This window comes from Phalangium opilio, unplaced genomic scaffold (assembly GCF_054372755.1).
Source record: "Phalangium opilio isolate 3A_F unplaced genomic scaffold, DU_Popi_V2 ptg000209l_1, whole genome shotgun sequence".
Classification (NCBI taxonomy): domain Eukaryota; kingdom Metazoa; phylum Arthropoda; class Arachnida; order Opiliones; family Phalangiidae; genus Phalangium; species Phalangium opilio.
In genome coordinates this window covers 9,557,837-9,629,925 of record NW_028324217.1, presented here as the reverse complement: position 1 = coordinate 9,629,925, position 72,089 = coordinate 9,557,837, and the positions used below count along the sequence as shown (strand labels likewise).

General features: G+C 38.6%; 3 long non-coding RNA genes across 3 annotated transcripts; all 3 read left to right on the top strand.

Moving 5' to 3' along the window:
• Positions 1-40,186: 40,186 nt before the first annotated feature.
• On the top strand, positions 40,187-70,168 carry LOC149619025 (uncharacterized). The gene is made up of 3 exons (XR_016375196.1): positions 40,187-40,900; positions 69,754-69,891; positions 70,080-70,168. It is a non-coding gene; the product is annotated as an uncharacterized LOC149619025 (long non-coding RNA).
• Positions 43,094-44,240, top strand: LOC149619027 (uncharacterized). Its single transcript, XR_016375268.1, has 2 exons — positions 43,094-43,437; positions 43,519-44,240. It is a non-coding gene; the product is annotated as an uncharacterized LOC149619027 (long non-coding RNA).
• LOC149619026 (uncharacterized) lies at positions 48,402-49,067 on the top strand. The gene is made up of 3 exons (XR_016375134.1): positions 48,402-48,458; positions 48,860-48,927; positions 48,999-49,067. It is a non-coding gene; the product is annotated as an uncharacterized LOC149619026 (long non-coding RNA).
• Positions 70,169-72,089: the final 1,921 nt, after the last annotated feature.

The window sequence follows — 72,089 nt, the reverse complement described above, 5'->3', positions numbered from 1 at the left end:
TGAAACAAATACACGACCACCCCCTTTCCGGTCACTTTGGAATTAGAAAAACGACTCTTCGCGCCGCCGCCAACCTTTTTTGGCACAAGATGAACCGCGATATAAAGTCCTACGTCCGTTCTTGCCACACGTGCCAGGTTTCTAAACCCAGGAACTCAAAACCTATGGGTCACATGGTCTCAACGCAGACCTCGTACCCTGGTGAAATGCTAGCCACAGATTTACAAGGGCCTTTCAACCCTAGCTCGAAGGGGAACAAATACCTCCTCGTAGTCATAGACTGCTATACTAGGTTCACGACTGCTATTCCAATACGACGCGCTACTACAAACGTCATAGCTTCCACTCTTCGTGACCGAGTATTCAACATTTGGGGTTATCCGAAATACCTCTTATCCGACCAAGGCTCGCAATTTACCTCGCTTGATTTAGACTCCTACTGCAAATCTTGGGGCGTGACCCAACGTTGGACTACAACTTATCACCCTCAGTCCAACCCGACGGAACGTAGCAACCGCGACTTAAAACAAATGATGCGCGCATTCATCGACGGTGACCAAAGAAAATGGGATTTACACATCTCGGACTTCACCTTCGCCATTAACAGTGCAACCCATGAGTCAACTGGTTTCACTCCGTTCGAACTCGCGACTAGTCGTAAAATATGTGGTCCCCTTGATCTGTTTTTACAAGGAAATCTCCCTCCGGCGCGCTCCCAAAAACAAGCCGATTATCTCGAGAACTCCAGAGCTCGACTCGAGAAAATTAATGAGGAGGTCAAAACTCATCTCACGCGAGAAAAATTCAAACAAAAGTCTCACTACGATAAACACCGAAGTGAAATTACATTGAAACCAGGTGATTTGATTTGCTTAAAAACGCATTACCAATCGGACGCCTCGAAAGGTTTCAACGCAAAACTCGCGGATATTTGGGAAGGTCCTCTACGACTTGGGGACCAATTCCCCAACAAGGTGAACTTCCACGTTCATGACATGTCCGGTAAACTTATTGGAACAGGTCATGTTCAGAACATGAAACGATGTGTCTCTCGGGCGCCCGACCTTTCAAACGCGCCAATCGCGCTTCCGCCACCTAAGCCAATAACGGATTCCGGTCACCGACCCATTCGACGTGTCCGCGCTAAGAAACCAATTTCCACTTCCGTTCCCACTCGGATCCAGACTAGGTGGTATAGAAACATGTCGCTGCGCCAGAGTGTACGCGCCCCGGCAAAATATTCGGCTTAGAATCTGAACCTCGGAAATATTCTGTACATATGTTTATGTGTTTCCCATTTATATTTTGATGTATTGTTCATAATATTCAATATTCCGGCCATATTGCCTTTAACGTATCTATGTAAATATGACTGTTTGTTAATTTCGTTACCTTGCTAATTTTTAACATTTTTGAATTCGGTTTACTACCTGTTAATTTCGTTACCTTGCTAATTTTTAACATTTTTGAATTCGGTTTACTACCTGTTATTACTTTTATTGTTAAACAAGTGTATTTTTCTGATCCTACGGTTACTAGATTCAACTATTTTCAAGCCTCCCCTCTCGCATTGTGCCACGGCTATTGATTTCTTAATTACCGTTTTAGCACCCTGTGTAAGCTTTAAAATGTAGCTACTTTTGAACTAGTCTCATCAGAATATAGGTTTTCGGTAATTGTCCCTTATTCCCATCATTTTAAAGATGAAGCCCTATATTAGGTTATTTTTTTCTACCCCAGGCCTAGGTAGCTTTAAACCTTGCTACTCTTTAAGAGTTTAGGGGACAAACTCTCGTGTAGGGAGGGGGTGATGTAACGGGCGTTTCAAGCTTGATACATGTATCTCTAGCCTTCCCTCTTAGATACATGTATTTCAAACCCTTTCAGTCACCAAGCCCATTCTTATTGACACACGTGCACCGGACCTGTTTTTAGATACCTTCCCTTCGTGGTACTTTTCCACGAAGAGGCCCCCCCAAAAGATTGTATTTTGGATGTTAACAATAAAGAGACACTTTTTTGCTTGCTACTGAAGTGAACGGGTTGTTTATTTCTTTCTCTTAAGAGTGGACCTCTTAAGCCTAAACTAACCCAGGAATAAAATTCTTCTAGAGATATTCAATTCTCTAAGTTTTAACTGTCTATTTCATCGCAGTTAATTCAATATAACGTAGTTTAATCAATGCTATCTGGGCCTACGTTATACAGCTCAGGCTCATGCCGAGACGACAAAGTTCCCTCTCGATTATTTAACGAGCGAGCTTTTTTTAAGATGAGCCAAGGTGACAGACATCGAGCCACTACGGCTCGCGAATTGGCGTGGGAAAATCAGCTTTCTACCGCTTCAAACCGTGAGAATACAACGATTTCTTCACATTTTACCGTCGGTCTTCTTCTAAACCATTGCATTCCTAAACAAGGGATGATATTTCGTGTCGTTCTCAGGTCGTACGTAGATAGCAATTTTTGCTTGTTAAAGGGGCTGTTTGGAACGTGGGACAAACAAAGATCTTCCTTAAAGAGCTTAGTATGGCGAGTGGATAAAAAGAAGGGGGGAGGGAGTTGGGCTGCCCCTTTAACCAGAACCCAGCTCGGTTCGAGTAGAGTTAAGCCGCCGTTTTTTCAATCCGAGGAGAGCCGAGCTTTTAAAAAGCTCGTTCAGCTCGACACGTGAACAGTGCCAGATCCTCAGGTAGCAAAATATTACTTTTTTGCTAGTTCTCAATAAAATTACAAAGACTACGAACGCGCAGCATACTTACTGTTCCGAATTGTATCTAACCAACTGCTTTGATGACGTAAGCGCAATTTACGAAGCAAGTCTTTCCCGCTCCACCCAATGAATATTTTCATTTTGTCAAAGCTGCTTTGAGGCAAGACTAGTATTATCGGTCTCACTGCTTTTTACCCTGGTGACGAACGTTGTTGAATACTAGTGTTTTAAGACTGGCTAATGCATACTAGTGGTAGAGTCCGAGTTGTGGGCGGTGATGCTTGTACAGTTTAGAGATATTGGGAGCGGCGCGCCGCTGAACATGAGGTCTAAAACATTTAGTTTCGGAGGTACGGGCCTCCAAACATTAACCCCTAAAACAAGGAAATTGGCACACATGTTGAGTAGATATTTCAGCTTGTCCATCTTGTTTAGACAATTTAAATAGCCTCTAATCTAAGAAGGTTCACGAGTCTTTATCTAGCAGAAGCGTGTTCCCCAAGATCACTGCATAAGCTCGATCCGCAATCTATTACTTTTTCTGGTCGTCTTTAATATTAAAAATACCATATTTTTCCAAATGAAATTGTATTTTATTGATTAAAAAACTATATGCTTCTGTTTAAGAAATCAAACAGATGTTATATTTCGCCTTCAATTGCCAAGAGGGGTTTTTACCTCTCCGAGTGACGTATGTCACGGAGAGGCTCTAATTTCAACGTGTCTGTGTGTCTGTCAAGTCTGTTGTTACACCCCAGGGGACCGCGTTCGCAGTTGCCAAATCGGGGCAAATGTGTTCTCAATTTCCGGACCGGAAATTTGGAAAATTGTATTCTACTTACAATGGCTATTACTCCATTGTCTGTCTAACACCACCATCCTCAGGTCTTTTGTCCATCCCACATGTACACCAGTCTGTACTTGCCAGCTTCTAAACACCACCATCATCCGTTCTTTCGACCATCCCACATGGACATCAGTCTGTACTTACTGGATTCTAAACACCACCATCATCCGGCCTTTTTCCATCCCACTTCTATCTCCATCGTTAAGGTTAAGACATACGCGGCGATCGGCTAGGGTTACGAGAAAGTCTAGCCTCAAAATGGTGTGGCTTCCACCAAAGTTTCACGCAATTGCGCTGTTCTTATCCATAGCTAAGATTTGAAACCTTTATATACTACCGATGTGAGTAAGGCGAAACAACAGGCGTATCCTTCATTTCAACGTCAATATTAGTCAAGTCTCTCAAGAATTTCTAATTACTCTTTTTTAAATGATGTAACGCTCAATGAGGTGAATAACTAAGTAAATATATAATATTAGCAAAAATAAATAGGGGAAAGTGTCGGACTCTCTCCTTCGTCTGTGACATGCATTTGGAGGGGTGAATGCATACTTTTTCATCCCACTCGCCTATTCACCATGTACCTAAGATAATTTGTGATATTGCGCGTGAAGAAATAGTGCGGTTTTATTTTACATTAGTTGCTTTTGACTGAGGCTAACCGTGGCCACAATTTAATTTGATGATGTACATGATTGTATTAATTTAGTTTGCTAATATTGATGTTATTTACTAATATTAAAACCATTTAGCTTATAATGACAACCCAGGGCCTAAGTTTGAACGAAATTCTGAAGGATTTTACCCATGAGTTTTTTGAAATAAATGATGATTTCCGGCATTTTTAATTTATTTTCGGCGTGCTAACGTTTTAAACAAATTTTAACCTCGTTCAAACGCGAAAATAACACTAAAGAAAATAGAACAGAGCGCTGAGGTCCGAGGTTGTGACTCTTCCTTGAGATACGCCTATGCCAAATTGTCCCGTTTGGTGGCGTACGAGCGTTATTTTCGGGAAGAATGACATCATCAACTTCAAATTTGATTGGCTAAACACCTCTCGCGCGCTTGAGCGTCTCGAAATGAATGTCAAGCTAAGGCAAAGGCAGGAAAATATGGCAGTCCGACACTTTCCCCTATTTATTTTTGATATTAGTTATATTTATCTTAGAATTTAAGATAATCTTTGTTTCTCAACTCAAAATTAATACAGAAAGAGTTTCATTTTGATTTTCCAAGGATATTTTTTTAATATTATTATTTGATAAGGCTGTTTATATATTACTTCTTAAAGCATAGCGCGGCTCCAATGGATCCCCTACAAGGTGACTTTCCTCCTGAACTCCAGGGTTGGCTTGGCAAAGGCTAGTGGGCGGGATTTATACATGCACATATAAATCCCGCCCACAAATGCCTCTAGCTTTGCCAAGCTAAAACTGGAGACTGGAGTTCGTCCACTAGAGCCGCGCTCTGCATTAAACTATACTACATGTGTATATAGAATTATCCTTGATTTAGTGATAGAAGAAAGCTAAGGCCTCGACTCCGTATTAGTAGTGTAAGAGATGTCAGATCAGTACTTACTTTTCCTGAAGTTAAAATGCTTACGTCGGCATAATCTGCATAATAATCTGCAGACCTATGAAGCTAAATGATTCATTGGTTCTTCTCATTTTTATTTGTAAACCCTGTCTTAGATATCTGTAATCTAGTATTCCACACAGTAAAAAATAATGGTCTTAGATTAAACCCTTGAGGGTTTTTGCACTTTTGTCAGAAAACCAGTAGCAAAGTGGTTTGTTTGGAAACCATAAAGGGATTTTTTCCTATCCAAATAACACTATTGTTCAAACCATTTTACATCTCAAATTGTTATTCATTTCTACCGTTTTTAAACCCTTACAGGTGGTATATTCGACCTAATGTGGTACATTTCTTTTCCATTAGTGGTTAGCTTCTCAACCTTTCTCAAACCACTTACGGCGTTATTCTAAGCCATTTTTTGATTTTAGACCCGCCATGTTTAAAACCGAAATGGTGGTATATTCTACCATTAAGTGTTGTTCAAAGAACCTTTTTTAAACCTAGAACACTGTTGAAAAAAAAGGGGTTCACTTGAAACCTTTCGGGGACACTTCAAAATTTCCCAATTTGAAAACTCCGCCAAACCCCACGACTCCTTATTCAAACCCCTAGGGTTTTCATTCAAACCCCCACGTGTTCTTATTCTACCCCCCACGTGTTCTTATTCTATCCCCCCACGTGTTTTTATTCTATCCCCCCCACGTGTTCTTATTCTAACCCCCCCACGTGTTCTTATTCTAACCCCCCCACGTGTTCTTATCGTAACCCCCCACGTGTTCTTATTGTAACCCCCCACGTGTTCTTATTGTAACCCCCCCCACGTGTTCCTATTCTAACCCCCCAAGTGTTCTTATTCTAACCTCCCAAGTGTTCTTATTCTAACCCCCCCGTGTTCTTATTCTAACCCCCCCCCCGTGTTCTTATTCTAACCCCCCCCCCCGTGTTCTTATTCTAACCCCCCCACGTGTTCTTATTCAGACCTCGCGGGCGTTTAATCAAACCACGCTCTAAATTGGACTCATATCCAGCCTTCAGTGTTAACATTCCGGCGTACTCCGAACAGATATATCGTAAATGGTAGACACGCCATTGAATAATACTTTCTTATTTACTTTGAACTGCAAAAATTAGCGTTTTGGATATATATAAATGTAGTATGGTTTAACTAAAATGTAAACACCCATTTCAAATATTAATATCAAAAGATGTTCTTGAAATAACGTAGTGAAACGGAGCTTTATAGCTACAAAACTAGTAAAGGCATCGCATTTCCGAAAAATATTTCCCAAATTTTCGTTTTATATTGTGAAAAAAAGGTAATTATAATTTTGTTGTATTTCTTCACACACCAACACAAGGGAAACTGCTAAAGTGGTGTACTAATGTACCAACGGACGCTTAGAGACACACAGATAGACGACTTTATTACTCTTTCTGTATTAAAATTGAGCTTAGAAATAAGAGTATCTTAAAATATCAAAATAAATGTAATTAATATTATATATTTTCTTCGTTAATATTTCATCTTACTGCGCATTACATCGTTTTAAGAAAGAACAATTAAACATTCTTGAGAGACTTGACTAATATTGACGTTTGAAATGAAGCATACGCCGGTTGTTTCGCCATACGGAAATCGGTAGTATAAAGGTTTCGAATTCCAACGATGTAAATGACAGCGCAATTGCATAAAGCTTTGGAGGAAGCACCAAGTTACAAACTATTCGGTATTTTAAGTCAATCACACAATAAAACTTGTATTTAAAAAATTTGCGTCATCTTTTGGAAAAAATTGAGCTGGCATAAACCAGAAGCTGCATATGGGCATCTTTCGCATATAACCTAATTTTGAATACTAAGACCTTGAATTTTAATATTAAATTTTTAATTGGTTTCTGGATTTTTTACCTCTCCGAGTGAAGATGACGGTACGGAGAGGTATTACCAAGAATTTATTTACTATAAGAATGCCTAAGTCACTAGATTTTACGCTTCTACTCTTGCGCCGGTGTTAGTGGACAAGTAAGCCCCACCCCTTTCATGTCCGTCATTTCTCTGCGCTTTCGTATTGGATCCCTTTACGCGATTGACGTATTCCGAATAGAGAAAAAAACCTCGAGGAAAGTAAACAGAAAATGGAGGCTGCCAGCGGTGCTGAAACGGTTAGGGAATGGTTTTTAATTGCCATTAACAAGTTAGTTAAACGGATTTTGAACGTAACTTAATGGATTTTGAATACGTGTCTCTACGTGAAAATCGTTCGTTCTATAATTGTTTCCAAATCGAATCAATAAGTGTACTATACTTATGATTTCGTGAGTTCCATAAACCAAACCAAGGCTTAACGAAAAGATAAAAGAGATAGATGGTGGAAAACAGAGTAAGTTAAAAAATAAAGTTCCGCCGCCATTTCCACAATCCCCCCACCCATGAGGAGGGATTGTCGACTATCACGCGCGCACCGAACGCCTTTTTAGGCCTTCTTATAGTAAATTCCTTCGTGGTATTACATCGGACTTGCCTGTCAGCGCGTTCGCACATGAAAAATTGGAGCAAACGCGTTCACAGGAAGCAATTTTTGGTTTCTACTCCCATCGTTTCACCAAAGATGCACGCAGTAACGACTTTTCTTATAATACATGATTTATTGTGAATCAAGCGCCTTATATACCCCAAATTTCCAAAAATTGTTAAAGAGGCATACACTTGTATTCAAACGTCAACAATAGCAATGTTTTAAATGATTTTAGGAATAAAGTTTCTTGAAACGATTTAACTAATATTAAGGTAAGTTAATTACGATTAATATAATAATTATCAATTATATTTATTTGATTATAAGAAAAACCTCTTAATTTCGTCTCGACTTGGAGTAGTATATTTTAGTTTCCCAAATTGTAATTTTTATCATAAGAAAATAGCTCATAGCTCCCTGTAAGTATGAAACTCTTAACAGCATTTTCTTCCATATTTTCCCGGCGCATCGTGGTTTTCGCGAACCCCTTAGGCGGCGGTGCTGGTTTTGTGCCCACCTATTGTAGTACCAAAACTCCTCCCACAGGGTGCAAAAGTGTAAGCGCGCTAAATCTGAAAGCAAATGTTGTAGTATGAAAATATTCTCCGTTTCATATTTATAGGGTGCTATATATTATTTTCTTATGAATTTATTATTAGTATTTTTAATTGGATAGCTAAATTGTTAAAAGTTTCGGGAACTGAAAGGTTTTTGAAATTCCAACATTACCATCTTTCAAGGTTTTTTTTTCAGAAAAGAGTTTGTATTCAGCACATACGTATTATATGTTTTTTTAAAATCGAATGAAGACCCTCTTGGTTCTTTTTTAACTCAAAGAGGTTTACGCTGTTTGTTCAACCTATGTAAACCTTGTTTTCTAACAGTGAATCCTCAATGGTTTGCAGTTTTTTGTAGGTACCACTTTTAAACCAGCAATGGTTTGCAGTTTTTTGAAAACACCACTTTTAAACCAGTAATGCTTTGCTGTTTTCTATGCACCACTTTTAAACCCTTAATGATTTGCTGTTTTTAGCATTACCATTTTTTAAACCATCAAGGAGTTATCTTGAAAGAGACTACATTGAAACCATTTTTTCACAGATCCCTGGCATTTCTTTTTATAAACCAGAAACGGTTTATCAAAGTTGTTTTAAACCAGTAATGGTTTGCTGTTTTTGAAGGCGACCCTTTTAAACCATTTAGTTGGTGCTGTAAAACCCTTAGTGGTTGCTGAGAAAATCATAAACCCTATATAAACCCTTTGAACACCATTATTTTTAACTGTGCAAGCAACTCGATTGGATGTTTTTTTTTCTATTTTTTTTCGAGAAAAAATGGATGGTCTGATCTCTTCTGCATTGTATTACTCAGAAATATATTTTTCGAACGTGCGTAATACTGTTAACAGTACTTCTGTATATAACGAAGTGTTTGGAACTTGGTTCTTTTCATAATTAGACATTCAAATAGAAAATATAATGACTTGAAACTACAAAGCTAGTGATTACAAAAATTATGCTATTTTAATTCAACGTTTCGCTCTTACAAAGTATTTTACCTCTCGTTTCCATAGTCGGTCAATTTCTACTCATTGTCAAAAAGGGGCTCGCCTAAATCCTGCAATCGTCGATCTAGAGGTAAGAACTAGTGACGTTTTAGATGTAGACGAATTTATGGCGAAGGCGCTCAACAGTAAAGAGGCACTACAAAAAGTTAAACCTTTCCTGACATTGAAGGCAATAGTACCATAGCACTTTATTCATGAGCATATATGAACTATTTCATTATAATACGAATAAATAGTTAAGCCATTGCGTTTCTACTTATCATAAAATAACTTTGCACTATGAACTGTCTAATTATGGATTCCAAACTAGAGCACCAAATATGCGCTACACCGCGGATGTCAGGTAGCTCTGGTTTTAGTGGAAAGTAGCTAGGTCACATGTAAAAAAGGAACACTGAGAATCCTGAATGGTGGGTTTATAATTTCACTCATGCTCTGAGAGACAAAATAACAAATTAATAAAAAAATGTCTTAGTGGACAAAGACTAGAAAAAGTAAATGATAAGAGAACAAAATGGAATGACCGAAGTAACAGATATTAAGTTTTTTCAGTTTAAAGACATTATTATAAAACATCAATTATTTGAAAAAAAATATTTATCTTCATTTTTTTCACCAAAATTACATTTGCATTGTTTTCGAAAGACAGATTATATTACTTTTTGGTATTAACAGTTTTCGAATGAAAAGGATTAGAATAAATATCCTAGTATGGATATGGGTTATTTTTAAAGGACTCTCTTTTCGAACTATAAGAGAAAACGTTGTTTAAAACGACTAAATGCAGCCGAAGGAAGAAATTTTATCTTTCATCATGATTGACATTTTAAACGTCGCTTTAGGGTTGGTTTTGCGCCTGCATTTATACGACCACGATTCGATTGGGTCCCATTTTTTGGGTCGACGATTTAAAATGTTTTATAAATCAATCATTAAAATTTGGATAAAAGATATTATTAAGAAAAAACCATTGGTATATTATTGAGTGCGTGAGAACTGTTTTAAAACTTGTGATTGAATTAGTTTGGTATCACTTCGACTTGCTGTTTATGAGGAACACATTGTAGTGCAAACGTATAGCACGTAACACGTAAATGGCCACCGACAAATGGTGGGCTGTGTATTTATTTCACTATTGGGCTTAGTTTCCAGTATTAATACGTATTGTAGTTCAAATTAAAAGCTGCAATCCTTTTAAATTTCACTAACGAGGAACTGTTTCTATCATGGACTACACTGGAAATCTAGCTGTAAATGGCTACCTGTTATATAGTAAAGCTTTGACACGAAACATTTTGAAAAGAATGGAAAATTTTGGAGTAAATGTAATTTTGGTGAAAAAAACGAAGATAAGTAATTTTTTTAAATAATTTATATTTTATAATCATGTCTTTAAACTGAAAAAAATTAATATCTGTTCCTTCAGTCTTCATTTTAATTAAGATTGTTAAGAAACTGTTGCATTTTTAAAATCTGCACTGAGTACAAACATAAATATAGGGGAGCGTAAGCATAAGAGACCTAATATTGCTAGTTAGTTACTAATGCTTTCAGGTACCAGTTAATCAGTTATCACCAATGAGATTAATTTTTCACTGAAAACGTCAAATTTTCATACTAAAATTATTTTCCCTTTTTTATACCCTGGCTTTGAGTATTAAAATATTTCATATAACTCTGAGGATTATTTAGAATCATTTCTACTGATATTTCAAATTCAGAAGAATAAGAGTCATCGTTTTCAGGCTTTCACATGACTGGCTTGGACTTTCAGCCTGCCAGCATAGCCCCCTCGATCCGCCCTCATCTACGCAAGCTGCTCGCGCTATATAATAATAATTGACAAGGTCACGTCGTCTGCTAAACTTAGGAATTGGACAATTAAAATTTTTCATATAATGTCTGGACTCTGGTTACCCATGAATTTTCTTAGTGGTCCCGTGGGCCACTGACCCCCCCTTCGGCTTTATTTTTAAACTGGTCATTTGCCCTGTGCCACCGCCTTATTTCCCACACTGGACAAGGAAGCGAGAGACAGCCTGGCAGCCCCGTATTTGTTTACCCTGCCCATAGCCCACTTGATCACGCGTAACACGACGCAAGATGCAGAGCAGCGTCCGTGAGCATGGATCGAGTGGGCTATGCCCTGCTTGGCTAAGTCAGGTGACTTAGGTGAAATATTTACAGGGGCGTGCCAACACGAGCCAAAATTTTCTACTTGAGCGGGGGAAAAATGGCTGCCTAAGTCCCATAGAGTTGAAATTTTGAGCGGGGGCCTTCGCCCCCGCTGCCCCCGTAGTTGGCACGCCCTTGAATATTTATTACTTCTATGCGACTTAATTCTAGACATTCTTGAACGAAACCGCTCTCTCAGAATTTACCACTCACTCACAGGCTGCTGATCTGGTGCCTTGTGGAATTTGAGATATGGGAATACATATTTGGTTGGTATTTATAAATATCCATGCTTGCAAGGGAAACTGTTCAGAATATAAGGCTGACGATTCTGGGAGAACTTCGGTGCTATAGGGTACAGAGGCAACGTATGGGGTTTCCACTGCATCCCTCTCCTTCAAACACTTCTTCGCAGAGATACAATTCCTTTTTTTCTACGTGACTTAGGTACTATATATATATATATATATTTGGTCTTGAGCAACTTGTTGAGATGTTCCCGGAAATACGTCAAATAAAGCTACGCAGAAAAGCATCACATCCTTTGCAGGGGCCATAGTCCGTGCTAAGCCTTGTCGAGTGTAGTTAGTCAGTTCTACTTCTAGTCTACCAGCGATTTTAGTCCACCTAAACTGTGATATTTTTGATGGTGAATTTTAATTAAATGGATTTTGCAACTCCAAAGATTTGATTAACCTTTAAAATGCAAGTAGTAGTAGAAGAAAGTTTCAAAAAGTATGTTATTCTCTAATCACTATCACATCAACAAGTGAATATATCCTACAATGTGGGTTGCATTTAAGTTCAGCTAGCTAATTGGACCAAGTCATCTTGCGACTTATTGCCACTTATCTAACGCCTTTACAATGCGTAGAGGGGTGGTGGCTAGCCCCTATGCCACAGCTAACCGACAGCGCCCTATACTAACTATTACCGTTAGACTCTGCAGGTCTTCTTTGAAGAATTTAAAGAAGAAAGCAGAAAATAGAAAATTTTCTTTGCCTAAGGGAAACTGGACAAAACAGCTGAAAGTTATGCCATCAAACTTTGATGATGCTTTAGCAAAAAAAAAAACACTTAATTCTCGGTTATCGAATGTTTAAGGCGAGTAAATTTACGGAAGTTTTCCTAAGTCCAGGATCTCAAAAAGAGGCAGATTCAACCCATGTGTTTATAAAAAGTAAAGTTGAAGCCTCTTTTTCTATATCAACGAAGTACGATGTTGCGATTAAGCTGAACAGCGCTACAGGACAAGTTGATTTAGCATGGTGTGCTTGTAAAGCTGGATGCGGGGGTGTTTGTAAACATGTGGGTTCAGTTTTGAGGTACATTTTGGACTGTGTTAGATTGGGCAAAACCTTTGTTCCCGACGATTTGTTGTGTACAGAAAAGGCTCGATCCTGGAATGTTCCCACGGAAAATAAGAAACTTTCCAAACGATCTTTTGCGGAGTTAGAATTTGTCAAGTATAGTTACAGTGGGGTGGCGTGGCGGTTAGCGCTTTCGCCTCGCAGCAAGAGGATCCCGGGTTCGATCCCGGACTGTGGCACCGGGTGAAAATCTGGGAACAAATCCTTCTGCGTAGAGTTTGCAAAGTTCTCTCCCCGCTTGGTAAAAGGAGTTTTCCTCCGCGGTCTAACCCGGTTTCTCCTTTCCATCAAAACTTGCAGAGGTTAACGGTAATAGTTAGTATAGGGCGCTGTAGGTTAGCTGTGGCATAAGGGCTAGCCACCACCCCTCTATGCATTGTAAAGGGACCCACCTGTAAACAAGCCACAGGCTTAGTGTGGATATCCCTTCATAGACAAAAGCTTAAAAAAAAAAAAAAAAGTACACCCCTGTTAAATCAAGTGAAGTCCTTAAAGAAAGGCGAAGAAACCAGCAAAATTATCATGCTTTTGATGTCTATATGATTAATGAAGACGGAGGTTTGCGTAATAGAATAGAGTCAGTAACGGAAAGACTAAGAGTTGGAAAGCGACGAAAGTTTTTTTGTCTATCCAAGAGGAGAATAATTTTGCAGCAGTAGTTGGAAAAATATCTTCTTTGAGCCAGAAGTTTGTAAACCAAAAAGCATACCCATTGACACTCGAATTGCGCTCCCCGTCGATTTGCTTGAAATAGTGGATGATATAAAGGCTATTTGGCAGCAAGCATTTTTGAAAACTCAAGATACGTTGAAATTGACATTGGATGCTGCAATAAATCTGGAGCTAGAAACCAGAGAGCAATCAAATTGTCTTCTCTGGAAAAATGAGCGAAAATGCAGGATCACTGCTTCAAAGTTTGGTTTAATATGCAAACACAAGAAAGGTGTTATTGAAACATTTCTTAAATTGATTTTTAATGGGGCGGATTTATCTAAAAATAAGTATGTTCAACAAGGATTGATAAATGAAGATCTTGCTACAAAGAAGTATGAAGTATTGCGACAAGGAAATAAAACCTGGAGAGTTGGCTTGTGCGTAAACCCTGCTATTCCAATGTAAAGGTGCATTCGCAAAGGCGCTGAAAGCTGAAGCTGAAAGTCGAAACTGAAAGCTGAATGAAAAAATCAGTTTCAGCGGACTCTTTCGCAAAGAGGCAAAACTGGTTTTTTAAAGCTGAAGCGCAAAGCAGACGCTGAAAGCAGGCTGATTTTAAGTTTCAGCCAAGATCAAACCGAGGTTGATCTTTCAGCTTCAGCGCCGTACCACGTGATGCCAAGAGCCAATCAAAAAAGGGGGCGCTGGGGTCACAGTTTTGAAATTATTTACGCGGGTATTTTAAAACGGTGAATATCGTGTCTCGTTATCTTGAAAATGTTTTCTGTGAAATAATTAATTAAACAAGAAAACGATGAATAAAAGCGAAAAATATTTGTGAGAAGAAAATAGCAAATAGGATAGAAATGAGATAAAATAACAATATTGTGGAAAGAGGTTACAATAAACAATCTAATTAGAATAATTGGGAAAAGTAGCAATAATTTCAGGTTAAAACATATCAAAATTGAGTAATATTTTGGAAAAGGGGGAAATTCACTCAGTTGATAAACCTTGATAATAACCAAAACATGCGTTCATTTAGCCACTCATCTAGCTTCCCCATTAACAGCCAAGGCTTAACATTTGATAATCTCCTTCAGTTTTTCGGTTTTTCCAGATGGGATGAAGCCACCAAGGGGGCTTTTTCCGCAAAAGGTTTCGGGTTCTTCATTTTCGTTACAAAAGTCATAATTTATTTTTTAATAATAATAACAGAAACAAGTTCCGATTCACCGACGTCATTTTATTTCTACATTTTTTTGTGATGAATCCCTAGCGGCTGTTAATAAAAAATGCTGCTTTGCGAAAGGTACAACGCGAAGCTTAAACTGGTTTTTGAAGATGAAACTTTTTTTTGGGAAAAAAAGCGCTCAGTTTTTTTCAGCTTCAGTTTCAGCTTTACGCTTTTTGAGTGGTTTCAGCGCCTTTGCGAATCCACCTTAAGGCTCATCACCTGATAGGCTGGTGTTTGAGGAAACTAGCGGCTTTGGCCTTTTGGAAATTAAAACATTGTCAAAGTGCATGGGAAAAGCTTTAAGCATTGATGCAGCTTTGGCAAATAAGGAAGCAACTTGCAAATTTCTAAAAAAAGACGAAAATGGAGAAGTGTTCCTGGATTTAAACCATAATTATTACTATCAAATACAAGGTCAGCTTGGTATTACGGGTCTTCAATGGTGTGATCTACTCGTGGATTGTGGTGATGAACACCCATTATGTCTTCGAATTAAATTTGACAAGGGCTTCTTTTACGATAAAATAGTTACAAAGTTGTTAAAATTTTATGTTGAGCATGGAATTCAGTTCCTAGAAAAGCATGTGTGATATAGATTCCTCAAAATCCTATTAACTGTACACTGAAACAAAAATCCTAGTAACTGTACCTGAAAAAATAACTCAGATTTAAAGAACTCAAAATCTCAAATAGTTTTGAAATCCATTTTTAATAAAAATAATGAAAATGCCAAAAATTTCATTAGTATTATTAAACTTTTTTGTTTCTATTCTAGGAGAGCGATAGCTCTCTTAGATAAGACTTCATACTGCTCTTAATGTATAAGGAGGGTTTTTTGTTTGGATGTAGTTTTTATTGTATTGTATTAATTGTTTCGAAAAATTTCCACAGAACTACAATTCCGGCCCTCAATTTGTGGTTAAAGTTTCAAAAATATCCACCCATTAGTTTATTTTATACAAAATAAAGTTGCTAAGGGTGGTTTTCATATCCATAAAATTATTCAGCCCTTTTGGTGAAAAAGTTAAGTTTTCCCATAGAAATAACATGGAGTTTTTCTCCAATTTAGCCATTTTGTGGCCACCCTTTCGAAATGAAATATTCGTTTGTTACGTTTGGGAACGGTTTTATATCAAAATATAAACCTTTTTCTAGGACGATATTTAAGGTTTTTGCGAAAAATTAAGTTTAAGTGCCAAATTTCATGTTTTTTAATCATGCTTTGACTTACGTTGTTGCACCCTATATGTCATACTGTTTGACTTACGGCGTTTTACCGTGGATAAAGCCGAGGAGAAAGCTACTCTTGCACTTACGCTGATTTACCGCGGACGTTTATCTGATTTTACTCTCCTTCGTTGCAAAAACTGGATGATATTGATATATGAAACAATTTTAAGGAAGGAATTAGAATTAACAAATAACTTTTGTGATAATTAATCGATTTAGCTGATAATTTCGAAGGGATAGTAACGATTACAGGTAATTAAGCTAGATAAACGATTGCAGGTAATTAAGCTAGATAAACGATTACAGGTAATTAAGCTAGATAAACGATTGAAGGTAATTAAGCTAGATAAACGATTGCAGGTAATTAAGCTAGATAAACGATTGCAGGTAATTAAGCTAGATAAACGATTGCAGGTAATTAAGCTAGATTAACGATTGCAGGTAATTAAGTGAGATAAACGATTGCAGGTAATGAAGCTAGATTAACGATTACAGGTAATTAAGCTAGATAAACGATTGCAGGTAATTAAGTGAGATAAACGATTGCAGGTAATTAAGCTAGATTAACGATTACAGGTAATTAAGCTAGATTACCGATGGCCGGTAATTAAGCTATATTACCGATGGCCGGTAATTAAGCTAGATTACCGATGGCCCGTAATTGAGCTAGATTACCGATGGCCCGTATTTAAGCTAGATTACCGATGGCCCGTAATTGAGCTAGATTACCGAAGGCCCGTAATTGAGCTAGATTACCGATGGCCCGTATTTAAGCTAGATTACCGATGGCCCGTAATTGAGCTAGATTACCGATGAAAGGTAATTAAGCTAGATAACCGATGGGCGGTAATTAAGCTAGATTACCGATGGCAGGTAATTAAGCTATATAACCGATGGCCGGTAATTAAGCTAGATTACCGATGGCAGGTAATTAAGCTAGATTACCGATGGCAGGTAATTAAGCTATATTACCGATGGCAGGTAATTAAGCTAGATTACCGATAGCTTGTCCCGTAGCTAAGGCTCAGCAAGCGCTAAAATGGAATGCTATATTTACCTATTTTTTATTTATTTATTTTTTTGCCTTTAATAATCCGTGAGGTGTTTATGTAAAGGATGAAATAGATTAAAAGTAAAATAAGAGTAATTAAAATCGTTATGTTTAGATTTACAGGGAGTATAAGCTGTCAGTCGGAATTTTTGCTTAATTCTCTTAAGGCATGTTTTATCTTTATTCCGAGCGTAATTAGAGTCCAAAATAAATATTTTTTTAAAAACATTGTAGAGAAAATTAGCTTAAACGCGTTTCTGATACTCAAAAACTTTCAGTGAATATAAATTATTAAATTTAACAACAACGTCTGTATCTACTGCTTGGCCGTTAAAGCCTCCAAAACCCACTTAGTACCCCATACAATTGCAGCACAAGGTTAATGCTTTCTGCCGTTAACGGATGTTTTAAGTCGATTAAATGTCTGACTTTAAAAGCAACTTCACACTGCATGCGAAAACCTAACTCGCTTTAAGGGGTGTAGTTCAGCACATAAGAACTACACTTCCTGTATAGAGCTATTTCAGAGGGGGTAATGGCTACGTCACCAATGCTATTTGCCCATAGAGAAAACCCTCATAAAATGGCCGCCCTACACTCAAAGGCAGGCCCAATTTTCGTAGCAGACGAAATTTTTCCCCCACTGAAATAGCTCTATTGGGATATGGTTCTGCATGTAAGAACTATCCTCGTTTCAAGTGGCTAAATTAATTTACCACTTCTCATATATTTCCCAAGTAAATTCCAAAGACATTTCCCAAGTAAATTCCAAAGACATTTCCCAAGTAAATTCCAAAGACATTTCCCAAGTAAATTCCAAAGACATATCCCAAGTAAATTCCAAAGACATTTCCCAAGTAAATTCCAAAGACATTTCCCAAGTAAATTCCAAAGACATTTCCCAAGTAAATTCCAAAGACATATCCCAAGTAAATTCCAAAGACATTTCCCAAGTAAATTCCAAAGACATTTCCCAAGTAAATTCCAAAGACATTTCCCAAGTAAATTCCAAAGACATTTCACAAGTAAATAACAAAGACATTTCACAAGTAAATTTCAAAGACATTTCAAAAGAAAATTCCAAAGACATTTCAAAAAAAATTCCAAAGATATTTCCAAAGACATTTCCCAAGAAAATTCCAAAGATATTTCCCAAGAAATTTCCAAAGATATTTCCCAAGAAAATTCCAAAGATATTTCCAAAGTAGTTTCCAAAGAAAAAGAGGCCAATATTCCCCAATTTCCTAAAGAACGCGTTAGGGATTTCCAAAGAAATTTCCCAAGGAATTTTCTTAAGAGTTCTTAAGAAGATTTTTGTAAGGGTTCTAAGACATCTGTTGGTGCTCAGATCTTTGGAATATTTTTGTGCACAGGCCTACTTAATTTTTTTGGTGTATAACTACCGCTTGCTCTGTGATGTGCGTGTGAAAATGACGGGAAAGCAATTTGAGTTTGACTGGACGTTGATTATCAAGTCAAGCAGTCAGGATTGAAGTTATGTAATAGATGGTTGGTTAGTTGAAAAGCTTTAACTAATAAAAGTGCAACGCCCTAAAACCTTTTCTCTCCTAAGGTTTCTAAACTATTTTAATTAATATTAGGATATATATTAATAACAAGTTGGGAAAACCAAAATATTACCTCTCCGAGTCAAGAGGTCTACTACTACAAACTTATTTACCTAGATATGGAATTATTTCTCTTTTTTGAAGTAAAAATTTACGAAATATTGATGCAGTATTCCAAGCATAGCGAATATACAGTAAAGCAGACGACATTTTACATCCAATAAGGATAAATCTTGGACACATGGAAATCAGTCAATGGGGAAAAGATCAGGAAATGAAGTCTACGCTTCAGCTGTTTACCGTATATTCTGATAGCTACATTCACAACTGGTTTGCAGTGTAAACACTATCGTCTCGTCTCACCTCAACAATATTCTTAGTTTGCCAACATGAATGTTAACGTTAAATAACACCAAAGCTAAATTGTAGCTAGACGCACTAATAGTCAATGCGCACCATAAAGAGAATAAAGTCTGTAGCTACTACCCGTTTACCATTAGCCCTTTTACTGTTCTAATTGCCACCATGATCTTTTCTTCTATTATAAAACCTAAACCTGATTATTTAATAGTGTATTTAACTTTCGGCTCACTCTGAACCGTTGATGTCTCTTCATTTCAGACACGAAAATCAAAGCCCAAAGTTTACTTCACCTCAGGCCTCAATTATTTACTCTTTGTTTCACTAAGCCTATTGCGGATGATACTTAATATACCCGCCGGAGTCTAGGTCATAGTTTTCTTCATGAAATCACTAAACCAAGGATTATTCTATATACAGATGTAGTATAGCTTAAGTAACATATAAACAGCCATTTCAAATAACAATATTAAAAAAAATCTTTGGAATATCAAAATGAAACAGAGCTTTAAAGCTACAAAAGTACTAAATGCATCATAATTACGAAAAATACTTCCACATATTCACTTTATATTATGGAAAAAGGGAATATTAAGGTTCTGTATGATTTCTTAACACATCAACACAAGGCTAACTGCTAACGCGACGCACTAGTGTAACAATGGACGGACACACACAGACAAAAACATAGACTGCTTTTTAACTCTTTCCGTATTAATTTTGAGTTGAGAAACAAGATTATCTTTAATATTTAAATAAATATAATTATTTTTAATTATTTTAATCTTCAATAATTAACATTAAAAATAGTTAAATCGTTTAAAATAAAGTTATACCTATTATCATCTCAAACTTTGCTAATATTGACGTTTAAAGTGAAGGGTACCCCTCTTGCCCGCTTTCTTCAAATTTTGGGGTATATATACGATTCGTTTCCATTATCATAGTAAGGAAAAAGCGCAATTGCGAAAACCTTTGGTGGCGATCCCACCTTAGGGAGGCTAGACGTTTCTCGTAACCCTAGCTGATCGCCGCGTATATCCTAAAACCAAACGATGATAATGGAGTAGAAGCCAATGAGACAGATTGGTGTCTATGTGGAATAGACGGAAGACCAGTAGATGGTGGTGTTTAGAAGCCAGAATGTACAGACTGGTGTCCAAGTGGGATGGACAAAGACCAGAAGATGGTGGTGATTAGAAGACAGTATGTACAGACTGGTGTCCAAGTGGAATGGACGAAGACCAGAAGATGGTGGTGATTAGAAGCCACTCTGTACAGACTGGTGTCCATGTGGGATGGACGAAGATCAAAAGATGGTGGTGATTAGAAGCCAGTAAGTACAGACTGGTGTCCGTGTGGGATGGACAAAGACCAGAAGATGGTGGTGTGAGAACTCAAGTAGAGGAGCCATTTCTGTGACTGTGAAAGCAGTTCGGAAATGGCGAACACGTTTGCTCCGATTTGGAAACTGCGAACGCGGTCACGTGGGTGTAACAACAGACAGACAGACAGACACACAGACAGACAGACACGATCGTTACAGAACCTCTCCGTGACATACGTCACTCGGAGAGGTAAAAAGGCTTCTTCAAGAATTTTTTAAGGGATACTAGCTTGATACCACGTTTTACTTTCGACTGACATGGTCTTTAAGAAGGTTCAAATACTTGATTATCTGAAGAAAAAAAATTAGATTTATGAGTTTAATTTTTATATTTTTTTAAATGGGAAATATTGCGAAGCGGAAAGTAACGTAGGCAGTTTGATTGTGATGTTGATACTAGTGTCGAAAAGATCTGTAGATTGATAGTGATCTTTTGAGAGCTATACATTACGTGAATTTTTGAAACTTTAAAAACTTTCAAATTAACGAACACTTTTTGTTTTGATGCGGTTTTTTATTTATCAGCTATTAACATTTTGCTGACCATTTTATTCCCCTTATAGGGCTCAACCAAATTGTAAATATTTGAGAGAAAATAAATCGAAAATGCGGATTATTTTTGAAATAATAATAAGTGTCATGTTAAAATCTTTTTACTAAAGTAATTTTGGTGAAAAAAACTAAGATAAGAGCTTTTCAAATAATTGATGTTTTATAATATAATCTAACAATGGCTCATTACAAAAATTAACTAAATGTGTACATATTTTCCATATTTTGTTCAACTGATTTTGCTTGGTATTTGGGAAAATTGTACTCAGTATGTTATATTCTTTCACCGCCCTGATAACTCTCTCAACATGAATGCGTACAATAGCTATCTCTCGCGTATACGCTTCTTCCTCGTGTGACAACGGAGCTTTATTGTTTAAAAAAGGGGGAATATTTAGCTCTACTCCTTTCTCTCTTAGAATATCTGCAATCACGAAACCTCTATCGGCCATCACACAATCACCAGGTTCCAGAAGCTTCAATAAACCCTAGTCTTTGGTTAGTTCCACATCAGAAATTCGACCAGGTACTAAATCTGATACGAAACTAATAAACCCATTTGGGGTTATGCCAATAAGTCCCTTGGCAGTATTGTGAGTTTTATAAGAAGACCAAGTATCACTCTGGATTCTAAAATCGTTAGGTTTTTGTATAAATAATTCGGTGGCATTAATGATTACCCTCGTTTTATAGCAAATTTTGATTTGAACTCTTCTGGCATGAAACTATCCACAGCTTGTCATGATGGCCAAATTTTAAACATAGTTAGACGTTTCTCCAATAAATCCATAAAAGTATTACATATATTTTGAGACTGTACTTTGCTTTGCGCGATATTGAAGCGATAAGCCAAATCCTGCTCGAGGAGTCCAACTCTAAGCCTGCATAATACTAAAAATAATTGATCCCTAAAAGATAATTCCATTGGGCGCACAACGGTTTGACCCCCCGTCCTTTCAAATTTTCTTTTGTAACCTTTGCCTCCATTGTACAATTTTAAATCCTTTAAATTTGGCTCAATCACACAATATATATCGTCAAAAACTTCTAAATTCTCGCAACCTGTGTAAAATTTTAACATTGAAGGAGAACAGGCAATTTGTTTTAAGCAAAAACCTAGGTTTTTCTGTATTTTTCTGCTCTAAAATCTTAATTTTATTTTTATATTGAAAATTTAGAGCTCTAACTTCATAAATAACTTTTGCAGACTCCGCTAACCCTTTCTCAAGCCCCTTAATTTTAAGCACTGCTTTCTTGAAGTTCATATTTTCTTCAACTAGAGTTTTGTTCAATGATTTAAGTTCTGTAATTTCTTTTTGTAGCTCTTCAATATTAGCCTCATTAATCTGGGTTTGAAGTTTTTTAACGGTGTGGGCTAAGGAGTTAAGATCTTGACCAAGGGAATAGTTATGATCTAAAGAACGAAAAAACATAAATGAACATTATTATTCATTCCAAAAAACACACACACCACTTTTATTTTCTTGCAACCGAAGAGCTTGGTTCTCTTGATGTGAATGAACTTTGATTGTTTCTGTGTCAATGTCATGCGGAATAATTACTTCAATCACTCCAAATTCATCAGACAAGTCTGGATGATCCTCTGATTCAATTTTGTGAGAAAAATGTTTTGGACGTTTATCAAGGTACCCTCTGCGGCCAGATTTGTTATTGAAGTGAAGCCCACAAACAGTTTGATACTTCGAACCAATAACCTTCCGAGACGGTGTACTCCATGTCCGTTTTCAACTGCTGCGGTATGTTCTGCAGCATTTCTTTCAATCATTTCTATCCATATTTTTCTGAGTGTTTCACATTTCAGAAAGGGACTAAAGGTGTAGTTTGGGTTTATAAGCGTTGTCGATTTACACTCAGGAACGCAGCACCGACGGCCAACTATTTTAAATTGTCTTAAACCTGCAAGAGCTAATCAGATTCAGATCGGATTGAAAAATTTCCTAAAAACGAACCAAGGCTTATATTATTTTCGACCAAAATCTTAATCTTAAAAATGACACAATTGTAATGTTTTTACCACCTTTTTTTTTTTTTTTTTTTTTCCACCTACTAGCACTAGTGCTTAGCCGTTAGGCCTTGAGCACCAGGAAGAATGGAGCGGGAGACCCTACGCGGCCCAGCACAGACGGGGGCCGCTAGGTCGTATGTGGATAAGCAGGGAAGGAAATGAGGTTTACTTGGGAGGTGACGGAAGGTGGAGTTGGGGTTAGTCACCTCCGGCGGACACGGGACAGTCGGCACCTATAGGGTAGGATCGCCGACATGTGTCGTATTCCCTCAATCTTTGCCGCCCGTTTTTACCACCTAAACTAATTTATAAAAAGGTAAACTCACCTTTGAGTTTTTTAAGCTTCCAATTTGTTTTTGCTTTGCACCATCTATCGGATGGTGCAAAGGTTTAGTCCGACTATTTTTTACGGCTGGGCGCGCCTTTTTCCCCCATTTTCCCCCTCTTTTTCCCGTGCGGAATTCAGAAATTTTTAAAAAGTATTCAGTATCACACTTAGGTGGCTCTGCAACGTGAAAGAATTTTATTTATTTATGAAATTATTTTCCTCCTCGACCGGGTTTCGATCCCGCACTATCTACAGAGCTCTCACTCCACGGATTGACGCCTTTACGCTCTCGGCCGTCTAGTCATATTATCAAGCTCGAGTTATGTTGCTTAAACCTAGCATCTCTCTCACGTCGGCAGCCGGCGCGTTCCTCTCGCGTCTTGCTTAGTTGGGGCAGGGAGGAGGGAACTTTGTTCGAGGCGAGTCTCGCGTTTCCATGGTAGCGCGCCTATACAATGCCGAGAATTGAAATCTCTAGGCGGGAAATTCGCGAATGGTAGATAGGCAGTTTAAAACGGGTAGCGCTACAATTATAAAATACGGCGCGTTTTTAGCATTAGAAGGTTTACAAAATTATTTTAGGAATTTTACTCGTCGGAAAGTCTGAAATATAATAAAAACTAAACACATTTTTAAAGCAAGAGATATTTGATTTGTAAACCAAAAGAAATTAATACCGTAGTCTCTGGAGAGTGTATCAGGGAAACCTCTGTAACTAAGCAAGTTTATGATATTACCATCTCTGTAAGTGTTCGAATTAAATAAATATATATTTATATTGTAAGTTAATTAAATTAACTTGCAAGTGCTTCTAGACAGACACATTTTTGAGGTTAACCATACCTGTACATTTAATTTGGGAATTTAGGTTTTGGGATTAGATAAGCTAAAGTCTAAAAACTTATTTTTTCTCTTCAAGCGCGTTACAATTTTGGACAAACAAAAACGATAATTTGATGTTTAATTTTAGTATTGGCATTCGCAATAAAATCTTTCTATTAACGTTTGATTACTCAAATAATCCTAATAATAAATTTTACGAAGCACAAGCACTTTCTAAGGTTCTTTTCACTTTTCAGTAACAAATTTTGACAATGAAAAATTATCATTTCAAGTTTAAATTTGCCTAAAAACGATAATGATAATTTATTTAATTAACTCTTAATTGGATTCTTTTCAGTTACATATTTGCCAAAGACAAAATATCGTTTCAAGTTTAAATTTACCTATAAACGTTAATGATAATTTATTTAATAACTTCTTAATTTTAACTAATAAGAGAAATCAATTACTAATCATCACTTATGATCACTAACTTTAAGAAAAAAAGTTCAATATTATTTTTATAAACGTAATCAAAATAAGCATTGTTAACATGATAATTCAAAACCTAATACTACAACTTCACATTAAGTAATGAGTTTAGAAATAAATGTACATGTTTCTCTCACCAGAAGGAAAACCATTATCTAGACATCAAGAAACAATATCAATATCATCATCCCATTCGTAAACGCAACAGTTATAGAGTAGTGTCGGCAGAGAGGGGAGTAGACTGTTTATCCCTCCCTCTAGGCGCGCTTTTGTAAGAGGGGATACTGTACGCTCCTGGTAGGGGGATGACACTGAGCTAGAGCTAGATGTCAGTTCTACGTATGCAAACGTCATACCCTTCATTCAAATGACCTTAAATTGTAGTGAGACGTGTGTTTCAATGTGTTTTATTATACTAAGAAAGTTTAAAGCTTTTTTGTGTAAAAATTATTTTCAAGGCCAAACTGATGATATCTTCGGATCTACTGATCCAAATGTCCTGAAATTTCACCATGAGGTGTGTTACAATCTATTCTATTATATTAAATAGGATAAATATTTGAATAAAAATGAATTTCTAATGTAAAAATTGTTAATTCAGAATTTCTAATGTAAAAATTGTAAATTCAGTATTTAATCCACAATTCAGTACTTACAACCATTTTCCAAGAAAGAAACCCATCCCCATCCTTCTCCAAAACAGGCCTTTTAGAGAGTAATAGATTATAAAACCAAGACCTCTTGAACCAATATTCTTAGATTTGTAAACGTGCCGAGGGGCAGGTCTCGCGAAACCTGATCAGTTGAATAACACATATAATGAGAACGTTCTGCGTTCGTTACCAAATGATACTGATAAAAAATTATTGCATTAAAATGTAAGGTCTCCCTCGCAAGAATCTTCAGAATGTCATCGAAAAAGTAGAGTACCGCTGAGAGGAAGCTTTTTTCTTTTTGGACCTGCTTGACAACTAAGTATAATTTAAAACTATGTCTCAAGTAAATCCTGGTTTTTTTACCAACAGTAACTGATATTGTGATACTTTTCCCCCACCCTTTCAGTTAGTTTCTTAATCATGATTTTTCTACCCTTCGTTGTTTTTCAAAATATGTAATATTTCCAATAAATACAGTTTTGAACTAAAATTGCGTTAACATAGTAACGTTATTGGTAGAAACACAAGGGCTTTTCTGAACTTTCCCATTTAGATGTGTTGTAAGCTTTATGGCCTGTAATTTGGTTTAGTTACAGGATTTTTAGTGCCATGTGTAAGCGATATGTTTAATCTTGGAAAGGGCCTGAAAGTACTAAATTTATCATTTTGAGAAAACTAATTAATTTGAAAGTTTTTAACCATTTTTAGATATAATAGATAGTAGCACATCTCTCATTAAAGTTTCATTACATTTGGACCATTAGACCTAAATATATTGTGGATTGAATACTGAATTTACAATTTTGGCATTGGATATTATTTATCAACAAGAGGAAAAAAATGATACTTGAACTTCATATCACATTATTTGTGTTTTTGCTTTTGCGCTTCGAGTTGCAAAACTATTGGCCTGACCCTTGCTGGCAGGCTGGCTGGGTGCCTTTCCGCCCTTTTTCGCGCGCGGAATTAGATTTAAATTTATTAATAGCATTTAGAACCATACTTATGTGGCTTTGCAACGTCAACGTATTTTATTTATTTAAGAAACTATTAAGATTAGTCATGGTAAGTAATTGACTACACTTATTATAAGTTAAAACAACAGATAATTAAATAAATTATTAAGAACGCTTACAGGCAAATTTAAACTTCAAATAATAATTTTGGTTTGTCAAAAATTGTATGTGAAAAGAACCTTACAAACTGCCTGGTCCAATTTATTATTAAGGGTTAATTGAGTAATCAGACGTTAATAGAACGATTTTGTTGCGAATACTAATGCTTATAATTTAATCTACAAATTATCATGTTTGTTTATAAAAAATTGTAACTGAAAATAACCGTTGAAACTGCTTTGTCGAAACTATCATTGAGTTTATCAAACCGCACTAGAAAGATTTTATTGTGAATACTAATTCAAAAATAGTTTGTATAGTATAAAACAACTGTAATTGTTTTGTTAAAGAATTTATTTTAAGGTCAATGATTATATTAAACCAAAGTCATACTAAATTGATTTTGTTCATAATCGAAAGGATATTTGATAAAGAAAAAGAGAATACCGCCAAAAATATTTGCCGGAATCACACCAGTTCTAGCCAAAAGAGGGCGCGCAAAGCATAATATGGCCGGGGCCATCTTGTTTGAACTAAAATTTGTCGTTAATTCACGTTCGTGAAGGCGCTCTTAACAAATTAGGCCATATTTAAAAACACGGAAAACGTAAAATACGTCACTATGACGTCAGACTAGAACTTTTACCCGCGATGCTTTGCGAATTTATGATATGGCCTATTGAAAAATAATCAATATTACTTCTAAGTTTAAATTCATGTTTCTTTTTTTGGTTGCTTTGTATTATTATATTTCTGCAAATTTTCGCTCTTAAGATTATAACTCGCGCCTGTACCTTTCGTAGAATTGAAAGTTTTCGGGGTTTTCTCTCAGACGCATCGACAGTATTTTTGCTTGCAATTTTCTTGCTTGCAACCCACAAAAGGGGTAGGACCTCCCAAGGTTTGAAGTGAAAGTTGGCGCCAGGGGAGAGAACTGAGAAGGCTTTCCAAGCGTAGTTATAATAGCGAAAATAAATAGGGGAAAGTGTCGGACTCTCTCCTTCGTCTGTGACATGCATTTGGAAGGGTGAATGCATGCTGTTTCATCCCCCTCGCCTATTCACCATGTACCTAAGATAATTTGTGATATTGCGCGTGAAGAAATAGTGCGGTTTTATTTTACATTAGTTGCTTTTGACTGAGGCTAACCGTGGCCACAATTTAATTTGATGATGTACATGATTGTATTAATTTAGTTTGCTAATATTGATGTTATTTACTAATATTAAAACCATTTAGCTTATAATGACAACCCAGGGCCTAAGTTTGAACGAAATTCTGAAGGATTTTACCCATGAGTTTTTTGAAATAAATGATGATTTCCGGCATTTTTAATTTATTTTCGGCGTGCTAACGTTTTAAACAAATTTAACCTCGTTCAAACGCGAAAATAACACTAAAGAAAATAGAACAGAGCGCTGAGGTCCGAGGTTGTGACTCTTCCTTGAGATACGCCTATGCCAAATTGTCCCGTTTGGTGGCGTACGAGCGTTATTTTCGGGAAGAATGACATCATCAACTTCAAATTTGATTTGCTAAACACCTCTCGCGCGCTTGAGCGTCTCGAAATGCATGTCAAGCTAAGGCAAAGGCAGGAAAATATGGCAGTCCGACACTTTCCCCTATTTATTTTTGATAATAGTAAAAGGTAGTCTTAAGTCGAACATTGAAGCGATAGAAGCGATTTTTTTCCTTCAATAAATATTTGTTTTTTCATGTTTCAAACCTTCGTTAATTTAAATCAAAATTAAACCCGCGATGAACTCTTTAGATTTTTCTGTTGTGAACAACCAGAGTCACGTCAGGTACTTCCAACTCAATTTTGAGTTACCTTACATCCGCTGGTGTACGTAATTTTGAATGCCAGCTTTTGGGCCAAGATGTGAATCCATAATACGTAGTATTTAAACATATCCTTGTTAAGAATTTAAGATTCTTCTACTAGAACTGTCTGCTAGACCTTCCAGTGGTACTGTTTGCTAAGCTTTTCGATATTCTCAACGCAGTTCGAAATATCATTAAGACTATATCAACTCAATCCAGCGTCGAGTTGTTTCGGGAAGCAACATCATGCAAATAAACCGCATTTTTAATTAGTTTCTCGATTATTAGTTTATACACATTGTTGAAAGCGGTTTGGAGTCCGTTCGAACCGGTTTCCGGTGTAGGTGTGAACACAGCTTAAATGCTTTGAACGCGGTTCCTTCCTTAGTTGGGAATAGAATATTTTTTGCAGCTGCTGTCGGCGTTTAATATTTCAATTATATCTTTACGCGTTCTCTAAAGCCTGGATTACAACAATACGCATAGTCCGTTCAGCAACACGTGCAGAGAGTTATTTTGCCCATGTACCTATTGATTTTTCGTAAGTTTTTTCCAGAATTGGTCGTATCGTACGTGAAATAGCTTTTCTAAAATAGTGGATATAAATAAACGGTTACTTGATCATTTTGATATTGTATTGCGAACTTTGTATTTTTGGAACGGTAGTACATTTTATTACTGAAGAAAACAACGAAAATATAAATTTTGAAGATAAGTATTGAAACTTTATGTCGGCCTCAACTTACTTGAATCGCAGTCAATGTTCGGGACATTTTTCAATCGGCGTCGTTGAGGTGAGTAACTATTTAGAGTTTGAAGGTACGTCACTACTAGACAATATTTCGCCCGCTAAGGAAAGTACGCGACGCTCTCCAAGTACGGCAACAAAATAGTCTGTCCGCACTTGGAACTATTCCACATTGAGAACGCCGGGCGCGGGCTAATTTCAGTCACGTGGGATATACGAAATAAAAGCAGAGCCAAGTCCTCCAGTAAGGATAGATTTTCATTGATAATACTGCTAACCATTTTGAGTTTAATGACGAAGAAACTATTAATGACATCCATCCAATGGGTATATTGCAGGAAGCATATTGAAAAAATTCCCGAATAAATTTTTCTGAAAAGCTCGGTGCCACGCGTAAATATTCATTAAATAAATTTGTATGAATATAGTGTTATAAACGCGAATTTTTTTAATGAGACAAACGCTCGCCGAACGTGACGTTAACTAGTTCTCTGATTGGATGTGCACTGCGTACGCCGCTTACTCGGGGTAGAAAGTTGAGCATGTTCATCAATTTTGCCCTCTCTTGCCACTTGCACCCAGCGTACTCTACACGAAATATTACCAAGTGCGGACAAGCTATTTTATTGGCGTATTTGGCGAGCGTCGTCCTCAGCAGTCTCAGCTTGGCGAGCTAAAATTTTAGTCTATTGCGGACATACTTGGAAAACGACTTAAAGTGGAATTCATAAACGTCGGACGCAACGCAATTTATTACAGGCAAGGCAGGGCGTCGTGCTCAAAAGGCAGACGTTTGCGCACGACGCCCTGCCTTTGCCTGTACTAAATTGCGTTGCGCCCGACGTTTATGAATTCCACCTTTAATCTTCCGTAGAATAATTTTTGAAAGCGGTAATTCCAAGCCATTTAAACGACAGGCGGCTCCATTATCACCCCTACCATTCTGGCTAATCGTCTGGAATTTTATCTTGACAAAGGCAGGAAGCAATCAGACCTAATGCACTAGGTTCCATTGGTTCCTGCCTTTGGCAGTCATCACGTGGGATATTCGTCAATTTCGTCTGCTCCATCAAATAAAAACCGAACCTAGTCCTCCAGTATTCCTAGATTTTTCATTGATAATATTGCTAACCATTATGAGTTAAATGACGAAAAATCGATTAATGAAAAGCGTATTGAAAAAATTACCGAAGAAATATTTCTGAAAAGCTCGGTACCGTGTTTTAAATATTCATTAAATAATAATAATTTGAATATATTGTTATAAACGGTTTTTCTTGAATGAGACAAACACTCTCCAAACGTGACGTTAACTATAGTTCTCTGATTGGATGTACACTGCGTACGCCGCTTACTCGGGGTAGAAAGTTGTGCATGTTCATCAATTTTGTCCTCTCTTGGCACTTGCAATGTGAAATATTACCAAGTGCGGACAAGCTATTTTATTGGCGTATTTGGCGAACGTCGAATACTCAGCTTGGCGAGCTAAAATTTTAGTCTATTGCGGACATATTTTGAACGGTACTTGCAAAACAACCTTATCTTCCATAGAATAATTGTAGAATGGTAGAAATGGAATTTGAAAATGTGCTGTCAAAAATCAAAATGTACTTTTGTTACTGAAGACTTTAAAATGTACCGAAAAAGTACAATTGTACTACTCAGAACATCACTGCCACGGTAGAAGAAAAGCCATCCTTATGGGGGCACCAATGGAGCCGCCCTTTGCTTTAAAAATACACCTTTTCCATATTGTTTATGAACTTTATTTCCATTGCATCAATTTCTTAGAATATATATTTTTCTGCAAAGAAGCGTAGCGACAACAGCTTTCTTCTAGGTGGCTATGAATATGAAATACTGAAAGTGCTATCAAGGTATTTCAATTTCAGGTAAAAGTCAAAAATGATAATGGAAGAAGGTTGCCACTCTATAACCTCTGAAGTTAGGTATTTTTGTTAAAATAAGTAATGCTACTTCAAGCAAAAGTAAATAGATATCAAAAAGTTAATAGCTTTAAGTCAATCATACCTTCCCACCTGCATGCTATGTAAAATGAGTATCAAGTATCACGTGGCTTGCTTGTAACCAATAGGATGTTCGCATGAATTCATGATAAAATCTGAGATAAGAATTTTTTATTTCAAATAATTTATTGGAAATAAAGGTATCTTCCCTTTCAACCGAATTCCCAATGGACCAAAATCCCATTCGACCGAATATCCCGCAATGATTTTAGATTTCCAGCCCAATGGCTATATTCCCGACTAGCTGTTACCCGCGGCGTCGCTCGCGTGTAATAAGAACTTCCATCAAAATGATACAAAGAATGGGTATATTTTACTGATGACTAATATTTTTGTAGCAACCTAGGAGCGAATGCACTCGGCGTTGCCCGTCGGGACATTTTTTATTACTTTTCACGCGGACATTATTCCATAAAGAAGGGTTTTTTAGTTTTTGGCCGCCATTTAAAAAGATGGCAACAAATCGAACCCAAAAGACCATTCAGTCCGTCTATAGGTTAAAGGAAACCCGTGTACTAAATATCTGTGAAATCGGTTGAAACGCGCGGACTTTGTTGCATAGAGAAGAGTTTTTACATTTCTGGGCGCCATTTTTTAAGATGGCGTCGGATTGGAAAAATCTTTCTTAGTACACGCCTACTACTTATGAGTAACGTTCCTGCAAAGTTTCAGCCTTCTAGGGCAAGCGGTTTGGGCTGGGCGTTGATTATCAGTCAGTCTGTCAGCCAGTCAGTCAGGACTTTGATTTATATAGATATAGAAGAACCGAAATCCCAATCGTCCGAATATATGCCCCTAAAAATACATGAATATATCTTGAAACACTGAAGCCGTCAGCGATTCGGTGGTGTAGTGGATACGATGTTGGACTGCGAAGCGATAGGTTGTTGGTTCGAATCTCCGAAAGGTATGTTAATAATATTAAAAATAAATGTTTCGTGATACTTATTAAAACGCTCACTTTCATTCCTTTCAAGGCAAGAGATATTGTAGAAAAAGGCTTGGTTTGGACCAAGGCCGAAAAAACAAACGATATGTGTGAGGTTTATCATTTGACTGAAGTTTCAGATATTGCAATTGTTTTAGTTATTTTTAACCATTTAATTCTTAATCAATATTAAATTCAATCAAATGATTTTACTGTTAATCGATCCATTCCCTCTAAATTAATTGAAAAAATTACATATCTACTCTTTTTCAAGAACAATTACATTTTCCGAAAACATTTTATCATGAAATTAATTATTTTGAAGGGAGTACGTGTTGAGATATCAACATAGAATATTTGAAATATTCTATTGACTTTCTAAAAAGAGCAAGCGAACTTTGACATAATTCGAAAGGAAAATGTAAAAATTTAAACGAAATGCTACATTTCTATTGTCGCCTCTATGAAGAAAGGATTGCACTGCAATTTCCCTCTCCGTGCTATAGAATTTCTTGGTCATAACTCAGTCTTCATTTGAAACGTCACCACCCCTTTCTACATTGTTGGCGCTACTTGTACACCGGTTAAGTTTTACGCGTAATCATGTTAGCACGCTAAAAGACCATTTCGGAAAACACACAGGGGCGAGGCCACCATTGGGGTATTCTCCCTCGCACCAAGGGTCACCGCCAGACGGTGCCAAAGTTCACAAGAGGCAGGAGGCTAGTCAACTCGCTCTGCCTATAGCGGTGCTTCTAGGCGAGAGAGAGAGAGAGAGAAGGCCCCAATGGCGGCATCACCCTTGTGTTTTAGTTTCTCTGTATGTAATTTCTAAAATGGTCTACTCACTTACAAATGTTCACAAATTACACTGAGTGATCGGTACTTCAGGCGCTAGCGAGTGACAAGCCACAACCATAATCATAATCATTCATGTACACGAATGTTTTATAGTTTTAGGTTATTAAGGTTGGCGGGCAAGTCCGGAGAGTCACTAATGTGAAAAGGTTTCGAACTATATGGTATTATTGGCTGAGTGTGTTGCGACGGCTCAGATGACCCATACACTTGAACCACTGGTGCTTTTAAAATTTTTTATATTGGGAAAATAGAGGAAGGGGGGTCGGAGTAAAGTGTGACCTTCGCATAACTGGTAATGAATAATGTGTATACCCATATTATTTCCGCATGAAATGAATATAACAAGTCATTGGTACTGAGAAGTATTTCTTTTCATGTAATCTTTACCCTTTGGATATATCAGAAGTAAGATAAGGGACTAGAATTAACGAGGTAACCAAACTCTTCACTTGGCGATGGAAGCGGCATAAAATCGTCAAATTTGTTCACTAGTGCTAGGCTCTATTACTAATGCTAGGGCACTTTAATTCTAGTCCCTTATCTTACTGCTGGTTATATTTATGCCGATATCATATTTTTCCTGTGCTACAGAGAGCCACCTACTAAACGAAACCACAAAGGATAAACATTGTTGCTTTGTCTCAAGAAGACGACATTAGTTTATAAATTAGTTTGAGAAAGTTCTTTATCATATTTTCTCAAACATCAGTCTTCTCAGAAACTTACTACAGATTTAAACTTTTTTGGTGCAAACTTGAAAATTTGTTAAGCCAGCAACAATTAAAACTGTGTCCGTCAAGGTGCTTACAAGTTAGTGAGCAACGACACGAAATCCCTTCAAAATAATTAATTTCATGATAAAATGTTTTCGGAAAATGTAATTATTCTTGAAAAAGCGTAGATATGTAATTTTTTCAATTAATTTAGAGGGAATGGATCGATTAACAGTAAAATCATTTGATTGAATTTAATATTGATTAAGGATTAAATGGTTAAAAATAACTAAAACAATTGCAATATCTGAAACTTCAGTCAAATGGAAAACCTCACACATATCGTTTGTTTTTTCGGCCTTGGTCCAAACCAAGCCTTTTTTATAATATCTGTCACTTCAGTCTTATTGTAATTAAAATTTGAATAATTATATTTTTGCTTTACCGTCATACATTTGGGGTTGATCTATTTCTAATTGCTTAAAGAAGTACTTAAGTATCGTTAATTACATTTAACTTATATTCAAAAACATTGATTTCGATAAGCAAATAATGTTGTACTTTATTTATGAAAGAAGTTTAAAAACGACGGTATTTGAAATATGGAAGAAAAATATTTGTTTCGTACACTGTATACATATACAGTGTTGTCGAGATCAGACCAACAGCTTCCTTTATGTAAAACCCCCAATACTGCCAACGGGAGGTGTCATACTAAATTATACAGGGTGTAAATTAATGTTTAGAATTCATGTTTTACTGTATGCCTGAATGCAACAAAATATATTAAAGCACAGTCCTACGATTAGTCTTTGTCTCTTAGAACCTGGGTCTCAAATTGCAACCTCTAAACTGTTTGGTAAACAACTCAACCTTCATAACGTGCATTTTCGGGAGGGCATTCTTGGAAACCAAATTATCGGACCCTTTTTCTTGATAAGAAAATCTCTGAAGGCATTTAATTGGACTTCCTGCGTCATGAGTTCGTTGCTTGAAAAGTTATTGCAAGACATGGGCAGATGAAGAGTGCCTGCACCACAATGGTAATCACATTGAACATTTACGTTGAAGTTCATGTGTACCAAACAGATTAGAGGTTGTAATTTTAGGCCCAAATTCCAAGACTAATCGCAAGACTGTGCTTTAAAATTTTCTGTTGCCCCCCCACTTGACTGGTATGCTAGGTGATATTTCAGTAGAAGAAAATTTATTGAATTAGGGATAGCGAGAGATGGCTAGCGATGTGGCTTAGTTATGGGCTAGACGCCCTTGTTTTATTGGCAACATTATTACATTGAATGTTGCCAGATTAAATTGTTGCTGGTGATTTTGCGAATATTAAAACATTAATAAAAAAGAAAGACCTTTTTTAAGAAACCCGCAGTATACTATTATTTTACATGTTTAATTTCAAAACGGTGTTTTAATATGTTATTTTACACCGAATTTACACTTTAAATTGGCCCCTAAAAACTCAAGGTAATAAAACTCTCTTTTGGGTGTTTTTACGGTGTTTACACCGTTAAAACACTTTTTTAACACTTCCATTTCTTAGAGTGTACGTCATCATCTGCGAAATTCTCATAGTATTAATTCTAGGTCTTTTATTTCGGAAGAAAACCTAATGTACTTCGTTGTTTTTCTATTTTCTGGGATCTCTAGCTAACCAAAGTAAATTCCCTAATGATAAGTTAGAGATAGAGAATGTCCATAAATTTTCAACGATACATACTGCAGCACAACGAAGAGCTAAAATAATAGATGAAGGCAGACTTTGAAGCGTAGCGCGACTCCAGAACTCCTGAACTTCAGTTTTGGCTAGGCGATGCTAGAGGCATTTGTGGGCGGGATTCACACGTGCATTTATAAATCCCGCCCACTAGCCTTTGCCAAGCCAAACCCGGAGTTCAGGAGGTAAGTCCCATTGTAGGGGATCCACTGGAACCGCGCTATGCTTTAACATCGGGTTATATTTAAATATATCTTTTTACGGATATCTGGCGGGAGCATTTTCACTTTTTCTAATACCATCATGCATAAACTAAGTAAGAAAGAATGCGATACTGTTGAAAAGGTTTAAAACCAGAAAATTGAACACTAGCATCATGGATATGTATAAATACCACGTATTTTGGATTCTCAACTTGATCCAAAAGGTGGCCTTCAAATCTACTGTACATCAACGGTTGTCACGTGATCTTAAGTGATTCGGAATTAGTTACGTGATGAAAAGTAAAGCTCGCCGGAGAGTCCTGAGTGGTAGTTTTAAATTTCGCCCATTCGCAGAAAGAGAGAAAAAATATTTTACTCGATCCATAATACTTTTTATTTATGCATATCCATGCTAGCAGCGTAATATCGGCGTCATAGAAGAGAGAGTAGAGCGGCTAGAGCCTAATCCCATGGAGTCTAAATTTGGAATAGAAAGAGCAACCTGCAGATTAAATTACTTTCCCGACTCTCTCTCTCTCTCTCTCTCTCTCTCTCTCTCTCTCTCTCTCTCTCTCTCTCTGTACTTTTCGTCCTATTTCGCGTATCGTCAAATAGTTGGCGCTACCGGATATTTAGGAGAGTAAAAACGTTGAGCTGCAGTAGGGTTCGCTATTGTTGATGGAGATAGCTCCTCCACCACGTCTGTTTAGCTGTCTACCGAAGGCGAAAAATGTCGTGACTCGTTAAAAAAGGCATGGCAGAAGTGACCTTTTAGATTTTTTAAAGTTAAATGCGCTGATTCGCTGCCTTTCGATTGGGTATATCCAGAAGTAATATAAGAAACCTCCCTACGGGAGGGAAGTATACAAGACGCCATAGGCATAACGTTAAAACACGCGATACATCCTCGTACCGCCAAATACCATATTCAGACACTATTGCTCATGGACAAGGTACGGTAGTCTTTCGATATGGTCGTTGGAAAAGGAAAGAGGAAAAAGCGCTTCAAACTAGTGTAGTCTGCTTAGCCGTCTGTCTTAAAGAAACAGGAGATTCCTGATTTTGTTAATAAATATTCACATACTTTTATTTCGAAACGAAAATCTAGTTTATTGTGAAGCCAAGAAGAAGATGAAAATTATGAATACAAGAATAAAATTTCGAGAAAGATAATAACACCATTTTGAAATCTATGTATAGTGTTAGTCATATACCTTGGCAAAGTAAGGGTTTATTTCAAATTTTACGCAAAGACCTATGAAAATCCTACAATCTAGTCACTGCCTGTCTATTAATGATTGATTATCATCAAAATCTAAAAATACTGCATGAATTATTTCATTGGAAAAGTTTAAAATTACAATGAGTTTGTGAAATTGACAAACTTAAGCAGCCGACGCAATCACTTAAGCAGCCGACGCAATCGCTTAAGCAGCCGACGCAATCGCTTAAGCAGCCGACGCAATCGCTTAAGCAGCCGACGTAATCGCGAGATCAGAGAATGTATTCCTACGCTCTACGCGGCCCAGCCCTATTTTTTAAACTTTGTTTACGGCCGTATAAGTGCGCGGGGACATTGGCGGTACGAGCAGGGCCGGAAATAAGAAAAATTTCTTATGGGACAAGTGTCCAGTGACCCCCTGTTTGAATGAGAAATTTATAGGACATTGTCCACTGAGTTTGCAAAAATAGTGTCGCTTCTCCATAGCCAAGCTATCAAAAATTCGGAAAATTTATTGGTCAAACTGTCCAGTGACCCCCTTAGTTTTTAAAAAAGTTATTGGACATTTTAAAATTTTATTGGACAATGTCCAGTGTCCTGTGCTTATTTCCGGCCCTGGGTACGAGGATGTATCGGGAAAAATTCGCCTTTGTACACTTTCCTCCCGTAGGGAGGTTTCTTATATTACTTTTGGTGATATTGATGATCGAAGAAGTTAAGCAGCATCGAGCGCCGTCAGTACTTGGGAGGGAGATCTCTTAAAGGTAAGGTTAGGTTACGTTAGGTATGGTTAGGTTAGGGTTAGACAATTTCCAAAAATGGAACATATTTTCTGAAATTTAATGAAGAATGCTATTGGTGAACACATATTATTCGCTGCAATATCAAGAAGTTTATGGTAGGATTGCACTTTACGTGACCCACCCAACTAACAATGGTTTCTAGTTAATTGGACCATGAGGAGTCCGAAAAAAATAGTTAAAAAATTATTTGGCCGCCGCAAGTTGGTCAAAAAATTTTTTGAAAATTTTAAAATCCATGCACTTACCGCCATTGAAGCCGCTATCCGCTTAACGCATTCTGCACTCAATCTTGCAAAATAAGCCAGAGGGGACTGTGAAAAGTTGCCGGACTCGCGCCGGAGTTTTATAGCTATGGATTTTTTTAAGCTTACGGAAACATTTATTTCTGATAAAAGGAGGGAAATATAAATGCGAGAAAAACTGAAATGTTTTGGGAAAATCGTTGAATTTTTTGGGAATTCAATAATTGATAACGGTAAATTTTGAAAAAAACCGTCAAATTATTCGGGATTTTTTTTAATTCACTCAACATTATTTTTGGGAAAATGTGTCAAATCCTTGGTAAATATGATTTTTTGTAAAAAAAAAATTTAAATAAAAGGCGTAGAGAAAAAGTGTCAAAATATAGGGAAATTAGCAAATGTCAACGTCAATATTTCAGAAAAGGAGTCTAGTTTTTTTGCAACTATATTTTGGGAAAGGCGACAAATTATTGAGAAAGAACCAAATGTCAACATCAATATTTTGGAAAAGGCGTCAATTTATTTCAACAATATTTCGGAAAAGGCGGCAAATTATTGGGCAGTTAGCAAATGTCAACATCAATATATATGAGGCGTCAATTTATTTCAACTTTATTTTGGAAAAGGCGTCAATTTATTTCAACTATATTTTGGAAAAGGCGTCAATTTATTTCAACTATATTTTGGAAAAGGCGTCAATTTATTTCAACTATATTTTGGAAAAGGCGTCAATTTATTTCAACTATATTTTGGAAAAGGCGTCAATTTATTTCAACTATATTTTGGAAAAGGCGTCAATTTATTTCAACTATATTTTGAAAAATGCGTCAATTTATTTCAACTATATTTTGGATAAGGCGTCAATTTATTTCAACTATATTTTGGAAAAGGCGTCAATTTATTTCAACTATATTTTGGAAAAGGCGTCAATTTATTTCAACTATATTTTGGAAAACGCGTCAATTTATTTCAACTATATTTTGTAAAAGGCGTCAATTTATTTCAACTATATTTTGGAAAAGGCGTCAATTTATTTCAACTATATTTTGGAAAAGGCGTCAATTTATTTCAACTATATTTTGAAAAAGGCGTCAATTTATTTCAACTATATTTTGGAAAAGGCGTCAATTTATTTCAACTATATTTTGGAAAAGGCGTCAATTTATTTCAACTATATTTTGGAAAAGGCGTCAATTTATTTCAACTATATTTTGGAAAAGGCGTCAATTTATTTCAACTATATTTTGGAAAAGGCGTCAATTTATTTCAACTATATTTTGGAAAAGGCGTCAATTTATTTCAACTTTATTTTGGAAAAGGCGTCAATTTATTTCAACTATATTTTGGAAAAGGCGTCAATTTATTTCAACTATATTTTGGTCAATTTATTTCAACTATATTTTGGTCAATTTATTTCAACTATATTTTGGTCAATTTATTTCAACTATATTTTGGTCAATTTATTTCAACTATATTTTGGAAAAGGCGTCAATTTATTTCAACTATATTTTGGTCAATTTATTTCAACTATATTTTGGTCAATTTATTTCAACTATATTTCGGAAAAGGCGTCAATTTATTTCAACTATATTTCGGAAAAGGCGTCAATTTATTTCAACTATATTTCGGAAAAGGCGTCAATTTATTCCAACTATATTTCGGAAAAGGCGTCAATTTATTTCAACTATATTTCGGAAAAGGCGCCAATTTATTTCAACTATATTTTGGAAAAGGCGTCAATTTATTTCAACTATATTTCGGAAAAGGCGCCAATTTATTTCAACTATATTTTGGTCAATTTATTTCAACTATATTTTGGTCAATTTATTTCAACTATATTTTGGTCAATTTATTTCAACTATATTTTGGTCAATTTATTTCAACTATATTTTGGTCAATTTATTTCAACTATATTTTGGTCAATTTATTTCAACTATATTTTGGTCAATTTATTTCAACTATATTTTGGAAAAGGCGTCAATTTATTTCAACATTATTTCGGAAAAGGCGTCAATTTATTTCAACTATATTTCGGAAAAGGCGCCAATTTATTTCAACTATGTTTTGGAAAAGGCGTCAATTTATTTCAACTATATTTTGGAAAAGGCGTCAATTTATTTCAACTATATTTTGGAAAAGGCGTCAATTTATTTCAACTATATTTTGAAAAAGGCGTCAATTTATTTCAATATTTTGGAAAGGCGTCAATTTATTTCAACTATATTTTGGAAAAGGCGTCAATTTATTTCAATATTTTGGAAAAGGCGTCAATTTATTTCAATATTTTGGAAAAGGCGTCTAGTTATTTCAGCAATATTTTGGAAGTCATTGCAACTATATTTTGGAAAGAGTGCCTATTTTTCGGCAATTTGATAAATGTAAACACCTTTTCCAAAATATCGTCCTTTACATTTACCAAATTCGGGAATAATTTGATGCCTTTTCCAAAGTATCGTTTCCAAAGTATCGTCCTTCACATTTATCAAATTCCCGAATAATTTGGCACATTTTTAAAAATATCGTCCCTTACATTTATCAAATTCCCAAATAATTTGACACCTTTTCCAAAATATCGTCATTCACATTTATCAAATTCCCAAATAATTTGACACCTTTTCCAAAATATCGTCATTCACATTTATCAAATTCCCAAATAATTTGACACCTTTTCCAAAATATCGTCATTCACATTTATCAAATTCCCAAATAATTTGACACCTTTTCCAAAATATCATCCTTCACATTTATCAAACACCCAAATAATTTGACACCTTTTCCAAAATAACGTCCTCCAGATTTATCAAATTCAGATTAATTTGACACTTTTTTCCATGATATCGTCCTTCACATTTATCAAATTCCCGAATAATTTGACACCTTTTCCAAAATATTGTCCTTCAGATTTATCAAATTCAAGAATAATTTGACGGCATTTACCAAAATTTACCGTTATCATTTATCGAATTCCCCAAAAATTCAACGATTTTCCCAAAACATAGCAGTTTTTCTCGCATTATATTTCCGTCCTTTTATCAGAAATGAACAGTTTCAGTAAGCTTAAAAAATTCCATAGCTATATCTCCGGCGCGAGTACGTAAATGTTTCCGGCGCGAGTACGTCAATCTTTCACAGTCCCCCCCGGCTTATTTTGCAAGATTGAGTGCAGAATGCGTTAAGCGGATAGCGGCTTCAATGAGGGTAAGTGAGTGGATTTTGAAATTTTCAAAAAAATTTTTAACTAACTTGCGGCGGCCAAATAATTTTTTAACTATTTTTTTCGGACTCCCCACAGTCTAATTAACTAGAAACCATTGTTAGTTGGGTGGGTCACGTAAAGTGCAATCCTACCAAGTTGGTATATTAAGAAAATCCATTTTATTTTTAGGTTAGGTTAGGTTAGGTTAGGTTAGTAATGTTTTATAATTCATTTAACAGTGTTACGCCTTTTCCAAAATATAAATGTTTAGCTTCATTGGCTTCTCAAATAATTTGCCTTTTCCAAAACATTACTGTTAGGTTAGGTTAGGTTTGGTTTGGTTAGGTTAGGTTAGGTGAGGATAGGTTAGTAATATTTTATAATTCATTTAACAATGTTACGCCTTTTTCAAAGTATTGATGTTTAGCTTCATTGGCTTCTCAAATAATTTGCCTTTTCCAAAACATTACTGTTATGTTAGGTTAGCTTAGGTTAGGTTAGGTTAGGTTAGCTTAGGTTAGGTAACAATGAAAATTTTTACAGAAATTTATTGAAGAATGTTATTTGTGAACATACATATTATTTGCTGCAATATCCAGAAGTTTAATAAGAAAATCAATAGAAAAATAGGATTGAAAGGAAAATTCATGATTGGAAAACCGCCCAAATTGCGGTATTCGGTCTAATGGGATTCGGTCGAACGAGACATTCGATCCAATGGGATTCGTCCCAATGGTAGACAATCTTTCGATTCTCTCAGCCTAGGCAGAGGACCCAGGGTAGAGGGTGGAGAATTATAGTAAACAAGTTTTTTTGGCAGTCAATGAATGAACGAAAATAATTTAAGTGGTAAATGCGATTTTTACGTCAGGTTATGACGTCACTAGCGTAAATTAAGCCACGCCAGTTGTTTCCAAGATCATTCCACGCCGATTAGGATTTGACCTTAGCCATTCCAGCCCCTCCATACATTCCTGATTCTACTAATTTTTCGAGGCGGTCCTTTAGGATAGACATGTACAACTTTGAAATGCATTGCGATAGTGCAAAGGGTCTGTAGGACGAGAGTTCTTCTTCGTCTTTATTTCCCCCTTTGTTGATCAGCGGCTCCACGAGGTCGGTATTACATCAGTGTGGTGCAGGTGCACCTCGTTTAAAAGGTCGCGTAATCTCTGCAAGCATAAGTTTATAAGATATAATCCATAAGTATGTCACTATCCATACTTCGTAATGTTAGAGGCTTAATGAGAGCTAGTTCAAGAACGACGTGAGAATTGACTACACTCGGTTTTGCGGTCCATTCTCCTCTTTAGTCTGTACTAAGTCTTTGACAGGGCCTTACTAGGCGTCGCTTTACGAGAATCTATGATGTTTCACCTACGTCACTTCATGACAAGCTCTCATTAACATATCTTATAAACTTATGCTGCAAAGGTAAGTGGGCCCAGGCCTTTTAAAAGTTCATTTGTCATACTGTCTTCATCAGCGGCCTTTCCAGACACCAGATTAGATGTTGAAGTTTTCAATTCGCATAGCAAGATTTTGTCCATTATATTAGCATTTGGCAACAATGCTGCACATCCTGTTTATGTACTTAATATTGTGACAAACAAACGGAGCTGGTTAATTGAATCTGTTTAAAATTTCAATCACTCAAATTGTACCTATTGGCCAAACCCAGTCGCTGATCATGAAAAAAAAGTTCATTAGATCTTCTAAGTGTTGTAATGTCCAATAAATATTTATATTATCTTTCAAGAATTTTGCAACTGAGGGACACGGGACTCTTACGCAAATGGATGGATGAAACTTTGAGACCAATGAAGATCAAACGTCAACTGACCGCCATAACAACTGACGGCGCGTCATATATTTCAATGATAGATTTGAAAAGCACATTTAATTTCGCAATTGGAGGCCTGCTTTTAACCATTATTGTTCTTTTGATTGAATTCTTGTTACGGAAGCGAGTAACTAACGAGAAACGCAAGCTAGTGTTCGTCAAGACTCGAAGATGCGGAATGGATAGAAGGAAACTCCACAGGGCACGAGTCCAACCCTTTGCATTTCGTCGTATCATAGACCACTCCACTTATACCATGCCGCTTCCTTAGAACGGAAATAGTAACGCTTTTCACTGACGAACACTTTTATTACCAAAAGATCCATTACAATGGAACACTAAACGGAATAATTGGGTTTTGTTCTTTGTTGTTGATATAGCTTTTTACAAAACTACTAAAAAATCTAGGGGTTAGTCACTTGAATAAACAAAACCGCAGAAATCGATTACTAGATTTCTAGAATATTAGAAAATTATAAGTAATCCTCTTTGTGGGTATTCAACCATAGATATATTAAAAGGGTAGATACACAATTCAATGGGAGGTCGACGCGGAAGGGGCAACGAGCAGACAGCCGCTATTTTCTGGGGGTAGCCGTATAAAATGCCATCTATCGGGGACAAATTAGCGGCCAAAATTGGAACTATCATAAGGATGAGTGGCACTCTATGTTAACTCCCTATAGGGCATAATAAGTCAAACTCTCGGAGATGCCATTACTCCATTTCCAAATCTACTTCTACATTATGTCCATGACCAAGGCTTAGCTCGCCTTAAATGTTTTTATTACTAATAAATGTATAAAAAAAAGACTCTTACCTTCAGAAAACGGTGGTATTTCCTCGAAAGTAAGTAGAAATACAAGTTCCAAGTGTTTTTTAAAAGATTTTACAGGTGTAAAATTTATAAAATACGTTTTCCGCTCTTAGCTCGTATAAAATGGAGTAATGGCATCTCCGAGGGTTTGACTTATTATGCCCTATAGGGAGTTAACATAGAGTGCCACTCATCCTTATGATAGTTCCAATTTTGGCCGCTAATTTGTCCCCGATAGATGGCGTTTTATACGGCTACCCCCAGAAAATAGCGGCTGTCTGCTCGTTGCCCCTTCCGCGTTTTTTCGTTAAGCCTAAGCCAGCGAAGTGGATCTAGACCCTTTATAGTTTTACTATATCTATGTATTCAACGGTAATCAGAAATCTCCGATAATCATTGGAAATCACAAGAAATCTAGAAAAATCTGTAATGATCACATGATTTACTAGTAATATTTTGTAATCACATAATTTACTAGTAATATTTTGTAATCACATGATTTACTAGTAATATTTTGTAATCACATGATTTACTAGTAATATTTTGTTCGAGGAATTCGAAATAGAAATAATCACTGCGTTCATCGTAATTCATGAAGAATCCAGTGGTAATCAAGGCATCGAAGGTTGTGAATCGAATAAGGATTGGGTTTCTTACATGGGGATCATTATGAAAATGGTTTTAGTTGTGATAATCTGCTGCTGATCTTCGCGCTTTTATACAATATCTTAGCGGTTTTTTTAGACTACAGGCTTGAACGTGTTGCCTACATTTACTTGTGTTTTTTTTTGTAATTACCTCCGCGTCTCAATAAAGCTACTAATTAATTTCTTAATTATCTCAATTACTTTGGCGTTACAATATTAATTCCTACAAATTTCTTACTTAAACTTTGACAGTGCAATTTTAATATAATTTATTCAATTATACTAAACGAACTTCCGAGGATTTTATCAGTGGGTTATTTCCCACAAATTTCTTTTGTAAGCTTTGACAATGCTTTTTTAATTATAGCCTTAATTTATTTATTTAGACTAACCCGACTCGTAATAGTCTCCTTCAATGAGCTTCGAAGATTTTATCGATGCGAGGTGATACTACAGTTTGTCAGTATAGGTCTGTATAAAAAACACCTTGTGGAAGAAAGTTTATGTTAATTTGCCTAGATTTGTTTAGTGCCGAAAATGGGTGCTAATTCATTTCTTAATTGTCTCAATTACTTGGTTCTCTTTATTAATTTCTACAAATTTCTTGTTTAAGCTTTGTCAGTGCAATTTTAATCTAATTTATTCAATTATACTAGGAGTCGCAAGAATTTCATCGGTGGGTTATTTCCCAAAAGATCTTGTTTAAGCTTTGACAATGCATTTTGAATTATAACCTTAATCACACCTTAATTTATTCAATTAGACTAAACGGACTTACAAGGATTTTATCAGTAGGAGGTGATATTACAGTTTGTCAAACACAATAGCGGATAGGCCTATATAAAAAACATTTTGTAGAAATAGGTTTATTTTACTTCATGTAGATTTGACTAGCGCCGATAATGGGTGTTAATTACTTTCTTAATTGTCTCAATGATTTTGTCCTCTTCATTAACGATGTTAATTCCTACAAATTTCTTGTTAAAGCTTTGACAGTGCTATTTTAATTTAATTTATTCAATTAGACTAACTCGGCTCGTAATAGGCTCCATCAATGAGCTTCGAAGGTTTTATCAGAAGGAGGTGATACTTAAGCTTACCCGGCACATTAGCGTATCGCTCTATCTAACTCATGCCTTAAAATAGGTTTCTTTTAATTTGTGTAGATTAAACTAGCGCCGAAAATGTATGCTGTTTTATTTCTTAATTGTCTCTATTACTTTGACCTCTTTATTCAAGATATTAATTTTTACAAATTTATCTTTTAAGCTTTGACAGTGCAAAATTAGTGGTGGCTAATTTTAGAGTGTGTTTGTACATTTTTTTTTTTGCATCCGGAGACCGTATAGCACGCCCACCCTTACAAAAACCTTCTTAAGAGTTCTAAAGGAATTTCTTTGGAACCCTACGGAGCCCTTGGGATCATTTTCTAAAGAAACTATTTCCAAAGACTTCCTTAGAATTTCCTAAAGAATTCTTGAGATAAATTTCCAAAGAATGTCTTGGGATTATTTTCTAAAGAAATTCTTTAGGAATTCTAAAGATAAATTTCCAAAGAATGTCTTGGGATTATTTTCTAAAGAAATTCTTTAGGTATTCTAGAGATAAATTTCCAAAGAATGTCTTGGGATTATTTTCTAAAGAAATTCTTTAGGAATTCTAAAGATAAATTTCCAAAGAATGTCTTGGGATTATTTTCTAAAGAAATTCTTTAGGTATTCTAGAGATAAATTTCCAAAGAATGTCTTGGGATTATTTTCTAAAGAAATTCTTTGGGAATTCTAAAGATAAATTTCCTAAGAAGGTCTAGGGACTATTTTCTAAAGAAATTCTTTAGGAATTCTAGACATAAATTTCCAAAGAATGTCTTGGGATTAATTTCTAACGAAATTCTTTAGGAATTCTAGACATAAATTTCCAAAGAATGTCTTGGGATTCTTTTCTAAAGACATTCTTTAGGAATTCTAGAGATAAATTTCCAAAGAATGTCTTGGGATTATTTTCTAAAGAAATTCTTTAGAAATTCTAGGGATAAATTTCCAAAGAATGTCTTGGGGTTGTTTTCCAAAGAAGTTCTTTAGAAATTCTTGAGATAAATTTCCAAAGAATGTCTAGGGAATATTTTCCAACGAAATTCTTTGGTATTCTAGAGATAAATTTCCAAAGAAGGTGTAAGGTTTATTTTCTAAAGTAAGGAATTCTTGAGATAAATTTCCAAAGAAAGTCCATGGTTTATTTCCAAAAGCAATTCGTTAGGAATTATTGAGATAAAGGTCCAATGAAGCTCTAGGGTTGGTTTTCCAAAGAAGATCTAGGGTTTATCTTCCAACGAAATTCGTTTGGAATTCAAGAGATTAATTTCCAAAGAAGGTTTATTTTCCAACGAAATTTGTTAAGAATTTTAGAGATGAATTTCAAAGGGCCAGATATATTGCAATTATGCTTTACATATAATTATCTCAAAATATTTTTACCCAAATTGTTTAGCTAAAGTTTTCCTAGATAGACATTAACTTGATGGTTAAAAAAATTAAAAACGTTTCACGAAGGCCTGTCCCGTAGCTAAGGCTAGGCAAGCGCTGAAATGAAATGTTATATTTACCTATTTTTTTATTATTATTTTTTTTGCCTTCAATAATCCGTGAGGTGTTTATGTAAAGGATAAAATAGATTAAAAGTAAAATAAGAGTAATTAAAATCGTTATGTTTAGATTTACAGGGAATCTAAGCTGTCAGTCGGAATTTTTGCTTAATTCTCTTTTGGCATGTTTTATCTTTATTTCGAGCGTAATTAGAGTCCAAAATAAATATTTTTTTAAAAAACATTGTAGAGAAAATTAGGTTAAACGCGTTTCTGATACTCGAAAAACTCTCAGTGAATATACATTATTAAATTTAACAACGACGTCTGTATCTACTGCTTGGCCGTTAAAGCCTCCAAAACCCACTTAGTACCCCATAAAATTGCACTAGGTTTAAAACTTTCTGCCGTTTACGGATGTTTATAAGTCGATTAAATGTCTGACTTTTAAAGCAATTTCACTCGGCGTGCGAGAACTTCCCTCTCTATAAGGGGTGTAGTTCAGCATATAAGAACTACACTTCCTGTATTGGGATATGGTTCTGCATGTAAGAACTATCCTCGTTTCAAGTGCCTAAATTAATTTACCCACTTCTCTATATATTTCCCAAGAAACTTCCGTAGACATTTCCTAAGTAAATTCCAAAGACATTTCCCAAGAACATTCCAAAGATATTTCCAAAGATATTTCCCAAGAAAATTCCAAAGATATTTCCCAAGAAAATTCCAAAGATATTTCCCAAGAAGATTCCAAAGATATTTCCCAAGAAAATTCCAAAGATATTTCCCTAGAAAATTCCAAAGATATTTCCCAAGAAAATTCCAAAGATATTTCCCAAGAAAATTCCAGAGATATTTCCCAAGAACATTCCAAAGTTATTTCCCAAGAACATTCCAAAGTTATTTCCCAAGAAAATTCAAGAGTTATTTCCCAAGAAAATTCCAAAGTTATTTCCCAAGAAAATTCCAAAGTTATTTCCCAAGAAAATTCCAAAGATATTTCCAAAGTAATTTCCAAAGAAAAAGAGGCCAATATTCCCCAATTTCCTAAAGAACGCCTTAAGGATTTCCAATGAAATTTCCCAATGAATTTTCTTAAGAGTTCTTAAGAAGATTTTTGTAAGGGCACAAACAAAGCTTTTAATTTTTATATTAAGCTTAGTATAAAAGCTCGGTGTTTCGGATAGAGGAATATCATTTACTATTACTATCGCTCCATAATGCCGCTTTTAAACAACGATCGCTTGCCAGCCTTGGACTTTATCAGAATACACCCGTGCCTTTTTATCCCTACACGGGCAACCCCGGAGTCGGCGCGGTTGGATGTCCTCATCCCGCCGCGCAGTATGAAAATACTTTCGACCGGGGTTGCCGTAATGCTGCCTCCCTCTAGCTACGGCCGACAATTCGGCCGTAATAAGCTACGGCCGAAAATTCACGGCCGTAGCAGCCTGACGGCGCAAGGAGTCCTTGTCGCCGAAGGCACCATCGGTATGTATTTTTTTATATTTCTAAAAAACCTTTTTAAGCATGTTGGGTTTATCTTTAATAGACGCGGACTACCGGGGTCCAATTAAAATAGTAATATTTTAAGGAGAGGCGATAGGGTCGCCCAATTAATCGTCACACCGGTTCTCTTAATGAGACAGGTAGAAGTGGCGGTAATTAATTTATTTTTTCTAATTTTCGTAATTTTGATGCGTGTAATATATTTTTTAGCCACATAGTAGTATACGATGAGGCTCTTAGTTTTTTAATTTGTTTTTTAGGCCCTCACCCCTACTATCCGCGGTACCGATGGATTTGGATCCACCGGTATTTAAATGTAAATACTGTAATATATTTTGTTTTTTACTTTATTTTTATTATGTTTTCTTTATTATTTTATTTTTATTATATTTTCTTTATTATTTTATTTTTATTATATTTTCTTTATTATTTTATTTTTATTATATTTTCTTTATTATTTTATTTTTATTATATTTTCTTTATTATTTTATTTTTATTATATTTTCTTTATTATTTTATTTTTATTATATTTTCTTTATTATTTTATTTTTATTATATTTTCTTTATTATTTTATTTTTATTATATTTTCTTTATTATTTTATTTTTATTATATTTTCTTTATTATTTTACTTTTATTATATTTTCTTTATTATTTTACTTTTATTATATTATATTTATTATTATTATATTATATATTAGCTATGATTCCTTATTAGACACTTTACGTTTGAAGAAATTAGAAAGCATCTGGAAGATATCCGATGTGAAATTTGTGGCTAAATTGGTACGTGGAGATTACTACTCACCCATTTTACTATCGAAACTGGCTTTCACTGTCCCTTCAAATCTACGTAGGTCTACTACGTTTTATCCCTCAAAGTTTCCGCTCAACCCTATCTTACGTATGCAAAGGACATGCAATCTATTTCAGGAGAAATTTGACATTTACTGTACAGATTTAAAACTCTTAAAAGCAATCTAACTTTAATACTTAAATAATTAATTGGATTTTACAATTTCTCTACATAATTAAGCTGTGTATTTTAGAACGATAACACCTACCAATTCGTAACGATTATAAAATATGATTTATTATGGATTTTGTGACAAATGTGTATAATCTCGTGAGCTTCTTGTAGCTTTTTTTATGCACATTAAAAATGTATTTCATTTCATGTCATTTCATATTATATTTTATTTTCTTATTGGATCTTTCCTATTTTAGAGGCCGCCTTCGATAGTGGGATTTTTTTTTAGTAGGATAGTAGTATTTTTCCTAGAACCGAAAAGCTAAACCGATGAGGGAGATAATACTATGAATAACTAAATTCTGACTAAAACGCTTTCATATGGTTTTACTCTATATATAATTTATGATTATTATTAGTGATTAATGCTATATTTATAGCAAGGTTCCGTCTTGAGGGAACGAAATCCCCTATCGCTAAGGCAGTTCTTACATGCAGAACTATACCCGTTTAAGTGAGGGTAGTTCTCGCATGCAGTGTAAAACTGCATACCGAGTCGGCCATTTGATCGACTTAAACGCGGTATGAAACTGCATTTAAAAGTCAGTCGTATGACCAATTAAAAACTTCTGGAAAAGGCAGAAAGTTTGTATAATGTATGGGGTATTAAATCGGTTTTGGAGGCCATAATATTCAAGCAGTAGATACATACGTTTTTGTGAAATTTAATAATCGCTTTTCAATAAGAGGTTTTCAAGCACCAGAACCGCATTTAACCTTATCTTCTCTATAATATTTCCAAAAAATAAAATCCATTTGAACTCTAAATGCGCTCAAAATAGATAGACTGGCCTCTCAAGTAGGCCACTACTGACGCCTAGTTGAGCGGAAAGTGTAATAGTCCATGGTTCCATTTTGCTTGTTTATTCTCTACTGGCCTCTCAAGTAGGCAACTACAGACGCCTAATTGAGAGGCCAGTGTAATAGTCCATGGTTCCATTTTGCTTGTTTATTCTCTACTGGCCTCTCAAGTAGGCCACTACTGACGCCTAGTTGAGCGGCCAGTGTAATAGTCCATGGTTCCATTTTGCTTGTTTATTCTCTACTGGCCTCTCAAGTAGGCCACTACTGACGCCTAGTTGAGCGGCCAGTGTAATAGTCCATGGTTCCATTTTGCTTGTTTATTCTCTACTGGCTTCTCAAGTAGGCAACTACAGACGCCTAATTGAGAGGCCAGTGTAATAGTCCATGGTTCCATTTTGCTTGTTTATTCTCTACTGGCCTCTCAAGTAGGCCACTACTGACGCCTAGTTGAGCGGCCAGTGTAATAGTCCATGGTTCCATTTTGCTTGTTTATTCTCTACTGGCCTCTCAAGTCGGCCACTACTGACGCCTGGTTGAGCGGCCAGTGAAATAGTCCATGGTTCCATTTTCTTTGTTTATTCTCTACTGGCCTCTCAAGTAGGCAACTACGGACGCCTAGTTGAGCGGCCAGTGTAATAGTCCATGGTTCCATTTTGCTTGTTTATTCTCTACTGGCCTCTCAAGTAGGCAACTACGGACGCCTAGTTGAGCGGCCAGTGTAATAGTCCATGGTTCCATTTTGCTTGTTTATTCTCTACTGGCCTCTCAAGTAGGCCACTACAGACGCCTGGTTGAGCGGCCAGTGAAATAGTCCATGGTTCCATTTTCTTTGTTTATTCTCTACTGGCCTCTCAAGTAGGCAACTACAGACGCCTAATTGAGAGGCCAGTGTAATAGTCCATGGTTCCATTTTGCTTGTTTATTCTCTACTGGCCACTCAAGTAGGCCACTACAGACGCCTAGTTGAGCGGCCAGTGTAATAGTCCATGGTTCCATTTTGCTTGTTTATTCTCTACTGGCCTCTCAAGTAGGCCACTACTGACGCCTAGTTGAGCGGCCAGTGTAATAGTCCATGGTTCCATTTTGCTTGTTTATTCTCTACTGGCCTCTCAAGTAGGCCATTACAGACGCCTGGTTGAGCGGCCAGTGAAATAGTCCATGGTTCCATTTTCTTTGTTTATTCTCTACTGGCCTCTCAAGTAGGCAACTACAGACGCCTAATTGAGAGGCCAGTGTAATAGTCCATGGTTCCATTTTGCTTGTTTATTCTCTACTGGCCACTCAAGTAGGCCACTACAGACGCCTAGTTGAGCGGCCAGTGTAATAGTCCATGGTTCCATTTTGCTTGTTTATTCTCTACTGGCCTCTCAAGTAGGCCACTACTGACGCCTAGTTGAGCGGCCAGTGTAATAGTCCATGGTTCCATTTTGCTTGTTTATTCTCTACTGGCCTCTCAAGTAGGCAACTACGGACGCCTAGTTGAGCGGCCAGTGTAATAGTCCATGGTTCCATTTTGCTTGTTTATTCTCTACTGGCCTCTCAAGTAGGCAACTACGGACGCCTAGTTGAGCGGTCAGTGTAATAGTCCATGGTTCCATTTTGCTTGTTTATTCTCTACTGGCCTCTCAAGTAGGCAACTACGGACGCCTAGTTGAGCGGTCAGTGTAATAGTCCATGGTTCCATTTTGCTTGTTTATTCTCTACTGGCCTCTCAAGTAGGCCATTACAGACGCCTGGTTGAGCGGCCAGTGTAATTGTCCATGGTTCCATTTTGCTTGTTTATTCTCTACTGGCCTCTCAAGTAGGCCACTACTGACGCCTAGTTGAGCGGCCAGTGTAATTGTCCATGGTTCCATTTTGCTTGTTTATTCTCTACTGGCCTCTCAAGTAGGCCACTACTGACGCCTAGTTGAGCGGCCAGTGTAATAGTCCATGGCTCCATTTTGCTTGTTTATTCTCTACTGGCCTCTCAAGTAGGCAACTACAGACGCCTAATTGAGAGGCCAGTGTAATTGTCAATGGTTCCATTTTGCTTGTTTATTCTCTACTGGCCTCTCAAGTAGGCCACTACTGACGCCTAGTTGAGCGGCCAGTGTAATAGTCCATGGTTCCATTTTGCTTGTTTATTCTCTACTGGCCTCTCAAGTAGGCCACTACAGACGCCTGGTTGAGCGGCCAGTGTAATTGTCCATGGTTCCATTTTGCTTGTTTATTCTCTACTGGCCTCTCAAGTAGGCCACTACTGACGCCTAGTTGAGCGGCCAGTGTAATAGTCCATGGCTCCATTTTGCTTGTTTATTCTCTACTGGCCCCTAAAGTAGGCAACTACAGACGCCTAATTGAGAGGCCAGTGTAATAGTCCATGGTTCCATTTTGCTTGTTTATTCTCTACTGGCCACTCAAGTAGGCCACTACAGACGCCTAGTTGAGCGGCCAGTGTAATAGTCCATGGTTCCATTTTGCTTGTTTATTCTCTACTGGCCTCTCAAGTAGGCCACAACTGACGCCTAGTTGAGCGGCCAGTGTAATAGTCCATGGTTCCATTTTGCTTGTTTATTCTCTACTGGCCTCTCAAGTAGGCAACTACGGACGCCTAGTTGAGCGGCCAGTGTAATAGTCCATGGTTCCATTTTGCTTGTTTATTCTCTACTGGCCTCTCAAGTAGGCAACTACGGACGCCTAGTTGAGCGGTCAGTGTAATAGTCCATGGTTCCATTTTGCTTGTTTATTCTCTACTGGCCTCTCAAGTAGGCCATTACAGACGCCTGGTTGAGCGGCCAGTGTAATTGTCCATGGTTCCATTTTGCTTGTTTATTCTCTACTGGCCTCTCAAGTAGGCCACTACTGACGCCTAGTTGAGCGGCCAGTGTAATTGCCCATGGTTCCATTTTGCTTGTTTATTCTCTACTGGCCTCTCAAGTAGGCCACTACTGACGCCTAGTTGAGCGGCCAGTGTAATAGTCCATGGCTCCATTTTGCTTGTTTATTCTCTACTGGCCTCTCAAGTAGGCAACTACAGACGCCTAATTGAGAGGCCAGTGTAATAGTCCATGGTTCCATTTTGCTTGTTTCTTCTCTACTGGCCTCTCAAGTAGGCCACTACTGACGCCTAGTTGAGCGGCCAGTGTAATAGTCCATGGTTCCATTTTGCTTGTTTATTCTCTACTGGCCTCTCAAGTCGGCCACTACTGACGCCTAGTTGAGCGGCCAGTGTAATAGTCCATGGTTCCATTTTGCTTGTTTATTCTCTACTGGCCTCTCACGTAGGCAACTACGGACGCCTAGTTGAGCGGCCAGTGTAATAGTCCATGGTTCCATTTTGCTTGTTTATTCTCTACTGGCCTCTCAAGTAGGCCACTACAGACGCCTAGTTGAGCGGCCAGTGTAATAGTCCATGGTTTCATTTTGCTTGTTTATTCTCTACTGGCGTCTCAAGTAGGCCACTACTGACGCCTAGTTGAGCGGCCAGTGTAATAGTCCATGGTTCCATTTTGCTTGTTTATTCTCTACTGGCCTCTCAAGTAGGCAACTACGGACGCCTAGTTGAGCGGCCAGTGTAATAGTCCATGGTTCCATTTTGCTTGTTTATTCTCTACTGGCCTCTCAAGTAGGCCACTACTGACGCCTAGTTGAGCGGCCAGTGTAATAGTCCATGGTTCCATTTTGCTTGTTTATTCTCTACTGGCCTCTCAAGTAGGCCACTACAGACGCCTGGTTGAGCGGCCAGTGAAATAGTCCATGGTTCCATTTTCTTTGTTTATTCTCTACTGGCCTCTCAAGTAGGCAACTACACACGCCTAATTGAGAGGCCAGTGTAATAGTCCATGGTTCCATTTTGCTTGTTTATTCTCTACTGGCCTCTCAAGTCGGCCACTACTGACGCCTAGTTGAGCGGACAGTGTAATAGTCCATGGTTCCATTTTGCTTGTTTATTCTCTACTGGCCTCTCAAGTAGGCAACTACGGACGCCTAGTTGAGCGGCCAGTGTAATAGTCCATGGTTCCATTTTGCTTGTTTATTCTCTACTGGCCTCTCAAGTAGGCAACTACGGACGCCTAGTTGAGCGGCCAGTGTAATAGTCCATGGTTCCATTTTGCTTGTTTATTCTCTACTGGCCTCTCAAGTAGGCCACTACAGACGCCTAGTTGAGCGGCCAGTGTAATAGTCCATGGTTCCATTTTGCTTGTTTATTCTCTACTGGCCTCTCAAGTAGGCAACTACAGACGCCTAATTGAGAGGCCAGGGTAATAGTCCATGGTTCCATTTTGCTTGTTTATTCTCTACTGGCCACTCAAGTAGGCCACTACAGACGCCTAGTTGAGCGGCCAGTGTAATAGTCCATGGTTCCATTTTGCTTGTTTATTCTCTACTGGCCTCTCAAGTAGGCCACTACTGACGCCTAGTTGAGCGGCCAGTGTAATAGTCCATGGTTCCATTTTGCTTGTTTATTCTCTACTGGCCTCTCAAGTAGGCAACTACGGACGCCTAGTTGAGCGGCCAGTGTAATAGTCCATGGTTCCATTTTTCTTGTTTATTCTCTACTGGCCTCTCAAGTAGGCCACTACAGACGCCTGGTTGAGCGGCCAGTGAAATAGTCCATGGTTCCATTTTCTTTGTTTATTCTCTACTGGCCTCTCAAGTAGGCAACTACAGACGCCTAGTTGAGCGGCCAGTGTAATAGTCCATGGTTCCATTTTGCTTGTTTATTCTCTACTGGCCTCTCAAGTAGGCAACTACGGACGCCTAGTTGAGCGGCCAGTGTAATAGTCCATGGTTCCATTTTGCTTGTTTATTCTCTACTGGCCTCTCAAGTAGGCCACTACTGACGCCTAGTTGAGCGGCCAGTGTAATAGTCCATGGTTCCATTTTGCTTGTTTATTCTCTACTGGCCTCTCAAGTCGGCCACTACTGACGCCTAGTTGAGCGGCCAGTGTAATAGTCCATGGTTCCATTTTGCTTGTTTATTCTCTACTGGCCTCTCAAGTAGGCCACTACTGACGCCTAGTTGAGCGGCCAGTGTAATAGTCCATGGTTCCATTTTGCTTGTTTATTCTCTACTGGCCTCTCAAGTCGGCCACTACAGACGCCTAGTTGAGCGGCCAGTGTAATAGTCCATGGTTCCATTTTGCTTGTTTATTCTCTACTGGCCTCTCAAGTAGGCAACTACGGACGCCTAGTTGAGCGGCCAGTGTAATAGTCCATGGTTCCATTTTGCTTGTTTATTCTCTACTGGCCTCTCAAGTAGGCAACTACGGACGCCTAGTTGAGCGGCCAGTGTAATAGTCCATGGTTCAATTTTGCTTGTTTATTCTCTACTGGCCTCTCAAGTAGGCCACTACAGACGCCTGGTTGAGCGGCCAGTGAAATAGTCCATGGTTCCATTTTCTTTGTTTATTCTCTACTGGCCTCTCAAGTAGGCAACTACAGACGCCTAATTGAGAGGCCAGTGTAATAGTCCATGGTTCCATTTTGCTTGTTTATTCTCTACTGGCCACTCAAGTAGGCCACTACTGACGCCTAGTTGAGCGGCCAGTGTAATAGTCCATGGTTCCATTTTGCTTGTTTATTCTCTACTGGCCTCTCAAGTAGGCAACTACGGACGCCTAGTTGAGCGGCCAGTGTAATAGTCCATGGTTCCATTTTGCTTGTTTATTCTCTACTGGCCTCTCAAGTAGGCAACTACGGACGCCTAGTTGAGCGGCCAGTGTAATAGTCCATGGTTCCATTTTGCTTGTTTATTCTCTACTGGCCTCTCAAGTAGGCCACTACTGACGCCTAGTTGAGCGGCCAGTGTAATAGTCCATGGTTCCATTTTGCTTGTTTATTCTCTACTGGCCTCTCAAGTCGGCCACTACTGACGCCTAGTTGAGCGGCCAGTGTAATAGTCCATGGTTCCGTTTTGCTTGTTTATTCTCTACTGGCCTCTCAAGTAGGCAACTACGGACGCCTAGTTGAGCGGCCAGTGTAATAGTCCATGGTTCCATTTTGCTTGTTTATTCTCTACTGGCCTCTCAAGTAGGCAACTACGGACGCCTAGTTGAGCGGCCAGTGTAATAGTCCATGGTTCCATTTTGCTTGTTTATTCTCTACTGGCCTCTCAAGTAGGCCACTACAGACGCCTGGTTGAGCGGCCAGTGAAATAGTCCATGGTTCCATTTTCTTTGTTTATTCTCTACTGGCCTCTCAAGTAGGCAACTACAGACGCCTAATTGAGAGGCCAGTGTAATAGTCCATGGTTCCATTTTGCTTGTTTATTCTCTACTGGCCACTCAAGTAGGCCACTACTGACGCCTAGTTGAGCGGCCAGTGTAATAGTCCATGGTTCCATTTTGCTTGTTTATTCTCTACTGGCCTCTCAAGTCGGCCACTACTGACGCCTAGTTGAGCGGCCAGTGTAATAGTCCATGGTTCCATTTTGCTTGTTTATTCTCTACTGGCCTCTCAAGTAGGCAACTACGGACGCCTAGTTGAGCGGCCAGTGTAATAGTCCATGGTTCCATTTTGCTTGTTTATTCTCTACTGGCCTCTCAAGTAGGCCACTACAGACGCCTAGTTGAGCGGCCAGTGAAATAGTCCATGGTTCCATTTTCTTTGTTTATTCTCTACTGGCCTCTCAAGTAGGCAACTACAGACGCCTAATTGAGAGGCCAGTGTAATAGTCCATGGTTCCATTTTGCTTGTTTATTCTCTACTGGCCACTCAAGTAGGCCACTACAGACGCCTAGTTGAGCGGCCAGTGTAATAGTCCATGGTTCCATTTTGCTTGTTTATTCTCTACTGGCCTCTCAAGTAGGCAACTACGGACGCCTAGTTGAGCGGCCAGTGTAATAGTCCATGGTTCCATTTTGCTTGTTTATTCTCTACTGGCCTCTCAAGTAGGCAACTACGGACGCCTAGTTGAGCGGCCAGTGTAATAGTCCATGGTTCAATTTTGCTTGTTTATTCTCTACTGGCCTCTCAAGTAGGCCACTACAGACGCCTGGTTGAGCGGCCAGTGAAATAGTCCATGGTTCCATTTTCTTTGTTTATTCTCTACTGGCCTCTCAAGTAGGCAACTACAGACGCCTAATTGAGAGGCCAGTGTAATAGTCCATGGTTCCATTTTGCTTGTTTATTCTCTAATGGCCACTCAAGTAGGCCACTACTGACGCCTAGTTGAGCGGCCAGTGTAATAGTCCATGGTTCCATTTTGCTTGTTTATTCTCTACTGGCCTCTCAAGTAGGCAACTACGGACGCCTAGTTGAGCGGCCAGTGTAATAGTCCATGGTTCCATTTTGCTTGTTTATTCTCTACTGGCCTCTCAAGTAGGCAACTACGGACGCCTAGTTGAGCGGCCAGTGTAATAGTCCATGGTTCCATTTTGCTTGTTTATTCTCTACTGGCCTCTCAAGTAGGCCACTACTGACGCCTAGTTGAGCGGCCAGTGTAATAGTCCATGGTTCAATTTTGCTTGTTTATTCTCTACTGGCCTCTCAAGTAGGCCACTACAGACGCCTGGTTGAGCGGCCAGTGAAATAGTCCATGGTTCCATTTTCTTTGTTTATTCTCTACTGGCCTCTCAAGTAGGCAACTACAGACGCCTAATTGAGAGGCCAGCGTAATAGTCCATGGTTCCATTTTGCTTGTTTATTCTCTACTGGCCACTCAAGTAGGCCACTACTGACGCCTAGTTGAGCGGCCAGTGTAATAGTCCATGGTTCCATTTTGCTTGTTTATTCTCTACTGGCCTCTCAAGTAGGCAACTACGGACGCCTAGTTGAGCGGCCAGTGTAATAGTCCATGGTTCCATTTTGCTTGTTTATTCTCTACTGGCCTCTCAAGTAGGCAACTACGGACGCCTAGTTGAGCGGCCAGTGTAATAGTCCATGGTTCCATTTTGCTTGTTTATTCTCTACTGGCCTCTCAAGTAGGCCACTACTGACGCCTAGTTGAGCGGCCAGTGTAATAGTCCATGGTTCCATTTTGCTTGTTTATTCTCTACTGGCCTCTCAAGTCGGCCACTACTGACGCCTAGTTGAGCGGCCAGTGTAATAGTCCATGGTTCCATTTTGCTTGTTTATTCTCTACTGGCCTCTCAAGTAGGCAACTACGGACGCCTAGTTGAGCGGCCAGTGTAATAGTCCATGGTTCCATTTTGCTTGTTTATTCTCTACTGGCCTCTCAAGTAGGCAACTACGGACGCCTAGTTGAGCGGCCAGTGTAATAGTCCATGGTTCCATTTTGCTTGTTTATTCTCTACTGGCCTCTCAAGTAGGCCACTACAGACGCCTGGTTGAGCGGCCAGTGAAATAGTCCATGGTTCCATTTTCTTTGTTTATTCTCTACTGGCCTCTCAAGTAGGCAACTACAGACGCCTAATTGAGAGGCCAGTGTAATAGTCCATGGTTCCATTTTGCTTGTTTATTCTCTACTGGCCACTCAAGTAGGCCACTACTGACGCCTAGTTGAGCGGCCAGTGTAATAGTCCATGGTTCCATTTTGCTTGTTTATTCTCTACTGGCCTCTCAAGTCGGCCACTACTGACGCCTAGTTGAGCGGCCAGTGTAATAGTCCATGGTTCCATTTTGCTTGTTTATTCTCTACTGGCCTCTCAAGTAGGCAACTACGGACGCCTAGTTGAGCGGCCAGTGTAATAGTCCATGGTTCCATTTTGCTTGTTTATTCTCTACTGGCCTCTCAAGTAGGCCACTACAGACGCCTAGTTGAGCGGCCAGTGAAATAGTCCATGGTTCCATTTTCTTTGTTTATTCTCTACTGGCCTCTCAAGTAGGCAACTACAGACGCCTAATTGAGAGGCCAGTGTAATAGTCCATGGTTCCATTTTGCTTGTTTATTCTCTACTGGCCACTCAAGTAGGCCACTACAGACGCCTAGTTGAGCGGCCAGTGTAATAGTCCATGGTTCTATTTTGCTTGTTTATTCTCTACTGGCCTCTCAAGTAGGCAACTACGGACGCCTAGTTGAGCGGCCAGTGTAATAGTCCATGGTTCCATTTTGCTTGTTTATTCTCTACTGGCCTCTCAAGTAGGCAACTACGGACGCCTAGTTGAGCGGCCAGTGTAATAGTCCATGGTTCAATTTTGCTTGTTTATTCTCTACTGGCCTCTCAAGTAGGCCACTACAGACGCCTGGTTGAGCGGCCAGTGAAATAGTCCATGGTTCCATTTTCTTTGTTTATTCTCTACTGGCCTCTCAAGTAGGCAACTACAGACGCCTAATTGAGAGGCCAGTGTAATAGTCCATGGTTCCATTTTGCTTGTTTATTCTCTACTGGCCACTCAAGTAGGCCACTACTGACGCCTAGTTGAGCGGCCAGTGTAATAGTCCATGGTTCCATTTTGCTTGTTTATTCTCTACTGGCCTCTCAAGTAGGCAACTACGGACGCCTAGTTGAGCGGCCAGTGTAATAGTCCATGGTTCCATTTTGCTTGTTTATTCTCTACTGGCCTCTCAAGTAGGCAACTACGGACGCCTAGTTGAGCGGCCAGTGTAATAGTCCATGGTTCCATTTTGCTTGTTTATTCTCTACTGGCCTCTCAAGTAGGCCACTACTGACGCCTAGTTGAGCGGCCAGTGTAATAGTCCATGGTTCCATTTTGCTTGTTTATTCTCTACTGGCCTCTCAAGTCGGCCACTACTGACGCCTAGTTGAGCGGCCAGTGTAATAGTCCATGGTTCCATTTTGCTTGTTTATTCTCTACTGGCCTCTCAAGTAGGCAACTACGGACGCCTAGTTGAGCGGCCAGTGTAATAGTCCATGGTTCCATTTTGCTTGTTTATTCTCTACTGGCCTCTCAAGTAGGCAACTACGGACGCCTAGTTGAGCGGCCAGTGTAATAGTCCATGGTTCCATTTTGCTTGTTTATTCTCTACTGGCCTCTCAAGTAGGCCACTACAGACGCCTGGTTGAGCGGCCAGTGAAATAGTCCATGGTTCCATTTTCTTTGTTTATTCTCTACTGGCCTCTCAAGTAGGCAACTACAGACGCCTAATTGAGAGGCCAGTGTAATAGTCCATGGTTCCATTTTGCTTGTTTATTCTCTACTGGCCACTCAAGTAGGCCACTACAGACGCCTAGTTGAGCGGCCAGTGTAATAGTCCATGGTTCCATTTTGCTTGTTTATTCTCTACTGGCCTCTCAAGTAGGCCACTACAGACGCCTAGTTGAGCGGCCAGTGAAATAGTCCATGGTTCCATTTTCTTTGTTTATTCTCTACTGGCCTCTCAAGTAGGCAACTACAGACGCCTAATTGAGAGGCCAGTGTAATAGTCCATGGTTCCATTTTGCTTGTTTATTCTCTACTGGCCACTCAAGTAGGCCACTACAGACGCCTAGTTGAGCGGCCAGTGTAATAGTCCATGGTTCCATTTTGCTTGTTTATTCTCTACTGGCCTCTCAAGTAGGCAACTACGGACGCCTAGTTGAGCGGCCAGTGTAATAGTCCATGGTTCCATTTTGCTTGTTTATTCTCTACTGGCCTCTCAAGTAGGCAACTACGGACGCCTAATTGAGAGGCCAGTGTAATAGTCCATGGTTCCATTTTGCTTGTTTATTCTCTACTGGCCTCTCAAGTAGGCAACTACGGACGCCTAGTTGAGCGGCCAGTGTAATAGTCCATGGTTCCATTTTGCTTGTTTATTCTCTACTGGCCTCTCAAGTAGGCCACTACAGACGCCTAATTGAGAGGCCAGTGTAATAGTCCATGGTTCCATTTTGCTTGTTTATTCTCTACTGGCCTCTCAAGTAGGCAACTACGGACGCCTAGTTGAGCGGCCAGTGTAATAGTCCATGGTTCCATTTTGCTTGTTTATTCTCTACTGGCCTCTCAAGTAGGCAACTACGGACGCCTAGTTGAGCGGCCAGTGTAATAGTCCATGGTTCCATTTTGCTTGTTTATTCTCTACTGGCCTCTCAAGTAGGCCACTACAGACGCCTGGTTGAGCGGCCAGTGAAATAGTCCATGGTTCCATTTTCTTTGTTTATTCTCTACTGGCCTCTCAAGTAGGCCACTACTGACGCCTAGTTGAGCGGCCAGTGTAATAGTCCATGGTTCCATTTTGCTTGTTTATTCTCTACTGGCCTCTCAAGTCGGCCACTACTGACGCCTAGTTGAGCGGCCAGTGTAATAGTCCATGGTTCCATTTTGTTTGTTTATTCTCTACTGGCCTCTCAAGTAGGCAACTACGGACGCCTAGTTGAGCGGCCAGCGTAATAGTCCATGGTTCCATTTTGCTTGTTTATTCTCTACTGGCCTCTCAAGTAGGCAACTACGGACGCCTAGTTGAGCGGCCAGTGTAATAGTCCATGGTTCCATTTTGCTTGTTTATTCTCTACTGGCCTCTCAAGTAGGCCACTACAGACGCCTGGTTGAGCGGCCAGTGAAATAGTCCATGGTTCCATTTTCTTTGTTTATTCTCTACTGGCCTCTCAAGTAGGCAACTACAGACGCCTAATTGAGAGGCCAGTGTAATAGTCCATGGTTCCATTTTGCTTGTTTATTCTCTACTGGCCACTCAAGTAGGCCACTACAGACGCCTAGTTGAGCGGCCAGTGTAATAGTCCATGGTTCCATTTTGCTTGTTTATTCTCTACTGGCCTCTCAAGTAGGCCACTACTGACGCCTAGTTGAGCGGCCAGTGTAAGAGTCCATGGTTCCATTTTGCTTGTTTATTCTCTACTGGCCTCTCAAGTAGGCAACTACGGACGCCTAGTTGAGCGGCCAGTGTAATAGTCCATGGTTCCATTTTGCTTGTTTATTCTCTACTGGCCTCTCAAGTAGGCCACTACAGACGCCTGGTTGAGCGGCCAGTGAAATAGTCCATGGCTCCATTTTCTTTGTTTATTCTCTACTGGCCTCTCAAGTAGGCAACTACAGACGCCTAATTGAGAGGCCAGTGTAATAGTCCATGGTTCCATTTTGCTTGTTTATTCTCTACTGGCCTCTCAAGTAGGCCACTACAGACGCCTAGTTGAGCGGCCAGTGTAATAGTCCATGGTTCCATTTTGCTTGTTTATTCTCTACTGGCCTCTCAAGTAGGCCACTACTGACGCCTAGTTGAGCGGCCAGTGTAATTGTCCATGGTTCCATTTTGCTTGTTTATTCTCTACTGGCCTCTCAAGTAGGCCACTACTGACGCCTAGTTGAGCGGCCAGTGTAATAGTCCATGGTTCCATTTTGCTTGTTTATTCTCTACTGGCCTCTCAAGTAGGCCACTACAGACGCCTGGTTGAGCGGCCAGTGAAATAGTCCATGGTTCCATTTTCTTTGTTTATTCTCTACTGGCCTCTCAAGTAGGCAACTACAGACGCCTAATTGAGAGGCCAGTGTAATAGTCCATGGTTCCATTTTGCTTGTTTATTCTCTACTGGCCTCTCAAGTAGGCCACTACTGACGCCTAGTTGAGCGGCCAGTGTAATAGTCCATGGTTCCATTTTGCTTGTTTATTCTCTACTGGCCTCTCAAGTAGGCAACTACGGACGCCTAGTTGAACGGTCAGTGTAATAGTCCATGGTTCCATTTTGCTTGTTTATTCTCTACTGGCCTCTCAAGTAGGCCACTACAGACGCCTGGTTGAGCGGCCAGTGAAATAGTCCATGGTTCCATTTTCTTTGTTTATTCTCTACTGGCCTCTCAAGTAGGCAACTACAGACGCCTAATTCAGAGGCCAGTGTAATAGTCCATGGTTCCATTTTGCTTGTTTATTCTCTACTGGCCTCTCAAGTAGGCCACTACTGACGCCTAGTTGAGCGGCCAGTGTAATAGTCCATGGTTCCATTTTGCTTGTTTATTCTCTACTGGCCTCTCAAGTAGGCAACTACGGACGCCTAGTTGAGCGGTCAGTGTAATAGTCCATGGTTCCATTTTGCTTGTTTATTCTCTACTGGCCTCTCAAGTAGGCCACTACAGACGCCTGGTTGAGCGGCCAGTGAAATAGTCCATGGTTCCATTTTCTTTGTTTATTCTCTACTGGCCTCTCAAGTAGGCAACTACAGACGCCTAATTGAGAGGCCAGTGTAATAGTCCATGGTTCGATTTTGCTTGTTTATTATCTACTGGCCTCTCAAGTAGGCAACTACGGACGCCTAGTTGAGCGGCCAGTGTAATTGTCCATGGTTCCATTTTGCTTGTTTATTCTCTACTGGCCTCTCAAGTAGTCCACAAAAGACGCCTAGTTGAGCGGCCAGTGTAATAGTCCATGGTTCCATTTTGCTTGTTTATTCTCTACTGGCCTCTCAAGTAGGCCACTACTGACGCCTAGTTGAGCGGCCAGTGTAATAGTCCATGGTTCCATTTTGCTTGTTTATTCTCTACTGGCCTCTCAAGTAGGCCACTACTGACGCCTAGTTGAGCGGTCAGTGTAATAGTCCATGGTTCCATTTTGCTTGTTTATTCTCTACTGGCCTCTCAAGTAGGCAACTACGGACGCCTAGTTGAGCGGCCAGTGTAATAGTCCATGGTTCCATTTTGCTTGTTTATTCTCTACTGGCCTCTCAAGTAGGCCACTACAGACGCCTGGTTGAGCGGCCAGTGTAATTGTCCATGGTTCCATTTTGCTTGTTTATTCTCTACTGGCCTCTCAAGTAGGCCACTACTGACGCCTAGTTGAGCGGCCAGTGTAATTGTCCATGGTTCCATTTTGCTTGTTTATTCTCTACTGGCCTCTCAAGTAGGCCACTAAAGACGCCTAGTTGAGCGGCCAGTGTAATAGTCCATGGTTCCATTTTGCTTGTTTATTCTCTACTGGCCTCTCAAGTAGGCAACTACGGACGCCTAGTTGAGCGGTCAGTGTAATAGTCCATGGTTCCATTTTGCTTGTTTATTCTCTACTGGCCTCTCAAGTAGGCCACTACAGACGCCTGGTTGAGCGGCCAGTGAAATAGTCCATGGTTCCATTTTCTTTGTTTATTCTCTACTGGCCTCTCAAGTAGGCAACTACAGACGCCTAATTGAGAGGCCAGTGTAATAGTCCATGGTTCCATTTTGCTTGTTTATTCTCTACTGGCCTCTCAAGTAGGCAACTACGGACGCCTAGTTGAGCGGCCAGTGTAATTGTCCATGGTTCCATTTTGCTTGTTTATTCTCTACTGGCCTCTCAAGTAGGCCACTAAAGACGCCTAGTTGAGCGGCCAGTGTAATAGTCCATGGTTCCATTTTGCTTGTTTATTCTCTACTGGCCTCTCAAGTAGGCCACTACTGACGCCTAGTTGAGCGGCCAGTGTAATAGTCCATGGTTCCATTTTGCTTGTTTATTCTCTACTGGCCTCTCAAGTAGGCCACTACTGACGCCTAGTTGAGCGGCCAGTGTAATAGTCCATGGTTCCATTTTGCTTGTTTATTCTCTACTGGCCTCTCAAGTAGGCAACTACGGACGCCTAGTTGAGCGGCCAGTGTAATAGTCCATGGTTCCATTTTGCTTGTTTATTCTCTACTGGCCTCTCAAGTAGGCAACTACGGACGCCTAGTTGAGCGGTCAGTGTAATAGTCCATGGTTCCATTTTGCTTGTTTATTCTCTACTGGCCTCTCAAGTAGGCCACTACAGACGCCTGGTTGAGCGGCCAGTGTAATTGTCCATGGTTCCATTTTGCTTGTTTATTCTCTACTGGCCTCTCAAGTAGGCCACTACTGACGCCTAGTTGAGCGGCCAGTGTAATAGTCCATGGCTCCATTTTGCTTGTTTATTCTCTACTGGCCTCTCAAGTAGGCCACTACAGACGCCTAGTTGAGCGGCCCGTGTAATAGTCCATCGATCCATTTTGCTTGTTTATTCTCTACTGGCCTCTCAAGTAGGCCACTACTGACGCCTAGTTGAGCGGCCAGTGAAATAGTCCATGGCTCCATTTTCTTTGTTTATTCTCTACTGGCCTCTCAAGTAGGCCACTACAGACGCCTAATTGAGAGGCCAGTGTAATAGTCCATGGTTCCATTTTGCTTGTTTATTCTCTACTGGCCTCTCAAGTAGGCCACTACAGACGCCTAGTTGAGCGGCCCGTGTAATAGTCCATGGATCCATTTTGCTTGTTTATTCTCTACTGGCCTCTCAAGTAGGCCACTACTGACGCCTAGTTGAGCGGCCAGTGAAATAGTCCATGGATCCATTTTGCTTGTTTATTCTCTACTGGCCTCTCAAGTAGGCCACTACTGACGCGAAGATGAGCGGCCCGACACCTAACCTAACCTAACCCAACCTAACCTAACCTAACTCAACCTAACCTAACCTAACCCAACCTAACCTAACCTAACCCAACCTAACCCAAAATAACCTAACCTAACCCAACTTAACCTAACCTAACCCAACTTAACCCAACCCAACCTAACCCAACCTAACCCAACCCAACCTAACCCAACCTAACCTAACCTAACCTAACCTGACCTAACCTAACCTAACCTAACCTAACCTATACTTATGTAGTTTGAATGTTAGGACATATCTGTACTGGCCTCGCAATTAGGCCACTTAGGACACCTAGTTTAAAGGCCAATGTGATACTTCCATTTCGTTTTTAATATTTATTCACGAACGGCAAAGTAGCCGACGATAAAAACATAGATAAGAGACCCATGTATTGTCCCTAGTTTAATTTTGCGTGTTTATTCTCTACTTGCCTCTCAAGTAGGCCACTACTGACGCGAAGATGAGCGGCCCGACACCTAACCTAACCTTACCCAACCCAACCTAACCTAACCTAACCCAACCTAACCTAACCTAACCCAACCTAACCCAAAATAACCTAACCTAACCCAACTTAACCCAACCCAACCTAACCCAACCTAACCCAACCCAACCAAACCCAACCCAACCTAACCCAACCTAACCCAACCTAACCCAACCCAACCTAACCCAACCTAACCTAACCTAACCTATACTTATGTAGTTTGAATGTTAGGACATATCTGTACTAGCCTCGCAATTAGGCCACTTAGGACACCTAGGTTAAAGGCCAATGTGATACTTCCATTTCGTTTTTAATATTTATTCACGAACGGCAAAGTAGCCGACCATAAAAACATAGATAAGAGACCCATGTATTGTCCCTAGTTTAATTTTGCGTGTTTATTCTCTACTTGCCTCTCAAGTAGGCCACTACAAACGCTTAGTTCAGAGGCCCGTGTAATTGTCCACGGTTCCGTTTTGCATGTTTATTTTCTAATGGCCTCTCAAGTAGGCCATTACCAACGCCTACTTGAGAGGCCCGACATGGAATTTCACCCGCCTCGCCTAAACCAAACCTAACCTAACCTGGTCTAATCTCGTTTGAACGTAAGGGCATATCTGTACTGGCCTCGCAATTAGGTCTCTTAGGACCCCTAGTTAAAAGGCCAATGTATTATTCCAACATTTCGTTTTGCATGTTCATTCTGTACTGGCCTCGCAATTAGAACACTTAAAACGCCTTGTTAAAAGGCCAGTGCATTACCCCATTTCATTTTTCCTGTTTATTCACGAAAGGCTAAGTATGCGCCTCTTTACACGGAAAAAGACAGTAATATAGCAATGTTTTGGAAAAGGCAGCAATTTATGGTTAGTCAGAAATAATTTGGAAAAGGCGGCAATTTATGGTTAGTCAGCAATATTTTGGAAAAGGCGGCAATTTATGGTTAGTCAGCAATATTTTGGAAAAGGCGGCAATTTATGGTTAGTCGGCACAATGTAGCAATTCATACTATTTTCTCCATCATAGGTTCCGCTTTTCCTCGTAGGGGGAATACTACTATTTTTACTACCATCCTACTAAAAATTTTACCACTATGGAAAACGGCCTCTAAAATAGGAATGACCCTTTTTATTTTGTAATATATTTTTTTAATTATTTGTTACTTAAATTTATACACCTCAGCAGGGATAGATTTATTTTTAGCCACATCGTAGTATACGATGAGGCTCTTAGTTTGACCCGAGCCGTAGTAGTAGTAGTAACAGTAGTGTAGTAACAGTAGTTTGACCCGAGCCGTAGTAGTAGTAGTAACAGTAGTAACAGTAGTGGCCGGAGTTTTCGCTATAGTTATCGTTAGATTTTAGCTTAAAAGGAACTCGATAGTACCTAAACCCACCAATAGGGGTAGCTGAGCTCTGTTAGAGATTTAATTTTAATTAAAAAATTTTCGCGACGCACCCGGGAATTGAACCCGGGTCGCTGGCGCAGCAGTAAGGTTCGCTACCACTGAACCATAGAGACTCGACAAATGATTCGAGTTTTTATCTTTATCTCTAAAGTGTCGGGGATGGGGGGAGGCCGCAGGGCCGGATTAAGAAGATTTTCGCCCGGGGGCAGTGGCTCGATGGGCGCCCCCTCCCTTGGTCCCATAATTTAAAAAAACCAGCTAGAAATTTATAACAATTTTGTTTTTATTAGAAATATAGGGAGCTAACAGTTCTGACCCTGAAACGTCACACCCTTCTATCTCTTACTGGAGTTTCATCCCCCCTAACGGTTGGAAACAGTATTCTACGCGCAAAAATGCCAACCAGAGGGCGGCTGCGTGACGTCAGACTATCTCTTCCCCCTAGCCAGCTGTTAGCTCCCTATTGTAATTTTGTTAAGTGAAAAGTATCCCTATGCATGGCTGATACTCACTCATACGCTCAATTTTAGTTGAATAAGTGACTAATAAATTTAAAAATAGTAAGCAAAAAGTGACTAAATAAGGGCAAATTAAGCTATAAAATAAGGGCACTTTAAATGAAATGTTTTCAGACATGATCGATTTTCATAATTATTTTCAGTAGTTAAAGATATTTTAAAGGTCGGTGCCGTAATTAAGCCCAATCTATGGGCTTAGATATTTCCAGTCAAAGGAAAGGTCCGATCATAAAATTTCTACGGCGAAATTGAATTAAACCGTTTTGGAGCACAGCTCAGAATGCAAAGTAATTGATGTCGTTTTAAATCAAAACTAAAACATTCATTTGAATTGGATTGATTATAAATATTAAGTTAAATATTTTATGAGCGAGCGAAGCGAGCTCCACAATTTTTTGGGTTTGATCAACTGTATCTCGCTGTTTTTGCGTTTAAACCGTCATACAGTCAAATATATTACGTTTAACGTTGTGGTCGAGAAGATAAATAACACCGAAAGACTCAAAAATCCAATAAAAGTGACAAATAGTAACTAATTTTTGGAAAAGTGACTTTTAGTAACCGAATTTGAAAAAAGTGACTTAGTATCAGCCCTGCCTATGTCTTTGAATAGGCTTTTCTAGATTTAGACTCGGAAAATCTATTTATCGTCTCCTCCCAACTAATTTGGTGTAATAAATTGGTCTCGAAAGCTAATATACCTATTTAAAAACGAAAAACAGTCCCGTAATCATTCAAAACTAACGTCATGTTCTTGAGTTTTTCGAAAATTTAATAAAACAATCGCTCAGATTTGGGTATCACCAGACATCTTGGGCGCCCCTATTTTGCTGGCGCCCGGGGGCAGATGCCCCCTCTGCCCCCCCTTAATCCGGCCCTGGGGGAGGGTACCTCTCTATCTGTGGGGTCGGATACTTTTGAATTTTTATCTGTGAGGTCGGACACTTCTGATTTTTTTCCTTTTAGGTTTTTATATTTATTTTCTTTTTATTTATGTGCTAATTAAATAGATAACGATTTTCCCCGTTTCCTACTGCGCTCCTCGTGTGTTTCGTTCTCGTTCGGTAGCTTTGGCGGTTAATTCAAATGTGTCTCAAGAGTCGAGGATGGGGGCGAAGCCCTCTTATTTGTGGGGTCGGATACTTCTGAACTTGTATCTTTGGGGGTTGGATACTTCTGAACTTGTCTCTTTTGGGGTCGGATACTTCTGAACTCGTCTCTTTTGGGGTCGGATACTTCTGAACTTGTCTCTTTTGGGGTCGGATACTTCTGAACTTGTATCTTTGGGGTCGGATACTTCTGAACTTGTCTCTTTTGGGGTCGGATACTTCTGAACTTGTCTCTTTTGGGGTTGGATACTTCTGAACTTGTCTCTTTTGGGGTCGGATACTTCTGAACTTGTATGTTTTGGGGTCGGATACTTCTGAACTTGTATCTTTTGGGGTCGGATACTTCTGAACTTGTATCTTTTGGGGTCGGATACTTCTGAACTTGTATCTTTTGGGGTCGGATACTTCTGAACTTGTATCTTTTGGGGTCGGATACTTCTGAACAACTCATTAGGGTAGGGTATAGAGGGGTTATCCACACACTAGGGTAGGGTATAGAGGGGTTATCCACTCATTAGGGTAGGGTATAGAATGGTTATACACTCTTTAGGGTAGGGTATAGAGGGGTTATCCACTCTTTAGGGTAGGGTATAGAGGGGTTATCCACTCTTTAGGGTAGGGTATAGAGGGGTTATCCACACATTAGGGTAGGGTATAGAGGGGTTATCCACTCTTTAGGGTAGGGTATAGAGGGGTTATCCACTCTTTAGGGTAGGGTATAGAGGGGTTATTCATTCGTACGATGTGGCTACTATTACGAGCCCTTGGGCCGTCTTGTTTTAAAACGGAATGCACAACGTTTGGCCTTTACTGCAGTCCGACTCATAGCCGAGTATATATCCCCTTCCTTCAACACGTAACCAAAAAATTAAATTATCTTAATGGCTCACTAAAACTACGTATTGGTGACGTTGCTGACAAGGAGGGCAAAAAATACGTAATTGCTGTTTACCTCTGTCGCTATGACTACGACCCCTCTGGCCTCTTGCGTTGTACCATAGCCCACTCGATCACATGCGTCACGATAGCGCGAGCAGCGCAGCGTCCGGGAGCGCGGATCGAGTGGGCTATGGTTGTACAGATAAGCGTCTTCACAGGGGTTCAAAATGGAGCCGTCTAAATGCGAGGGTCCGGTAATTATTCGGGAATTGTTTTTAATAGCAATTAAGAAGGTAGTTAGTGAATTTGGTGCCGGTGTTTTGGATTTGGAGTACATCTGTAAGGGTGAAAAGTGTTCGCTAATTCTTTATTAAGCCAATCATGTCTACTATCCTCATGATTTTGTAAACGAATTTGATGAAGTTAATCAAGGCTTCGTGAATGGTCACCTGTTCGTGATGGAATATCTATGAAGACTTTTACTCAATTCTAACTCACTTTTAATTTTCTTGGGTCTTCCCCGTTTTTTTCAGTTGCAAGCCCTATGTCTTGTGTAACTTCCATTTTTAAACAATGTTCTTTCAAAAATTACAATCCGAGCCCATTCCAACTTGGCAGACGAACGGGCAGACAACGTTTATTTGACCCGGATGTACATACAACGCCATAACGAAAATAAGACCCGCCTCTTCTTTCATATCCCTCCGTCACGGCCCGGGTAAGGGGGTCGTGGACTTGGACGCGCACCCGAATAACCCAGTTACCCATTCCGTCTTAAAAAAATAAATATATCCCTGACCTCAGGAATAAATATTTTCTGTTTTAAATTTTTGTTTTTATTCAACTTTGGCTTACATCGCTGGAGGGCGGGTTTGACTTATCTCGAAGAAGGTTTTTTCCCATCTTAGCAATAGGGAAAGAAGCGTTCTTCTCTGAAAACTTATTTCTAGCGGCGAGTCTGCATGCTCAATGTTTTGCAAAAATTTAAAGGGCGACATCCATGAAATTCTTTATCCAAAAGATTATCCCAAGGCCTTTCACAAATTGTGCAAATCAGAATCCATCACGATGTTGAATGCCCAATATTTAGAAAGAAACGTTAAACTTTTTACAACAAATATATTCATTAAATTTCACGTGATTTATTCAATTCTATGGAATCAAGAGGTGATATCTAGTTAATTAAGGAGAAGGTATAAATTCGCCACATTTCCAGCTTTATCTCCAGTCCGAACGTAGGTCCAGAGTTAATCCCCGCCTCTAAATTACAACCAGCATCTCATTGGTTCTTGAAAACTAACGTGAGCACGACGCGAATTACGAAAATTACGTATTTTCCGACAGAGGATAGGCGAAATAGCCAGGGCCTCCTTTTATATTAGGCATCTTTTACCTTCTCCCTAGTAAACTAGATATCACTTCTGTATGGAATATTTTTTTCACAATAAAAAGTTGACTTTGTCCAAACATTACATATGAAGCGTCAAATACACCGACTTTATTGTAATTAGAACGCGAAACTTTTTCAAGTTTTTGAATAACATTTTGAGCAATAAAACTCACTGAATATGTATCTTCATTTTATTAGACAAATACGGTCCAAAATTTTTGTGGGATTATTAGAAAATCCCAGTGATTAGAAATCTGCCATTTCTCTGCTTCTGAAATTCATTGACGCATATTAGTTGAATGGGATGGGAATTCTGTCCAATGGTAATTCAGTTCAGCTGGAGGATACCAAAATGATTGCACCATTGAAATAAGTCACAGACATTGCATTTTTCTCTAAAAGTTGAAAGATTAAATTGTAATAATTGCTTGAAAGCGTTCAATAAAACCTGACCTATATTATTTTGGCTTAATACGATGAAGTAAATTTAATGATAAAGCTACCAAGCGTTATGTTTCTGCATCATTGTTGAATTGCGTGTTTTGCTTATCCAGTCTTAGAAAAATAAATATTCCTGCTGGAAACCCCTTTCCCAGTATTAAACCATTGTATTGTATTACTGAAAGAGGTGACGCGCAACCATACATTACACCAACATTTTACTAATCTTCTTTGTTTATATTTAAATAATATTTGCCTGTTTATATAGGCATCATAAAAAAGTAATCATCGAATTCCAATAAAAGCTAAAAGATTCAAGACATGTCTCTGTGCGTCTGTTTGTCTGTCACCGCGTTCGCAGTTGGCAAATCAGAGCAAACGTATTCGCAATATCCCGGCCACGTTCTCAGTTCACAGAGAGCAATATGGACTTCTTCTCCATTATCGTCGTTAGGGTTAAGATATACTCTGGGATCGGCTATGGTTACGAGAGACGTCTAGCCTCCCAATGTCCTTACATACCCCAATTTTACAAAAATTGTGTTCGCTAGAAGTCAAACGTTAACAATAGCTATGTTTAAATTGATTTTATGAATAACGGTTCTTAAAACGACTTAACTAAAGTTAAGGTAAATTACCGATGATTAAAATTATTAATATAAATTATATGTATTTAATTATTTAAATAAACCTATCCCTTGTGTCGACTCGG